At 31.3% G+C, this 60,256-nt stretch overlaps 1 protein-coding gene and 1 long non-coding RNA gene across 2 annotated transcripts; both read right to left on the reverse strand.

Moving 5' to 3' along the window:
• Window positions 1-347: 347 nt before the first annotated feature.
• On the reverse strand, window positions 348-23,995 carry LOC148276488 (uncharacterized). Its single transcript, XM_088234176.1, has 5 exons — window positions 23,968-23,995; window positions 11,113-11,249; window positions 6,480-6,557; window positions 4,443-4,627; window positions 348-685 (listed from the first exon to the last, which is right to left on the reverse strand). Exons 1-5 carry the CDS (start codon window positions 23,980-23,982, stop codon window positions 435-437), a joined length of 666 nt encoding a protein of 221 aa, XP_088090302.1. The 5' UTR covers window positions 23,983-23,995; the 3' UTR covers window positions 348-434.
• Window positions 23,996-44,265: 20,270 nt separating this feature from the next.
• On the reverse strand, window positions 44,266-46,392 carry LOC148276489 (uncharacterized). The gene is made up of 3 exons (XR_015823723.1): window positions 46,192-46,392; window positions 45,497-45,677; window positions 44,266-44,942 (listed from the first exon to the last, which is right to left on the reverse strand). It is a non-coding gene; the product is annotated as an uncharacterized LOC148276489 (long non-coding RNA).
• Between the last annotated feature and the right edge of the window lie 13,864 nt (window positions 46,393-60,256).

The raw sequence follows: 60,256 nt of genomic DNA on the forward strand, positions 1-60,256 counted from the left end.
TTTACAATAAATTTAAAAAATTAAATTTAAATTAGATTTTGTTTGTGAAAATTCTTGGTGGCAGCTAATTTTCTGGCATCTTTGGGAGATGTCGCGAAAGCGATGAAACCGGTCACTGGTTATTCCAAATTTGTAGATGTGTTACTCGTCTTTAATTTGAATATTTTTTTTTTCCATAATGAATACACAAAATACTGTTTTATGAAATAACGAAAAGTTGTTATTTTATTTCGAATTATTTTTTTTTTCAAAATAAAAATAACCAAATGAAGTTTCATATATATATATATATATATATATATATATATATAATTTATTTAAACAAAAGAATACAATATTTTGACACTGTTACTCACTATATACCAGACGAACAACCTCGTATATAAATTTCCACATAAATATTTCAGGAACGAATCAATATGTTACAGGTTGACTCAATTTTCTGATATTTTTTTATCTCTTACTGCTGAGAAATGTTTTTCTGGTAATTGTGGTGCAAGGGATTCAATTCCTAATGGGATAAACGGGACGAATGGCTCAACTTCCGTTTGGTGAGGACTTCCACTCGTCACCTGTTCCAAGTCCTGCGGTGCGCTCGTCGAAGTGAACAGGTCCAGGGTGACCCGAGGGCTGATGATGGCGCTGGCAGGGATAAGCTGGGAAATGTTGCCACCCAATGGTAAACCTTGGAAAATATGTATGAGCTCAATTTGCAATGGAAGTTTAAGTTATAGGAATACAGTTAAATATAATCAGACGAACAAATAAATAGAATCAATGATTTAAAGTAAAAACTTAGTTTTCACATCACAAAGAGCTTAATACAATAAAATAAATTGCTTTTAGAATGGCTATAATACGCAGCTTATAGATTATATTTTAAATAAAAAGTAAAACAAAAAATCACCGATAAGTATTTACATTATCGACTGTTATTGATAAAACTGATCCGAGAAAAAAAAATAAAGACACAAATAAAATAAAACCTAATCTAGAAGAATTGTATATGTTTATAATTTCTTAGCTAATAGTGTTTATCATTGCTTCCCAACTAATAGTAAAAGCGCGTTTTATACTAATAAGATTATAAATAAAAGTTTAAGGTCAAATAAAGATACAGTAGAGTAAGTAAAAGAAACTTCAGTTTATTCTTAAAAGTTCAACTCGTGCCCCGGCTCCAATAATTTATTTTATTCAAATAAACGATACTTTGTGCCTTTAACATGTATAGTGAACAATACATTATTAATCAAATATACAAGAAGGTAGAGTTGTAAAAGATAATGTATTTTTTGGTATCTACTTGCTATTTGGTAAATAAAAACAATTTACTTTTTGTTTATTTTTAAGCCCTGACCAAGGAACAGTTATGTTCTGAAAACGGTCTACGGATTGAATTTATTTAGTCATTTTACACAAAGCTTACGCTTTACAATTGTATACCTAAACTTACATTCTAACTAAACTAAAGTGATATTTTATATTTCCAGATTTCAAATTGAGGGTATGATAGTCTAAAGAAGTGGGATTTTAGTTGGGATCTGAACTGACTGGAACTGTTGATGATTCGTAAGTTTGAAGGCAATTGGTTCCAGGCAGAGGAGCCGACGGCAGCAAAAGCACGATCTCCGAATCTAGTGTTTGGGGAGCGCCGGATTTTGACAAGTTTTCCTCTTCTTGAATCAAATGGCTGACCTAAGAGTAGATTTTCTTTGACATGTATTTTCCCTAATACAAAGGTCCGATAGGTATTTTAAACCATTTCATGAAGGGATTTGAATACTGTCCAGCAAAGCTTGTATTTTTTCTCTCTGGGCTTTTTAAACAGTGCAAATCTCAAAGGTGTTGTGAGATGTGAGAATATTTTTTTACTCCCGTAATAAGCCTTGCTGCTGCATTGAAACAGATTGAAGTTTATTAGTTTGATATTTTGGGAGATTTGCGTATATTCCGTTACAGTAATCTAGACGCGAAACGACATAAGCATTTACAAGAGCTTTAGTTGCATCTATAGGAATATTTCTTCGCACGGATTTGATCTGTCGGAGATGGAAGAAACCAGCACTTTCCGTTTTATTGACCTGAGAATGAAGATAAAGATCTGAATCTAAATGAACACCCAGTAGTTTAACATTTATACTAGGGGTAAGATCACAACCTTTGATTGAAATTTGAGATCGGTCTAAAAGGTGTTATCGCTTTTTTATCGCTGTCAATAGAAGCTCAGTTTTAGATGGATTGAGTTTGAGTCTGTTTGATGACATCCAGTTGTTGACGGTTTGGATGCATTAAGACAAACGATTTTTTGAGTTGTTTATATCTTGAGGAGAGCAGTAAAAATAGATTTGTTGGTCATCCGCATAACAGTGAGAAAGTAATCCGAATGAGTGAATAGTTTTGGACACATCGTTAATGAACAGTGTGAAGAGCATTGGACCAAGCACGGAACCTTGAGGGACGCCAGATTTAAGAAGGGTAAATAAAGACTTTTTACCCGCAATTTGAACTGATTGCGTTCGCTCCGAAAGATAAGATTGGATCCATGCCTTAGTGATCCCAGAAATTCCAAAAGTGACTTCTTATCTTTCAATAAGAAAACTATGGTCAATTGTGTCAAATGCAGCACTCATGTCCAGAGGAGCAAGTATCGTTAATTTTCCAGACTCATTTGCTAGAGTTATATCTGATAGAATCTTCAACAGTCCCGTTTCAGTTGAGTGGAATTTTCTATAAGCTGATTGGAAGTTAGAAAGCAAGCTGTAATCGTTTATATGAACTGAAATCTGTTTAGCTATGATTTTTTCTAGCAGGTTGGATACTGGCCGAAAATTCGCCAGATCCTCGGAGTTCAACTGAGGTTTTTTTTAAAGTGGAGTAACTATCGCCTCTTTAAATAAATTTGGAACCTGTCCCGTGCTGATGGATTCATTAAAAATATGAGTTAAATATAAAGAAAGAAGGTTAATACATGTTTATTATGTTAGTCACCTCTGTGACATTTGTTTTAGAAAATTGTTCAAGTATTCCTCCAAAATTCAAACTAAAAGAAGGAGGAGTGTTGGTACAAGTAGAGAAACAATGCAAAAAGAATAATAATTAATATAAATGTACACATACAACATACATACCTACATACATATATACACTCACACACATCCATGCATATATACATATACATATAGGCACATGAACATTTATGCATACATAAATGCACATACGTACGTATATATAATTAATAATAAAAAAAGGAAAAACTAATAAACAAAATGAAAAAAATATAAACTAAAAATGTTGTTCTTGTGACGTCTCTATCGCAATTTCTATATGTTTCAAAAACAATATTATGCATTTATATACAGACTATCAGTGAATATAAAATAAATAAATTACAAAAGGGATGGAGAATATCTTAAAAAAGGGAATATAGAAAAATAGGTGCGAAGGTTTTCACGGTCACTGTTATCAATATTATGTATCTTTTTTGGGTGATTCCGTGTATGTTGGATTTGATCCGACGTTTCGGCTACCATTGCAGGAGCCATCTTCAGGGAAAACTGTGAAAACTACACAAATCCAACATACACGGTATCACCCAAAAAAGATACATAATATTGGGAATATAGAAGTCTAGGCATTTACAAGGCAGGGCTTCTGACCTGTCATTGGCTAATTTAAGTTATTAATTAAGTTACTATACACACTGTGTAACATTTACCATTCTGCTCATATTCGGACATCTATATTCCTTCAATTATTTCGTCTGTTGATGTTTGTGAAGTTAAAGAGCCTTTATTTATGCGGGTGAGATTCCAAATATGGGCAGAATGATGAATGTTACACAATGTGTAAAGTGGTCACTTAAACTAGCCAACGGCAGGTCATAAGCCCCGCAAATGCCTAGACTTCCATATACCCTTATTTTAGGTATTCTCCATCCCTGTAAAAATTTGTTAATCTAAATGACTCCCGAGGGGGTGAAATCCAGTTTTTTGTCTACGAACATTTGGACAAACTCAAATATTGAAATAAATATAAGTTAAGGCAGAGTTGGTATCAATTGTTTCATATCACGAGCCACATAAACTGAACGGCATTCGACGGAAGAACATCGCCGTTTAGCCTGTATTTGTCATATTATGTCTATATTGTGTGTAAGTATGTTGTTATTTATTTATTTAATAGTTTTTAAATAAATAAAGAGGAGAAGTTCTTCATTTCAGGTGCCTACTAGCTAAGATTTTTTTGTGTTTAAGCGGAAGCTTTTAAGCCACGTGTGTTTTTTCGTTAGATGCTGCTAAAATAATTAAAACCATTACTGAAAATAGTAAAAATTGAAACGAAAATATTAATATAAACAACAAAATTGCGATATATCAAATATTGTATGTGTATTGAGAGATATATATCTATGCATATCAATGAAAACTAATCCCTCGGCTTACCAGCAAGGAGTTCGGTGAAGTTTGAAGAATTAGATGATAGAAATGAGTCAAAATCCACTGGGGCTATCCCGGTCACAATTTGTCCACTGAGATTAGCTCGAACTGGGAGAGGAACGTTGCCGAAGTTGACGATCGAACCGTTAATGCTCTCCGGATTAAAGAACGACAGGTCCACGCGCTCGTTGCTGGAAATACAAGACGATATCAAATTCTATGGCCGCGCTAATTGCGTTAGACTTAATTGATTAAATATTTTGGAAAATATGTATCACAGCAATAACAGGCTTATAGTCTAATTTGGAAAAACTAATATTTTCCTTCTTATAACTTACCCAAATATTTAAGTACATATTTTTTGCCATTTTCAATGAGTTGTCAATGATGATTATTTTATTTTTTATTTTGTCTAAAAATGAATGTCCTAATATTAACTTATATCTAATTATTACTAAAACATATAATAATTATTAACATTTCCAAACAATAAACGTAACTTAAAAATAAAACTTTTATAAAGCTAACATCCTTACGTCTCAAGTGCCAGTCCAGAAACTATGAAATATTCTAATCCCTTTTAAGATTGTCTAAAGTTATTTTATTGAGTAGTATTTTGGAAATCAAATATATTTATATTTGATTTTGTGTGTGGTGAAAAAAAATTCTAACACGCAATAAATACGCTATCAAGAATGGAGGAAGCTGCGAATCTTGGAGTAATGGGGATAAGGACGTTAACATCACATGCTACGCAGACGATGCAACCACAGTGGCAGAATCAGAGGATGATTTACAACGCACGTTACACAAGTTTCATATGGCATTTAGAACATATCTATCTTAGTTAATAAAACAAAATTTTTGAATGTTATTTAATTATTTACATTTTAAAATCTCGAAACACAGCGTCCTATACTCGAAACAAACAAGTAAAGCCTCGGTAGCACCTGGGCGCCTAAGAAATGTCGTATGGCACAGTAAACGCACGCGTATAGGAAGCAAAATTCGGAAATACAAAACGTGAGGCAGATCAATCATGGTGTATGAATAGAGACAAAGGTAGACGGAAAGAACAAAAAATACCAAATAACTGCTCAGAAAGTCAGAGATGAAAGTACTGGGGGGCAATTGCAGGGACTACCGTCAAGCAGAGTCAAGAAATTGGACAGACGCGCGATACTCATAGCTAGAGGCATAGTATGGATGGTAATGGACAGCTTCAGAATCTCCTACACCGCGGTCCGCGGAATCGCAGCCGGTCACTGTCTGCCCGGAAGACCACCGAGGAGAAAGAAAGACAGCTGAAGTCCATCGCCTCAGGAGTCAGTTTTTTTCAGCAGCAGGAGTTACCTCTTTCCCTCGCCACATGCAGAGTATAAAACGCTACGTAAATATGGTGCCAGGAGTTTCGATAACAGTAATTTGGCAGAAAGCAAGAGATGATGTTATATAGACAAAAATAATATCCGTTGCCGTTATTTGAGAGTATGAAACAATACAAAGCGTAAAAATTGCTTTCATTATCATACTCTCCCTTATGTAGAGGAATCTGAAAATTTTGTGTTTTTATGATTATTTCTAACTAAAAATAAAAAAAATTGAATAAATAAAAGATTTAAAGTTTTTCTCTTTAAATAATTGTTTTCTTATTTAAATACTACTTTAATTTTCATATAAAAGTGAAATTCGATATTTTGTGACGACTGAAAATTTTACTGGAAAATACCAAAACGTATAAATTTTAAAGCTTGGTTGAAGGCCAAAACTAGTATGGAATATTTTTATAAATAATTTTTACGTTCAAGGTGTTCCAAAATGCAACTTTTTACACTTCTTTTACTTTGATATCTAAAAAAGTAAAAAACTTCATCCATTTCCGGCCCACTCTAATGGGTATATATATTGTGACAAAAAAAATTAATGTGGATGAACGTAGGTATGCCGAGAAGGACGCATGTGATGTTCCATCCTCTCTGCCTACCCCGATGTGGAAAAATAGCGTGATGGTAGTAAGGGTACGACGTAGTACTTAGTACTTACGTAGAGTTGATGAAGGTCTCATTATCTCCTACATCGGTGAGGATTCCAACTTCATAAACGTATGCCCTGATAACGTACCTAAAAAAAATGTAAAGCAAACGATTAATATACAAATCGCTTCATTTATTCATATTATAAAAATCCGATACAATGAAGGCGATGAGCTGCAAGTATTTTATGTCCCGAGTGAATTTGTATGCTCCACCCCTATCATATTCCAATAGCTGGTGATTAAAAAAATGTTGTTTTACGTTTTGACCCATTAGTTTCTTTGTAGACGTCGGTCATTACCTATGCAACTCCCGATTCGAATTCAACTGTGCTGTTTTGTGTCGTTTTAAAGTGAAGAAATACTACTGGGATCTTAAAGATACAGGATGCGATCACATTTAATTTTTGATTAGCAAACGCATGTGTAAGTGGCAAATGCATTACTTAAAAATTGAATTATTTTTCCATCTGTCAGATTGTCGAAGAAAACAAAATAGACATTTTGTTAGTGTTACCAGGATAGTAAATGGTTTTACCCTACTTTGCTCATCTAATGAGAGAATTAATGAAAATTGGACCTCGGATTAAACAACTCTGTGGTGGACATTTGACCGACGTTATCTTTAAATCATAAAATATAATTTAACGCGAAATAAAAACATCACTTCGACCAACTTCGAAATACACTCACCTATACCTAGGATACAGATGTATGGAAATGAATTAGAACATTCGATATTTTTAATACAAATTCTGTTTATGAATTAAAACGAATTCTCACTCGTTATTTATTAGAAAAATAATGAATTTATTTAAAAATGTATTATTAATTTAACTTTGTTTCCTGGAATACATGATTTTTTATTTCTTTATTTAACATGTTAGACATAATTTAAATTGTACATTGGTGGATTTACTGAAAAAATGGCGCAACTTCTTCCAGCAAACTGATGATGATTTCACTAAATAAAGGTAGTATTTAGTTAATTCAAGTTTTTTTATTTTTTATTTTATTGTTAAAAAACGTATATTTTTTAAATACCAATGTTTTATTATTTTTAAAAATTATTATTATCTAGTTAATCTTAACTTTACTGTGTTATATTTCTATTTGGAACATAAGATTTGATCATGGTTATTGTTATCTTTTATTTAGAGATGATATGTTTCTTTTTTACTTTTTGTTTTTTATATTATATGTTCACTAAATTTTTTAGTTTGAATTATTATATTATTTCATACTATGTACTACATGTTCATTGTGCACTGCTGTGATTATTTCTGTAAATTATTATTTTTTGTAAAAGGTTCTTTGAACCGTTGATGTATAAATAAATAAATATTAACTTACTTTTCATGGATTTTTTGCAATGCTTAAAAAAATTCAACTGACATTTGAGACATTTTTGAAAAACGGATTCTTACACAGAATGCACCACTGTCAGTAGCGTAGACTTTGAAATTTTCAAAAAATATTATTTTTTTGAAAAATTATCATTTCATGTCTGAATTCAACCATTAACAAGTACCTAGGTACCTACCTATGTAATTAAATCCAATATTTGAATATTAAAAATGTTTAGTTTTGGAATTGAATCATAAACAAGTACCTAGGTACCTACATATCAATGAAAAGTATTTTTCCTTTTATCCGGAAAGTTTTTGCACGCTTTCACGATATAGTCATTTTTCTTTTATTATTATTTATTTATTGACAAACTTATACAGTCCATTCCAACAATGGTTAACACATTTTATGCTAAGTACAGGTATAAATGATATAAAATACAACTAAATAAAGTTAAAGCTATGACAAAAAAAAACTACCAGAAGACAAGATCTGGTTTATCTTAGTTCTTTCTTTTTTTTGGTTTCGAATTAAATGTCAAGGTCACGTCAAAACCCAGCTGGCGGTTGAAGAATGACTAATTCGTGTAGGGAATGAGCTGAGTGTCATAATTTTAGAAGACTCAGGGTAAAACGCAGTCTGACTTTTCTTAATTAACATGTATTCCCGTATTTTCTCCATAGATTATGGCACAAAAGTAGTGATTTTTTTATGATTTTAATTTGAGCACAACTAGGTCTCTTAGCCAATAACACGAGGAGATAAAACGAAAAACTAACCCATATTACGAATACATCAATAGCTCAAAAAAGGCAAAAATAAATAACGTGTGTCCTTATTTACGAAAAAACGTTTGCTGAACCAGCTTATAGCAGGCAATCCAACGTTCGGGAATATGAATACTTTTTAGTTTTGGGATTTAATCATAAACAAGTACCTACGTACCTACATATCAATAAAAAGTATTTTTTCTTTTATCCGAACAGTTTTTGCACACTTTTACGACACAATCAGGCATTTTATCTATGTTTACGTATTTACGTATGTTTGAGGCCGCAAATCTCGGAAAGTAATCAATGGATTAACTCAAAATGTTTACAGAACACTACCCTTTAGCAGAGAGCATTTCTCTATACTATTTATTTTGAAGTTTTAACGGAAGTGGAACTTTCTATGCGTAATAAATTAACTCATGTATTGTCATAGTTAATAAGTTCTGAATGACAATTTTACAGAGTGCTTCTAATTTATCAATATTAGCCAAAGTTACCATTTTCTTTCCTCATATTCTACAGCATAGGCAATGTAACGCAAATAAAGTTATTTAATTAAGCAATGTGTTTTCTCTATAAATGCATAGTTGTTAGATCTTTTTTATTTACTCCCCTGATAATTAATACCAGACAAAGCCTCAGCGAAGCGTGGCCGGGTTCAGCTAGTATCTTATAAATATTTATTTCGTATACAACTTGTACTTGTACTTATTCATCGATTTAAAATCAACTTAGAGAATTGCAGCTATTGAGATTAAAGCCTTCCGAGTTGTTTGTCGTAACTACTCCTTAACGTTCCAAGTTTTTTCCTGGTATTTTCCTCAACGAGAGCCTGTTGTAATGGCTTCTCAAGTAACGTAGTTAACAAGCAAAACACCTTAAGTACCCCAAAAGAATGAGGCTAAAACATTTCCGAAAGAAGCTTACACAACTTGAAGGGTGGCATTTCCAATGCATGCTTTAAACATCAATGCTTGAAACATCGGAGTTTTTCTAAGCTCTTACCCTTTCTTTTGACAAGTGCACAAAAAACACGCCTTAAGAACCAAGGCTTCAGACATTCGTGAGTTAGGATTATTATTGTAACCCCTTTTATTTTTATAACGTATCCTTAAATACCATTTTTTAAATATGTCATACATAGCCACTTGTATGGAAAATCTAGAAAATTAAAATGGAATTTTTAAATTTTTTTTTTATTCAGAAAACATGGTCATACATATTAAGTATAAAAAACAAACATTTTCCAAAATAAAAAGACAAATTAAGTTTTCATTAAGTAAAATATTGATGTAGACCAAAAGTACCGCTGTGCCAAATCTATCAATTCTATCATTTATTTTATACAAATAATTTTTAAACGCGTCTATCTTAAAAAAGTACCGTTAGATTTTTTTAGAAAGTTACAATGACACGAATTGCGCCTCTCGCAAGGGTAGCTGAAGCCCAGCAATAAAAAGTCCGTCCGCTCAGGCAATCGAGTGCCTATTGTTTTTACCGAGAAGGTACCTCCAAGAACCGGCCACATGTTAATATTTTTGAAACTAGATAAAATCTTAAAAATGCGAATTAAAAATAAATCAATTACATATTACCAAAAATAAACAAATAAAAAACGTTAGTGAGAAAAGAAAAATCTTTAACATCGTTTTCTATGAAGATAAAAGTTGGTAATTAATCAAAATAACAAATGCGCACTCTGAGTCATTGATGCACGCATATATGAACAGATACGTGCGCACATCTACGGACATGCATAAAACATACACAAACGCATTACATGCGGGTAGAAATGCATTGTGCAGTTAAAAATGTCTTTATTAATATTGAGTCCATGATATTTTTTACAGGTGTGTCTGATAAATGAATTCGAGGAGAAATTGTTTTTACAAGTTGGTTTATAAAAAGGGGAATTTAATCTTGTATAGCGAAGAGGCACTTGTTTAAATATTCGATCTCTATGATTTTACCACGAAGCACGAAGGAGTAATGCTATTTTAATTGTTAAACTATCTCAAGGGCGCTTCACACGGTGATTAAACAAATGAATGCGATTAATTTTAGGTTTTTGAATTTGTAATTTAAATAAAACAATTTACTTTGTTATTACACGCTACTTACTATTTAAATGATTTAGAGAACAAGTGAATTTTAAGATTTTCCCAAAACATCACTTCACAGTTCCGCGCTTCTGCTGGGAGAGCATTCCATGCCATAGGAATGTGAAGTGTTAATGAAATGGAATTAGCTAGGTATATTTGGATGGGTGGAACTTGAACCCGCTGTATATTTTCCGGAGCGCCGGGTGAAGGTTCCCACAAAGTTCCGCTCTCTTTCTAAATATGTTTAACCTTCGTATCGTATGAAGATTTTTTTATGTATCCACCAAAAATTTTATCATTTACAACATATTCTAAATATGTTTAATTAATAGCAAGGTATAATATATACAACAGAGTTATTTAGATAGGAAAAAAATAATAAATGTGGTTTTAATAAGTATCAAATAAAAGCGTCTTACAAATTCTGTTCAGTAGTGTTGCTGGTGTCGTTTCCAACGCTGATAGGAATAACTGAAATGTCTTCTGAAGAGTCCGTTTGTGGTTCTGCAGGAACAGTCAGTCCACAGAACGACACGATCACTACCAGCAGAGAGACCTGGACACAATATCGCACACGTCATTTAAACAAAATTTATTTAAACAGAGTTTAAAAAATATCATTGTAAAAACAAAACACAAAACTATTGTAATATAAACACACAAAATCAAACATTTGATTAGCAATCATATAAAAATCATAAACACTTTAGTTCATAACAAAACTATACAAGACAAAATAACAGAAGATAAAAAATATAAATTATCGCAGTGATAAAGGCAAGGTATCATAATATATTCCTTTATAAGGTAATGAATGCCAGAGAAGAACAACACACATAGTTAATAATTACAGTTTGGAAAATAAATGCTTAAACAGTTTCAATTTTATGTATAGGTAAGGAATAAGTTGTGTTTTCACCATGGAAAATAACCCATGATAATATACTATTTTCATGGGCCGCGATCTTAATAGGGAAATATCACGCACTACGAATACTTATAAAAATATATAAAATGGAATTAGAATTATTCTTTGTATTTTCAAAATCTACCTGGATATTTTGGAGAAGTGTTTTCAAATATAACTTTAAAAAAGAAAATATAAATTATTTATTTATTTTACTGGGCAGTATTCCATAGACCCTTTTTACTTCAAAAATAAAAATCCTTGATATTTCCTCTTATAGGGAAAGCATAATTATGGCGAAAAATTACAGCCCGTTGCGCCCGAGATCCAACTCTTCGGGAGCCACCCAAAATAGATTCTATCTCCGCTTCGTGCGTGAGGCGAGCATCGCAATATTTTAAATTATAACCGCCAGCCGGGTTCTGATGTGAGATTGACTTTTAAATCAAAACCAAAAGAAATGAAAATAAAAATACCAGATTATGTCGTGAAAGCGTGCGAAAACTTTTCGAAAAAAAGAAAAAGACTTTTCGTTGATGAGTAGGTACCTAGGTACTTGTTTATAATTGAATTCTATAACAAAGAACTATTAATATTCAAATATTAAATTTAAGTATGTCCCTAGGTACTTTTTTTACGGTTGAATTCGAAAACATAAAAAAATAATAAGCGTCTAGATTACTGTAATGGAATATACGCAAATCTCCCAAAATATCCAACTAATAAACTTCAATCTGTTTTCAATGCAGCAGCGAGGCTTATTACGGGAGTAAAAAAATATTCTCACATCTCACAACACTTTCGAGATTTGCACTGGTTAAAGCCCAGAGAGAATAAAATACAAGCTGTGCTGGACAGTATTCAAATCCCTTCATGAAATGGCTCCAAAATACCTATCGGACCTTTGTATAGGGGAAAATACATGTCAAAGAAAATCTACTCTTAGGTCAGCATTTGATTCAGGAAGAGGAAAACTTGTTGAAATCCGGCGCTCCCCAAACACTAGATTTGGAGATCGTGCTTTTGCCGCCGCCGGCCCCTCTGCCTGGAACCAATTGCCTTCAAACTTACGAATCATCGACAGTCCCAGTCAGTTCAGATCCCAACTAAAATCTCACTTCTTTAAACTATCATACCCTGAATTTTAAATCTGGAAATATAATGTATCACTTAAGTTTAGTTAGAATGTAAGTTTAGATATACAATTGTAAAGCGCCCTTGAGGTGATTTTTTACAATAATGGCGCTATATAAATTAGCCAAATATTATTATTATTATTATTAAAATTAATTAATTTCTAAATGTATCATAATTTTTGCAAACGTTAAACTCCGCTCTTCTACCAACAGGGGTGCACTTTGTAGAAATGCAATTTTAAAAAATCTATTAAATGTCAGTTAATATTATTTGATCACTACTGAAAATCCATAAAATAAATAAATGGGTAAAGGTTATAAGGAATTTAAGGGAAAAAAAACAGATTTTATCCATGAAAAGCGAATGTTGTTTCTAAACACTTAAAAACAAACTTTTTTTACACACAAAAAAACAACGTTCTTACATTTTTTTTTGTATATTCATTCTCGTCAAATGGACGATGAATTCAACATTTATTCTCCTAACTTTTTTTTTACAGCTAAGATTGAAGATTTTAAGATCTACAAACATCCGCAGTGCGAAGCCCAATATTATGCAAAAAAACACACGTAAAGCGGTTAAGCCGTTTATCGGGAGTTTAGTGACATCACAAGTACTGAAGAATATATATAAAGACAAGTTATTACATCAAAACAATATTCACTGGAACCTCTTTTTACGCGTTTTTTTACTACGTTCAGAAATAACACGATCCGAAAATTAAATTTCAGTCATTCAGCAATGCGGAAATATATTCAAACGTTGTTATGTAGAAAGCAGACGGTTAAAATTTTTGAGAGTATGTGATATTGATGTTATCAAGTTCAGAAAGTCAATTCTATTTTTTGCTTAAAACAGCTAGGCCGCTTTCATACTTTCCCCGTCTGAAAATTCCATAATGTCAAAATTTCGTGAAAATAAATGTCACCTCACACAGTCACAGTCTGCATGAGGTTTCATTTAATATTAGATCTGGCTGTTTTCTGCAAAATGCATATTTTAGGTTGTGTAGACCAACTTAAAAAAGTCAGACAAACTTTAAAAAATCACCAAAATTCCTTTAAAACATGAAATAATAAAACATGAATTAAGCGATTTCTTACAATTAAGCATCTCAATATAATAAACGTAATTTTTTATTTTATTTTATTATTTACATATAATACTACACCTTTTAATTTTTATTACAGGACTCGCCAAGCCAATTAATATGGCTTGTCGGTAAAGATCCTTTACATGAAAATATATGATCACACTACATAATTGTATAATAGAGAGAGAGGGAGGAAAGTAGAGTAGCTTTACAATGTCTTCTCCTTTTTATGTAATATTTTTATTTTTACTTTTTTAGAATTAAATTATTTTTCCCCTCTCCTCCTGCATTCATAATAAATTAGTGTGAAATCTGTAATTGGTCTTACTTTTTAAAATTGTTCTTTTGCTCCTTGTTTTATATAAAGACTGTATGATTTCATTAATAAATAAATAAATAAATAAATAATAATCATTACTACTAACTTAAATATAAGGAGCTAAAAAAAATGTAATATTTATAAAAATGTAAAAAAAAAACAAAAAATAAGTACACGATATCGCAATTATAAGATAAAAAATAAATACAAAACCGGAGTACCAAATATTAAAACAGAAGTGTGTACATAATTAATAGGCATTAAGCCTTTTTTCAAAAGATTATTTCTTTACATGTCCATATCTATATCTATATCTATATCTATATCTATATCTATATCTATATCTATATCTATATCTATATCTATATCTATATCTATATCTATATCTATATCTATATCTATATCTATATCTATATCTATATCTATATCTATATCTATATCTATATCTATATCTATATCTATATCTATATATATATATCTATATCTATTTATTATCAATTCATAATGACAACACATCAGACTTTTACTAGGACTGGCTGTTTTCTGCAAAATGCGCATATCAGGTTGTGTGGTCAGCCAGACATTTTAAATCATTGGATCTTATCATAGTATAATGGAATAACGAATGCGTGCATTATTTAAAAATAACATCGCAAATGTTGTGTAAATTCCACTATTCTCCCAAAATTCACTATTTTCCCCCAAGTATTATTAAATCAGTTTCACTCTTCTATGGCTGGCTACTTTCTGCATATTCGTTATTGGATTGCTCTCCATCCACATCGCTCTTCTAGTAACTTGGCCTGTTATATTTGTGATAGTGAACTGCAGTATTGTGATATATATATATATATTGTAAAGTAGTATTTGTGATGTTTGTAAAGATAAGTAATTTTTATGTTATCTATAATATTAATAGTCTTAAAATGATTGATTGAATCTGTCATGTACGGGCCCGTTCACACGTATCGCGCTAATTCACTCGGTCCGGTAAAGTTAGGGTGGATGACACATTTGATAAAATAATAAACGGAAAAACAAATAAAAATAGTTTTAACTTAATATATCTTTATATCAAAAATCAATTAATGAACAAGTTTGCTTGCATAGAATTTTCAGGTCCAATTTCAATAAAGATTTCCAATATTTTAAAACAATATGGAAAAAACGTAGCCTTCAAAACAAATAATAATAATGGAGCTTTTTTAAAAAACTCAAAAGATAAGATAAATATTTTAAAAAACAACGGTATTTACAAACTTGAATGTAACGACTGTAATGCAGTTTACGTGGGGCAAACTGGGCGCTCTTTCTTAACTAGATATTCAGAACACATAAGATCCTTTAAAAATAAAAAACAAGATTCTCAATTTGCCAATCACTTAATTGAAAATAATCATAAAATTTATATCTCAAATAAACCAATTCCATTACACGTTGAAAGCAAAGGGCGTAAACTTAATATACTTGAACAATTGGAAATTAATAAATATCTAAATAATCCTAATTTTAAAATAATAAATGAACAAACCAACCTAATATCTTCACCACTATTAAACATATTTAAATAGACTGTTATTCTTCACTTTGTTCCTTTTTGTACACGCTTATATGACGCGTAATTAATAGATGAATCATGTTACAATTGCATTTATATATTTGAATAAGAAATTCTTAAAAATAGATATATTGTATAATAATACATTTATGTTTATATAAATTTCCTCATAATATTTCAATCATGTTTTTAAAAAAATGAACAGCAACCTATTATAATATTATTGATATTTTTTCGACGATAATTATCTAAATTTACAAAACTAAAAAGCTTATAATTAGAAATCAAACACTGATTTGAGTCTACTGAACACTTTATTTTATTTTTACAAATATAAACATATAAAAAATAAAAACTTCATGGCAATTGTTTCATAAGATTATTTTTATTTTCTACTTAAGTACCTTGAATTATATAACTATATAAGGACATTCAATCCAAATAATCTTCACATTCTTTTGAAAATACCCTAATAAGGCGAAACAATTGTCACGAAGTTTTTATTTTTATTTGTTTATATTTGTAAAAATGAAATAAAGTGTTCAGTAGACTCAAATCAGTGTTTGATTTCTAATTATAAGTTTAAATATGGAGTTCTACAAAATAAACACAAAATCAATCAATCAATGGATGACACATATTTATTATTTTCTTTTTTGGTTTCATTTAATTAGTTTCTACTCGCGGGTGAAAATTTTGCCAAAAGAAATCGAGTGGAGATCAGTTGACATCATGGTGTTCTGATTCGCGTTTTTACCTGCCTATTGATAAATGAGATAATTAAAAAAATAAAGTTTTACGAATCCACCCAATATTCTGCAGGTCAGCGGTAGCAGAAGACATACGTCGTTTGGAAAGGAAAACACATGCGTCCTCAATTATTTTGTAAGGCGCTGTCTCTCTCTTGCGTCCGATTGTTGTCTCTCTCGCTGTCATATTAAAAGTTTTCAAATATTCGTAGGTTAGTTACCGGTTAAGATACTTTAATTTTACTTTATACCGTATCGATTCAATACATTGAAGTTTACTCTGTATTAGTTTGTTTATGACGAAAAAAATGCTAAAATTATGGTATATTGGCTATGTAAAATGGGTTTTATTTCTGTTCAAACATCTTGAATTTTATTCAGGAGAGCGGTTTATAGTTGTAAAATATTTGCAAATATATCTCTTAAAGTAAAACACAATTAATTGCTGTTTTTTTTTTAATTTATAGGCTTTTGATAAGGAAGCAAAAAATATTTAAAATATGGACTTACAATAACAATGGGACTTCAATGTTTGTAGGAAAATATACGCCTTCCTTCCTGTGCATTTGATATTTATTTAACAACGAATGGAAAGAACTGAAATTTCAATTTCCAGGAGGGTAATTGTCGACAATCGTTATAATTTTTAAGAACTAGCATCTACTGCTTTTTTATAAGTTTTATTCGCCTTATTTTAAAGGTCAATTTTCGATTTTGAACTTTTAAAACTCAATTGACAGCAAAAAAACATAACGAATTCACAGTCTAGTTACCATTTATATTACTCTGCGTTAGTTTGTTTTAGGCGTATTAGAAAATGAGAACCAAGTTGTGGTAGAGCGGGCTGGGTCCGTGACAATAGCCACGGGACCACACCGCGGTTCATTATTATATTTAGATTGCTCCTAACGGCAAAAAATAAATTGAGAGGCTTAAAAGGGTGAAATTTCACATTGCTCGAGATCCTAATTAATCAATTGAGGCCCGAAGGGCTGATAAACAATTAAGTTACAATGAAATTTAAACATTTTTTTTAAAATCCCGAATTCATTTTTAGACGAGGAAATCAATCCAGCATTTTTTTTAAAACTCAATTTTATTAAGTATATGGCCACTTCCCGTTTTTTTTTATCTCTACCGGTTTCCGGAGTACCGGTTCCGGAATGTTACACAGTGTGTAAAGTGGCCACTTAAACCAGCCATTGACAGGTCATAAGCCCTGTAGATGCCTAGACTTCCATATTACCTTCTCTTAAATGTTCTTCATCTCTGTTGTAATATGTTAATATAAACAGCTCGTCTACAAAAAATTGGACAAACTCAAAATATTGTTCACAAAGTTAATGCTTTAAATATTAATAATACATAATTCTCAGTAAAATTTTCAACACCGTACCACGTGGAACTCGGAGTAATAACGTGCTAACGCTTAAAGAGCCGCCATATTGACAATCATATCAATCAATCACGAAGTTAGCTACTGTTTGCATAAAAACGATGACCGTAGACATTCGGGTCGAGAATTACAATTACAGCGACGAAATTTCACGTTTTACCAAAAATTTGCAATGCTTTTGTTCTATGCAGCAGAGAGAAATGGCATCTCTATAAGCGGGCAGCGCATTATTACTTCCCGGATGAAACGTATCCCCCGTGTAAAAAGAGGTTTCAGTGTTATATAAAACAGTGTTAATTTGTTATTATTACTATCAATTTTTAAAAAGATACAGCATTTACTCTCAATTGTTATAAAGGTCGATTGACCAAAAATTAAAAACTCTGGAGTTTAAGACCCGGAGTCAAAAGTTTTGTTTTCAATGGGCAAAATAGGCCAATTTTACAAAAGACGGAATAAAACAATGACATTATTATTCAAAATGGACGTACATGATTATATTTGAATGTAGAAATTGGCTTAAAGCGACAAGTAAAATACAATATTGAAATTTATGTGCACAAAACAATTAAGGACTAAATTTAATCGAAAAGATGATAAAATTCAACTACCAATGTCATACATATTCACATCTAGATAAATAAGATTACCTATGGGGAGAAAAACAGTATCAATATTCATTGTAGGTACTAGGGTTTTAAATTTACCACAGTCAATGTCATTAGTTTTTAATAAGAAATTCAAATGAATTTATTACAGTAAAATAACATTACAAATAACAAAATTAACACGTCATATTAGGACAACATATCGAACCAGGGCTGGTATTCCAAACGCTCTCGTGGCCGTATTATCTCTGTTTTCAAAAACTGTTTTCTCGTGCTACGAGGGTGGTTCAGAATAGCACCCCAGGAACCCTCGAGCACTGGTGCGACATTTATAACGCAGGTATAATAACCTCCAATAGCAAGAGTATGTGCCTCTTAAACATAATTTCACTGATGCGAAAAGTGTCTATCTCCATAGTGATAATGTTCAGCTGCCTGACTGCTTTTCCAATCGGCATAGCCAGAGGTTGGTTCTGCAAGCCAGGATGTAAAACTGCTAACTCAATAAAACATAATTAAATATATGAACATACGTTTCCCATTCCAAACTTTACAAACAAATTATACATCGCCATAGGTAAATAGTAAAATGCACCGCATAAATGATATGTTATAATAATAATAACACAATTATTAAATGTTATTTAATGTTTGTATATAACCACTAACCGACTTTTCTATGTCTACTGCAAATTACTGCAAATTACCTAATCAATTTAAATCATGACTTTAACAAAAATACAGCAGTTAGAATCTTACATATTTATAATAAAGGGTTAAAAGTAAATAATATACAAATGTTTCACATTAAGAAAGCTCAAAAAAATAATCTTTCGATCAATAATAAAACAAACTTTCAATATAGTCCTTTAAACGATGTTCCACTGTAATGGTCACCCTATTAAACCTATAAAGCTTACCCCGTCCCTCCGTCCTCTACTTTTTTCAACTATTTCTCAAACAGCATATTTTCAAAATTTAATCAGTGCATGTTTGTCCTAATCAGTGCATGTGCTTATAAAAACGCATCTCGTGGTAGTTTTGTATGAACAACAACTGTAGTGAATTTTATTAAAATTATTTATTGACAATTTTTGATAAAATTCCATTGTAATGATGTAAAAACTTATATTTACATTTAAGTCATTAATTATAAAATACTTGATACACTTCCACCTATTAGCTTGACCAATTAGCGCTTTCACTTTTTTTCACATCTTCAGACTCCCCTTCAGAAAGCGAAAGCGCTAATTGGTCAAACAAATAAGTGAAAGTGTACCAAGTATTTTTAAATTAATAACATATGTAAATATAAGTTATTACATCACAACTATGGTGAAGGTGTATAGCGGGTTTTGCATATTAGTTTAATTGGTGTCCTGATGAAGAGACAAGTGCGTCTCGAAACCGGTAGACATAAGAAAGTCGGTAAGTGGTTATATACAAATATTTATTAACATTTAGTCAAATGTTCGACCACAAAGTTAATGCTTTAAATATTAATAATATATTAACACTATTGCTCACTAAAGTGACTTTCATCTTTATTCTAATTATTTATTAATTAACAGCCACATTTAAATAACAAGTAAAACATTTATAGACACATACAAAATATAATATTACTTAACCTGTAATTGTTTATAATCGTCCACTACATGTAAAGTGGGTACAAAAATTACGAGAAAAAAGAGCAGGAATTTCAACTTGTACAAAATATAAAATAAATAAATATAAAAATGTTAAAAAGATGGTACGTTAGTAATAAAGTGGGAACTGTTCAAGAAACTGAAAAGAAAAGAAAATAAATCATATTTCTTGCCAATATTTTTTGTTCCTCTACTGACATTTCTTTGTGTAAAAATATCATATTCATTTTGGAACACATTTAAAGTATATTTATTTATTGTAATTCGGCCTAAATTAATTACGACAGTTATATGAAGAAACATATGTACAAGAAGATGAACAAAGAGAAGGCAAACACGGGCTATAGAATAATGTTTAAAAAAATATTCGAGATCATGGTTGTATGGACAAAAACACTATGGCCTATATATATAGCAGGGGAGAGAAACGAGCTGGTAAGTAGAAATGGAAGAAGAAACAATGTATTTAAAAACTTATCAACAACTTCGAGCTGACCCATGCCGATCCATCTTCATTCCGCGCTGTGTGAATGGGGAAGATTTCTACAAAAAGCCGGAAATCTATCCGAATATATATACAATACTAGCGGACCCGTCAGACGTTGTCCTGCCCGAACGTTGGCTTGCCTACCATTAGCTTGGAAAAAGACTTTTCAATGATAAGAAGGCACCTAGGTACTTGTTTGTGATTCAATTCCAAAACTAAACATTGATAATATTCAAATATTGAATATAATTAGGTACCTAGGTACTTGTTTATGGTTGAATTCCAAAACATAAAATAAATATATTTTCGAATATGGCATTCTTTTTGCAAACGTCAAACTCCGGTCTTCTCACCAACAGAGGGGCGTACTTACTCGTATGTAGGAATACGATTTTTTTAAATGTTTTGAATTCAATATTATTTTAGTATTACCAGTAAAAAGAAATAAATTGGTAGAAATTTTAATGAATTTAAGGAAAGAATCTGATTGAGATCCACAAAAAACAAATGCTGTTTGAAAACATTCAAAAACAAACTTTTTTATACACAAAAAAACAATATCTTTCAATTTTTTTTTAAATGCATTATCTTCTAATGCAACTCTAGTAGATCAACGAATAAAACATTTATGTTCGTTATTTCTTTTTTTACATATTATATTGAAGATTTAAATATCTACGAACACGCATAGCGCAAAGATCTATATGTCCTTTTAAATTCATTCAAAATTGTATATTCAATATTGGATTGCCCTGAAATATTATCTCTCATCAACTTCAGGGTGCCTGGAAGAATGACTAGACATGTGCCACCGTTTTGTAGCAACAATTCACGGACAGTGTATACTTGTACTGCCGTATTAAACAGACTTCATAAACTCGGCAATAGTTATTCCCACGTATCTGATATATTTAGTGTAGGGTATTGTTCCTATAGAACAAACCTTTTGAACTTTTTCAAAGATGGTGAATGGTAATTATATTTATTTATTCGTGCATTTCATAATATATACAGTTTTTTGTTCACTTTGCCCAGCTGTATGAAACAGTACTTATGATTTTCTTGTTGTATTACTGTAGAATGTTTTATTATTTAATTTTGTTTTTTACATTTATTCTTGAATTATTTAAACTTTCTACTGAATATGCTGTATAATTTTTAGGTTAATTTTTAAAATATAAATCTTGTATAATTTTTAGGTTTAATTTTTTTTATAAATCTTGGGTGTAAGGAAATTTACGTTTTTTAAATTTAAATTTATGTTTAAAAAAAATGTTATGCTAAATATGTTAGTATTATAATTTTTTCTAAAAGGCAGATTTGCCGTTTATGTTAATAAAATAAAATATAGTAAAATAAAACCGCACATAAATCGGTTAAGCCGTTTAGGAGGAGTTTAGTGACATCACACGTACAGAGAAATTATGTATAAAAATATATAGATTTAGAACCGGTATTTTTGTACCTCGTGAAGCTACTAGAAATATTTTGTATATTTGTATTACGGATATAATAATACATTAGTTAATAACCTAATAAAAAAGAAACAAAAGCGTCTCGTAAACAATAAATTAACCCAAAGTTTGACACCAAACAACAATAATAATAAAGACCGAAAGCGGTGGGCAAAACTTTCGTATATTGGAAAAACTAGTGATAAAATTGGACAAATAATAAATAAAAATAAATGCGCTGCAGCCTTTTACAATAATAATTCCTTAGCTAATTTGTTGGTAAATACTAAAGACAAAAAAGATAAGTTTTCCAACTCAGGAACCTACCTTTTAATTGTAACGACTGTAAAAATACATGCTACGTAGGCCAAACGGGTAGAGCCTTTAAAACATAAGACATGAAAACGTACCCATTTTCACTTAGTTTATTTATTAATACCGGGGCTGCATTCAAAGATCATGCATATGCTACCAAAAATGAACGGATACTCATTTTTATTACATAAAAAACTTTGGATTTTAACGCTAATAATCAACAGTCGTTTTTGGTGGATCCCAATCAGATTAATTCCTTATAATAACGACCGATTTTTTTTTTCTTTGGATTTCGGAAATGCAAAAATAATAACTTAGGTTTATTATATTTTTAAAATGTATTCCTATCTGTGCTCCCCTCTAACTAAAAAGAGCTTCGCAATATCGACGCTAGGCGTCGTTTGGCGTAATTTTTATTATTTATAATTACGTATTAATTGTTTTAAGCTGTGTTAATTAATCGTGAATTTACCAATGAAAAGTTACACAATTCTTAAGCAATATTTATCCTAAAGGTTTTTACACGATTTCATGACACAAGCAGGAATTTTGGTTTCGATTTTAAACGTCACTCCTGACTGGCAGTCGAAGAACGACTAAATACGCGCTGGGCAAGACTGAGCATTTGGGCATGAGTTAAGTGTCATAATCTTTGAGATAAATATTGTTTTGTTACTTTTTGTTTTTGTTTCCTTCACCTCTCAACGGAGCGACTCATTTACTTTTGCATAGGGATAACCGGAGAGGTAAGAATTAAAAGAGGATACTTATTTTTCACCTCGAATAAAAAAAAAATACATAAAAAAATACATTTAATGTATCAACAATGAATAGGTGGGATGTCAAAATAATCCTTTAAAATCAATAGCTTAAATTTGAAAAATTGATTTCTCTACGTTTTGTTTAGTTTGCTCTTCGATTTAGTTTTGAAGTAGGATTTTGGACTTGTGAACAGAATAACGAAGCTACGTAACAAATCATCGTATTATTTTTATAGCAGAAGACCAAACCACTCTAAATCCCTATAAAATACATAACTCCATTAGGAAAATTAGTGCTGATTAACAGACAGTCTTATTGATAAACGACACGACCAATTAATTACACAAACTTGGTACTTCAAAACTATTATGATTAATATTTTTCGAATTTGGTTATTAAATAAAATCATTATCTTTATCACGATAGGCACTAACGTTTATAAGTACAGAATTATACGTTATTTGAATATCATAAATATTAATTTATAACATGTTTTTTCTGTACACGATACCAATTTCACAAAATTTAAAGAATTATCATTTGAAAAGGTGGTTAATTTTTTTTGTATCTCAATGTATTTAAAATTAAAAAAGGGGAACATGAAACATATATATTTTTGTATTTGAGGTATGTGCTGTCATTCAAACAGAATAGTCGCAGAATAAAATTAATATTTGAATGTGTAACTTAGTCATTTCTGTGATAATCAATTAAAAAAGTACATATGTTGCATTGCTTAATTATTAATAGAAACAGTAAAATGCTGTCCGGTTACGAAACATTATTTTGTCAAAAACAGTCGCCGCAAAATGTTAGTAATAATATGACGATGCAACTTACAAGGAGTGAATCCATTTCTGTATGAACAAATTGACCAAACTGAAACGGATTGTACTTTAATTTCTTATTTAAGCCTTCGCCAAGTTCGTGTGTGTGTATGCGTATATATCCGTGTGTGGATACGACTGGCTGGGGTAGTGTACGTAAGTAGCATTCTTCGTGTGTTGGTAAAGATTCTTCTTATTATGTGCGCGGCCACCGATGAAAGAACTGTCTGTCAGGAATTTATTGGGAAAAAAATAAACAATTATTTTTATCGATTAATACCGTATTCCCACTCATTGGTGCGTAAGTCACGATAATAAAAAATAATATTAACAAAATCGTATCGACGCTTTTGGGCATTGGCTGCCAGCTAAAACGGTTATTATTTTACACGCTAAGAAACATTCGCAATTCTGCCATCACGAACGATAATTGTAGATATTACTTTTTAAAAAATTCAACTAATAAACCATCGCTTTATTTGCTTTCTGTTTAGAGCACATGGCAAACACAAGCTCCCTCCAGGCTCTTTCCTCCTACGTTAGGTCCGCATCCTGTAGTTTGGATATAAAACGTAATGATTTGATGCCTCGTTATATAGACAAACGCCATTAAGACTCTCGAAATGCATCAGAATATGTATTATATTTGATGAAATACGTATAAAGTCTTTTCCTTGTAAATATTTCAATCTGTTTATTTCGCCAGATCAGAAATTGTATTTTTGCACTGAACGCTCACAGCGAAGTGCTAAATGTTTGCATACATATTTAGATACGTGTTATGTACAATTGTACACGTCGAATGTAGGTAAAAGAGTGTAAGTAAAAGAGAGTGAATCTCGCACCGTGTGATGAGTGGACAGTATGTATAGTAAGTATATTTATGTATATAAACGTTCCAATAATGGCGAGAAGCTAACTACCTGTCGCGTCAGGTGGATCAGTCTGCTTTTCTGCATCAGCCATCAGTCGCCAGCGCTGTTAAACTAGAATAATATGATTACAAATTGAATACTTATTAACCCGAATTTTAAATAGTAAATAAGAAATATATTACAACATGTTTCAACCGTAAGAGAACTTGGCATCACACTAAACTCCGGACTTAAATATGATCACATCGACGATCCTGAAAAGCTGATTGAATCCGTTCAACGCAAATTCCTTAAACCAATTTTGTACCAAAACGATTAAATCAACTCTGGATAATTATTAAGATAGACTGGAATATTTTCATATTTTTCCCTCTAAATTTAGGAGAGCTTTTGGATTTTTTTTTTTATATGAAATTCTATCCAGTAACATGATGCTCAAGATATTCTTACTCAAATAAACATCAATATTCCGAATCCCACTACTCGCACTAAACCTTCACTTGCTGTGGAAAACTTTAGAACCATCAATGATTTGTTTTTACAAATACTAAGAATGCTTATGCTTCACAATGAAGTATCCAAAGACAGCTCGTCTGATGTGTTCTCACAGCGAAGACAGCAATACAAAGAGTAAATAATTAATCCGTCGTTACATGGAACTTCCAGATATGGAAATGTCTCAAACAACTGTTTGTATCTTCTTGTTGTATTTAGTTTATTGTTCTTTGAAAAATAATTATTTGTTTGGTATAAATCCTTAAAAGTTAATTCAAGGAATCTGACGATTGGTTTAAAATAATTTGATAGAATAATGTATAAGGTACAGTTTTAATCCACTTAATGCAACGTCTCTCAATCAGGTTAAATGAAAATACACATTAGGGTTAGTCTTAAGCTTTAGAAACCAACTACAGCAACTATGAAAAAGGGCAATAAAAACCTTTACCCAGACTGCATCAATTTCGAAACAAAAACTGGTTTCCGGTCATAGATAGCAGTGGCGAATGGTGATTTTAATTACAGGTAAGCTATAAAAAAATATCATATATTTGTATCTACATAGGAGGTACATAATATAATGTAAGTAATATATATATGTATATATATACTATAAATTGATATTTTTCTGTGGTTCTGTGTGATACAACAACTCTCACCCATGAAATCAACTCAAACGATGTAACTTCGTGATATATTATATTTAATAGATATATTATCCATTACTTCAATATGTAATTCATTATAAAATAATAAAAAAATACCGCAATGAATTCAGTCGATATTAGGTATTGAATTGAAATGTCAACTGGCCGCATTGTTCTAATAATTGATAGTGCTAAAAACGGCCGCGTTAAGCGCTATATGTCCTGTAATATGACACATGAAAGTAATTATGGTCTTATGTTTAAAGTACCATCTCAAAGAAAAATAGTCCTTAAGAAACAATGTTTGAAATACTTTTTTCCAATTCAAAAATCTTTAAATAATTTGTGTAATCTGCAAGTTTAATCTAGGAGAAAAAACCATAAGACATTCAAAATATAGTATACTTATTTGTAAGAAAAATAAGCTAGAATAATCGGCTAGTTTCTTGGTTCACCGCAGGCGCTGGGGGCCTTATTCATATTTATATTTATATTAGGGTAAAAATACATACGGTAGAAATGATTTAAAATAAATGGTAATTATTTATTTGTTTTACTGTAAATAAAGTTACAATAAAACATTATTATGGTTAGTCAAATATAATGGTAAGCTGAGCATAATCGCTTCTATACACGGTTCGCCCCTGATAGAAAACGTAATTACAGGTGTCCTGTGCCAAGAGTACTTCTTTTAAACGACATAACAACACTATCAGTGAGAATCTGGGAGGCCGTAAAATATAAAAAATCAAGACTATCGATGTGTAGGACTGTTTTAAAAAATGAGCTACTGCACAGTGTACAATGAGCAAATTTTAGCATTGCAATACTAAATACTGTGTGACAAAGACAGCTCATGTTGGAATGGTTATGCTAACTAAAATCGATTAAATCGAGGTCTTATATTCCCATTTTCTTTTTGTCGAAAACGAGCCGGCAGGTTTTCAGAGAAATATAGATCTTTGCGCTGTGCGTGTTCGTAGATATTAAAATCTTCAATCGAATGTGTAAAAAAGAAGTTAGGAGCATAAATCTTTTGTTCATCGATCTACCAGGGTTGCATTCGAAGAGAATACATTAGCAAAAAAATGGAAAGATATTGTTTTTTTTGTGTATAAAAAAAGTTTGTTTTTGAATGTTTATAAACAACATTTTTTTTTTGTGGATCTCAATCAGATTTTTACTTAGATTCTTTATGACTTCTACCCATTTATTTATTTTTATTGGATTTTTGGTAACACTAAAATAATTTTAAATTCAAAACATTCATTTCAATCGTATTCCTATATAAGTACACCCCTATGTTGGCGAGAAGACCGGAGTTTGACGTTCGCAAAAAAAAGCCAAATTTAAAAAAAAAATATTTTATGTTTTGGAATTTAACCATAAACAAGTACCTCGGTACCTACTCAAATTCAATATTATTTGAATATCAACAATTTTTAGTTTTGGAATTTAATCACAAACAAGTACCTAGGTACCTACTTATCAGTGAAATGTCTTTTTCTAAACTAATAAATAGCTGGTAAGCCAACGTTCGGGCAGGACAAAGTCTGTCGGGTCCGCTAGTATAAATATATAATTCCTCTGTACGTGTGATGTCACTGAACTCCTCCTAAACGGCTTAACCGATTTACGTGCGGTTTTCAAAAAAATAGAGATCTTTGCGCTGTGCGTGTTCGTAGATATTAAAATCTTCAATCTTATATGTAAAAAATAAGTAAGGAGCACTAATGTTTTATTCGTCGATCTACCAGGGTCGCATTCGAGGAGAATGCATTTTCAAAAAAATGGAAAGGTGTTGTTTTTTTGTGTATAAAAAAGTTTGTTTTTTAATGTTTACAAACAGCATTTGTTTTTTGTGGATCTTAATCAGATTCTTTCCTTAAACTTCTTATAATTTCTACCTATTTTTTTTTACTCGATTTTCATACTTAAATAATATTAAATTCAATAAATTTTTAAAAATCGTATTCCTACATAAGTACACCTCTCTATTGGTGAGAAGACCGGAGTTTGATGCTTGCAAAAAGATTGCCATATTTAAATATATATATATATTTTGGAATTCAACCATAAACAAGTACCTAGATTCCTAGTCAAATTCAATATTTGAATATTAACGGTTTTAAGTTTTTGAATTTAATCTCGAACAAGTACCTAGGTACCTACTTATCAATGAAATGTATTTTTCCAAGCTAATAGCAGGCAGACAACGTCTGTCAGGTCCGCTTGTGATCATAATATATTACAATTGATGTACATAGTAATTGGCAGTAGTGCTGAATTTTACATTTAAATAAACAAATTTTAAAAATGTAAATGCATGCCTCGACACTAGTGGTTCTTAGTGAGCTGTTCATATAATAGAAAAAACTGTAAAATAAATAAAAATAAAAAATACAAAAAAAAAAATTACAGTATTAAATTAAATTGGAAGTCACTGAATAAAGTACGTATTATGCCCAGTTGTATAATATTTGCAATGAACTATCGAAATGTTAAATGTTAACGGTCGTTCGCTCTTCTGTCTGCCGAACAGAGAAAGTTTCGATCCACTAACACCATTAAACTCAACTCGAAATATTGTTAACCTGATACCTATCTACATAATATATTATAAATAATGTGTTATATTCATGTTTATTTTTAATTAATTTATTCTATATACTCGTTTTGTACATTTGAAGTAATAAAACAAGTGTTAAATAAAATAAAATAAATAGTTTCGTTTTATAATATTTATAAATCGGGTTGTGGTCCTGTGGCTAGTGTCTCGGACTCACAGACCGAAGGTCCGTGGTTCGAATCCCACTCTACCCCAACTCGATTCCATTTTCTAATAGTGAGATATTTACAACTCGTTGAAAATGGCCCTCAAAATTAAATATTTGGGTAAAATAAAGTAATTATAGTTTCTTGAAAATCCTTTCTCGTTTTATTGATGTAGATATGTTTTAATTTTTTTTTTTTTTAATTTCTTTTAAATTTTTACACAATTGATGTGAAATTATGTACAATTATGTATGAATAAAAAATACACTGACACTCCGGAACGTGCCTGTGGGCCAGTGGAGTGGCTATATCCATAAAAATATATATATATTGAATGTACCTACCTATTGTATAGACATTTTTGTTAACTATGTATTTGTATTGTAGTTTATATTGGATTAAATAAATAAATAAAAAAAATAAAAAAAATCATAAGAACGCAAATATTTCTTTTTAAAAAAAAAAAATAATAATAAAAAATCTTTGGTCCAAACATTACTTAATAGTAAAGATCAGGTAGACAAATTTGAAAAAAGCGGAATATATTAATTAACATGTACTTGTCCTGGTTCATATATAGGACAAAACGGGAGAGCAATTAAATATAGACTGAAAGAACATTTAGCTTTACATATCAAACCATGAGATGCCATGAGCGACCGGATGTGGAGGGGAAAAAACGAAGAGGAAGATCTCTCACACGATGGACCGATCAGGTAAGGACAACGGCAGTCGAGGAAGAGCTGGAAAAGAGCGACGACAATGGGTCACGATCCTCGGTCATGAAAACAGCTACTAAGAAGTAGTAATACCTTATTTTTTAATATATCCTGTTTCCGTGTAAATCAGTGTATGACGGCAAAAAAAGTTGATACCATTAAAGTTCACTTGACTGAAAAATAGCAGCTTCAATTTAAGTTAATTAACCGTTGTTAACATCGACGTGCACAACCAAAGCAAAACAACTCTGATCGAGATAATGGCGTGTTCGAATATGTTAAGTAATAAACCGCTACAACTCTAGAATGCAGGCTTCAGGATAAGGTTGTTTTAGATAAAAGACAATATTCTTCTAAATTGAATAGTATGTTTCTTTCGAAAACCATGATATTCGAGTTGAAACAATATCTTATCGAGGGTATTTATTTATTTATTTGGTTTACAAACAATGAAAAAATAATACATAATACACATAAATATTGAAACAATAAAAAAAATAGACACTACTTATTTTTCATCAATTACATGTAAACACTAACTAAATACATACCTATTTATATAAAATGAGCAAAATAAATTATCAAGTTGAATTTAAATTATAATAAAAATTGAAGTAAAATGGCAAAAATTGTACGAATTAATAATAAAATAAACACGAACCAAATACGTATTTGAAAAAAATTATCAAAATTAAATTATTTAAAAAAATCATTCATTAATATAAAGCTAATAAAAACAACAAACAAAATGTGCATCGAAGCTAAACCAGCAATGTAATCCATCAAAACCAAATTTACAAAATCAATATATCAATTTAAAAACGCATTTTGTATACACTTCTTAAACCTAAACAATCCAGCGTCAAAAATGTCGATCTCAAAATTTTCAATGGTGTTGTATAATCTGCACATTCTTGACACTGGATTGAAGGACACATTATTCTTAAATAAATCCATGAGGAATGTTTTTGGGTTTCTCAAGGTATGACCATTAGGAACACGCATTTTTATCGTACTTAAACAGCTTGAACTTTCCAGTCTACCATTTACAATCTTATATGAACATAACAAGTCATTTACCTTTCTTCTAGTTTCTAAAGTTTAAATTCCAAAGTTTTGAAGTATCACGTCACATACGCATGGTAGGTACCTACTCGTGGGTGTATCGATTTTCATGGATACGATAAAATGAATGGTACGAGTATTATGTATAGCGAGGATACTTTACTTATCGCTCTATTGTTAATTCCAAGTTGTATTTCAGCATACTGCACAGTATAACACACGAGTATCTCCCGACCTCAGAAAGTTTTAATTTAATTTGCAGCCAATTATCGTTGATGAAGATCAATTAGTCATTATGGTATTTCTCAAGAATATTTTGAGTTGGTCCAAATTTTTGTACACAAGGACTGGATTCAACTCCCTGGGGAGCTGTTTATATTAACATATTACAACAGAGACAAAGAACATTTAAGATAAGGTAATAACGAAGTCTAGGCATCTACAGGGCTTATGACTTGTCCAACGATCATAAATAAAGGTTTCAGCTCTTTGACTTCACAAACATCAACAGATGAAAGAATTGAAGGAATATAGATTTTCAAATATGGGCAGAATGGTGAATGTTACACAGTGTGTAAAGTGGCTACTTAAACCAGCTATTGATGGGTCATAAGCCCTGTAGATATTACCTTCTCTTAAATGTTCTTCATCTCTGTTGTAATATGTTATTGTGGTATTTGTTTGTTTTGGCCAAAACTTTGATTCGCGAAATGTTTTTTTATATTTAAAATTTTAATATTTTTACCTAATTATTCTTCTTCAATCCGTGCCTCATGTCTGAGGATGGTGATTACGCCTGACTCCAGGGATGGCTCGTCTGTGGACAGTCTCCCTCCATCTGGAACGGTCTTGAACTCTTCTACCGGCATTCGTCAGTGATGATTCTGATAACTCAGTGACTGTACCGCTCCATCTTGTCGGTTGACGTCCACGCGACCTTGTCCCTTCGACACTTCCCAGGAGAATAGTTTTCTCCAAAGTATCAGAATCTCAGATTTTTCATAATTCTCTTGGGTGAAAAATTAACGATAGTCTCTTTATATTTATTTATTTATTTTATTGTATTAGGGAAATCAACAGTTCTACATACATATTTATAGTAAACAAACAGATATAGTGTATAAACTCAGAACTAATAACAGATTTCCACATAGTATACAAAGTTAGTAAAGAAAATATATTACATATCAAATAAATACATCCAATTTACACATATAAAAATGTTATTTTCGTGTACTCAATAATCAAAGAATTTTTTTATATTTATTTTAAGAACATTAAGTTACTGTAAATTGGGCGGGATAAGGACAAAAATGCTTGAAGAGAGGATAAGGAGAGGAAGGGAGATGTACATATTTATTATTATAATGTCTACTAAGTTACGTAATGCATTTTTAGTGTTAATTTTAAATCTGACAGAGTGATGTTTGTGTAATCTATATTTGTAAATTTTGTATTGTAAACTGAAAAAGTCCTACGAAAAAAAGCATTTTTAACATACGATGTTTTACTTGTTGGTACATGAAACAGGTGGTACCGTCTACAAATCCTGGCTGGCACATGTATTGTTATTAAACCAAGCAGCTCTGTACATTCAACCATTCCTGTCATAATTTTGTAAAGCAGTAGTTGGTCCGCACACACTCTGCGGTATTGTAGAGAAATGATTCCAGGGAAGGTGGAAGCAGTGAGAGTTGATACATAAGAAATATCGGTTTTGTATTTAAGGTACTTTATAAATTTGTTTTGAATATTTTCTATTGTACTTATATATATGGCATACTGGGAATTCCATATCTGAGATGCGTATTCCAAATGGCTTCTGACAAATGTATAATATAATGAAATTAGGGCCTTTGGATTATCAAAGTGTTTACTCATTCGAATTATGAAACCTAACATGCTTAATGCTTTGGAGGTAATTTTATTGATATGGCGAGTATGTATTTTTTTAAATCAATTGTTTTAATAAAATGCTGAATCAATGGGGGAATTTATGTTTTAAATACTTCCTTTTTAGTATAAACAGATCAATGGCTTGAGACAAAAGATCATTGAATTTAATTACAGGTCCATTTAAATTCATGTTACTAAAAGTAAAACTAACCGGTAAATTTTTCAACATAATTTGTAACAGTAAAAATGACGATTAAACTATTGGAAAATCTAATGCTTGAAAAGCTGACAAATTTTCATTTCATACATTTAAAAATCATCAAATATATCAAACATTTTTACTAAAGGATATGATAATATATTTTATAAAAAAATATGTACTTATTTTCATAACGCTGAACAAGCGAATTGTATGCCACCATATAGTTTTCTCGAGTTATATACAAATTACGAATAATATTTAATGCTTCGTCAGATAATTATTTTTTTATTCGTCTTTTGTATTAGAGATCTTAATGTTTTAGATAATTCAATGTTTTAATAAAATTAGTTCACTTGATCTATAATATTTTTAGTTTTATTTGGCAAACATACATCGATACCGTCTTTATTAGAATGATTAGTTTGACTTAACTGTAAAATCGTTTTTATTTCATAACAATTATTTCAAAATTGCCTATAATGTGTGTCCTATTCCAATAATTATATTTTCATCCTTTTTATTGTTCAAAACCAACATATGACAATCCGTAAATGATTAATTCATATTTTCGATATCATTAACGGAAGCCAAAAAAATGTCTACTAAATGAGACTCATCCATAGATTTATTCAAATAGGTTTGTATGATTTCCAAACGCATTTGTGCCATATGAAATGTATTACTTATCGATGCCATTTAAAGCAATTAGGTTATTAATGAATAATAGATGTCAAAGGGAAAGGGATACTAACTCGGGCTCATATTTATTACGCTGCGGCTCATGCGAAGCCGAGTACGTGGGCCAAACGGGAAGGTTGTTCAAAACTAGGATTAACGAACACTTAGGGCCGGTTTTATAAACATCTAATCAAACTTCTGTAAGTGTAACAAACCGTTGGCCGTTCGTTACGATAACCGACGGTTTTGTGTTCTATAAACCATTTTTGTTAACAGACGGTCGCCGGTAAGCATTTTCAAAGAAATTGATTTTTTTTTGTAAATTATCTATGGAAAAACTTTTTATCTAAGCTCTTTCTGTCAAATTCGAACGGTGCGCATTCGCATTGAATGAAAAAATACATCAAATGCAAATACTCGACAATTTTGAACAAAGTTTTTACACAAAAAAGAACTATGAATTGAGAGTACTATGAATCAAAATTAAAATTATTTAAAGCGAGCAGGTACGATGGATAGCTGTTACTATTATCTGTTATTTAAGTATACATTTATATTGATAAATCATGTTTAAAATTTTAAAAAATTAACTGCTGATTATAGTTATCCATCAGACTAAAGTTGATTTTATACCACCACGCAGAGTAAAAAGTATATATAACTGGTAATTCCACTAAATCCCAAAATAATGACTATCTGCATGTTAATTGGGCGGAGATTTGATCAAATAACAATGTGATAAAACAACTGTCGTGTCAAATACGGCAGCGGCGCTGAAGGTAACGGATCGTAATGCATTTAACCGGCCAAAATCGACCAGTAACCATTTAACCGTAGATTTAACGGCTCGTAACGCTACGAACGTTTATAAAACGCAATAATCAACCGGCAAACCAAATATTAGTTAAAAATGGTATCAAGTTAACGAACGGATGTTTATAAAACCGGCCCTTACAAAGTTGGAGAAATTACAAGGAAAACTCCACGTTTGCGAACCACCTTATTGAGTCAAATCATGTTTTTGATAAAAATACAAATGTTCAATTTAAACTAGAAATTTTAGAAATAAACCGCTTAAAGAATTGCCCCGATAAAATTATATATTAAACTATCAGGTAACAAACGTTCATTCCCCATTATTGGATCCATTAAAATACAAACAATGAAACTAATCGATAGGAATTAACTGCCGGGAATTTTGCTTTCAGAGAATCACTTAATTACCTCGGGCCCGGAGGACATAGCTGTCGATAGAACTACCAACCAGCGACACCTGTAATAGTTTTAATTAAATTTAAATACAAATAATTCAAATACATTTTCATTATAAAACTTCATAAAATTATAAAATTTACACCAGTTTTTATTATAAATATTCAAACAAAACTTTTATTCTTAAACTGTTATTACCTTTTACTCAAATGACTTTAATTTAAATTCTTTTATTTCCATAATTATATAAAATCATGATTTACAACCCCTGCTTGCACTTGTAAATAACATATGTCTCCCACCAGTCTGACTATGTCGGTCACGACAAAACCCGGTCACTGGTAAAAATTTAAAAAAATAAAAGTGGAATAAAACTATGTACGTATTTTTATTATTACAATTAGGTTATTTTTAAATTAAACTATAAACGAATTAGAATTCAATTTAACTTAGAACGATGTTTTAACAATGTACGACTACGTAGGTACTAGGTACTTACTTTATCCACCAAAAGAATAAGTAAGTACTGGACTGCAATAATAAAATAATAGTTCAATATAAAATATAAAATAAAATGTCCAATTCAAGGTATCGAAAACAAATTCTCTCTGCTTGTAGAAATGAATAACGAAATGACAATGGTATGGTGGGTGAAAGGAAATATAACGTAAGAACGAGTGGCGAGAGTCCCTCACAAGTCGCGGATGACTTCTCGTAAAATAAACACTTCACCTTTAGTGGCCAGCCAGCCGGCGGCCGAGCACGGACCCTCTTAATCTCGGGAAGTGGATACAAAGCTGTGATCTCACGATGCTCGTTCTGATGTTATTTCATTAGTCGACTCCATCGAGTAAAAATATAAAATATCAAAAAATCTGTAAACAAAAGGGACTAGTCTGTTAACGTAATTTTTAGGATTTTGGTTAAATGGGGAAATACCACTTTTTCAAACTTTTTAAATTAATAAGAGTTTATGAAATGTTGCGAGTAAAAATAAAATGTTGTATTTATAAGCATTTAAAAATATTTTCATATTTATAATTTTAAGCTCCCGCGTAAACGGTTTATTGTATTGGCCACGCCCCTAATTTGTGACAATTTTGAACTTTGTTTTTGATCGTTTAAATTTAAATAGAACATAGTCACGTTTTTGTAGACATTTTATTAAATAATTTAATTTTAGAATTTTATTATTTTTTATATAAAAATATGTCTCCACAATACCCATATTGATTTTGAATTTTTCTAAATCCATTTAAAATCTTTTAATCGGTATTTGTGGCGTGTGATATTTCCCTATTATTTAGTGTATTCAAATAGTTTTTTAGTTACTGCCATTTAAGGGAGGTTTCATATAAACTAATTTTATTATTTTTATTTTTATTTATTATATCTAGGCATTGAAATTGACAGAAATTTGTTCTATCTAATTGTTCTATCTAATTTGTTCTATCTAACTATAATCTTTATTCTTACTGTAAATTTTATTCTTACAAACTATAATCAATAATAAAAATAATGTGACCTCACTGGGGTTACCCGTGCCAAGGACACTATTTTTTTATCTTTTTTTTTATTAATAAATTTCATAAAGGGTACAAGTTTAAAAAAAAATCTGTACAAATCTAAAGCCCTGAAAAGGACTTTTCATCCTGTCAAAGTGGTCTAGAGAGGCAAAGGCAGTCAATTGGTAGGGCGGAGCGAAGACCGATAACTAAGTAAAACGTAATGCGCATCTTGAACATATACCTTTTAATATTTCACCGTTTTTGCTTGTATATGTAATTTTTAATACTATTTAAATGTTATTTGTGTTTTTTTCTTTTTATATACTTTTTTTGGCTTGTATACATTATTTCAATTTTTTCAACGTTTTTGATAAAAAAAATTAACCTGTATTGGGTGTGCGCATATTTTGTTAATTAAAAAAAATGATTTTATTTTGTACTAGTTCAGTATGTATATATACATCCATGTAATTTTTAAACTTTTTCAATTTTCTTTCCCAGATTGCATAATGTAAACATTATTTTGAATTTATTTCCATGCCTAGTATTCTGTTTATTCTGTTATTTTCAAGTATTTTTCATACCCTTTTTAATTTGTAGTATATCATAATTTTAATTTTTCTGCTTTTGTTAAATAATATTATAGTTTAAAATTTAAAAACGTCTCTAAAAAAATTATTATCTGTATGTCCCTAAATGAGTTTTTTTTTAAAAAACTCCTTGGGAATATTGTATATAATTATGTATAATATGTTTTCAATATAATAAAAAAAAAATAAAAAAAACACCTACTCGACGTCTACTTGATTGCATTTAACGATAACTTAACATAAGTATTTGTTTATTGTAGTAAAAAAATACACAATTTAAAAAAAAAATGTATATATCGTTGAAATTTAGGGAACCAATAATTCCATCGGATTTGCAACTTCAAAAAAATATATTTAAATTGAAATGTGAGCACAAACATTTTTTTTAATGATGAAGATATTTAAAATGCTCAATTATACGAAGCTGCATGGCCCTCGGATTCATAAAATATAAAAATATTATTTTTATGGAAATACTGTTTATAATCGTAAGATAAATAACATCTAAATAAAACATGATCTTAGATTTCGGAACAAACACTTCCATTCACACCATATAAATTCGAGTTACAGAATTTCAAATAATTATTGAATAATCTAAAATATTGAATAATCTTTCAAGTAAGAATTTAAGATTGCACAATGTTAAACTTTGGTTTAAAATTAATTATATAAAAATATCCTACCTAAAAATAAAACGTATATATATAAATAAAAATATATAAAAATATACATATAAATAAAAAAATATATATTTGAATAAAAATTTATAAAAATATATATTTAAATAAAATAAAATGTAATACTATTTACTTGAATTATGTTTATAAAAATACGTGAATTAGGCCAGTCATATTCGATGATCTCGAAAACTATTAGACATATGAAGCTGTGGGTTAGCTTTGATTGTCTTAAGAATAATGTTCTTTTAAAATTAAAGCAGCAACCAATGTCAAAACCTCATTGTTTTTTAATTAAACTGAAAAAAAAAGAACATTTTGCAGTTCTTCGCGTATTACGCAGGCAGCACAACATTTTTTTGCTTCTAAACGTAGTAACACACCCCTAAAGGGTCCAAATAACATACCAAAAAAACAGCTTTACATCGTGTTTTGCGTTTTTAGGTGTTTTTTATAACATTTTACTGGCCTATATATAGACTGATTAAACTTCTTAGATTTTCACGGCCGTTAATGTCCACATCAACCCTGATGATGGACGCTGTAACGCGATCCGAAACGTCGGTAAAGAGTACGAACGACACACGACATAATAACCCAGAAAAACTTATTGTGTATATATAGACTATTATGAAAGAATGATTTGAAAATGGAGATGTGAAAAAAGATAAACAAACCAATCATTTACATGTAATTAATATTTCTATGTAAACCTTTAGTAAGTTTTTTAATTTTTTTAAATATTTTTTTAAACATTTTTTACATTTTGTTTTTGCACCACAACAGGCCAGGAGGCCTAATTACAGTGGTGAATTACATCACAGAGCACCCAGGCTTGAGAAAAATCACATTTTTAATTTTTGTGTTCTCACCGGGAATCAAACCCGGACCCTTCCGTGCGTGAGTCTAGCGTCTTGACCACTACACCACGGAGGCCGCCTGTATTTAGTAGCTTTAAGTGTCATGTACAAGGCTAAGATACTCGTAAAAACCGTTTTTGTTTGTCTTGAAAATGGTATGTTCGATCACTGATTTTGGTTTATTACCTTTATGAGTTCCATCACCAATGTTGCCAAGTCCAAGAACAATGGCGCGTGATAACTACTTTTAACGACAGTTTGGATATCTGTTAAGGACATTCCATCTTTCCTGCATTCTGCTTCAAGATTATGGTGTTGTAAACTGAAAAATGGGCATTGAAATAACAGATGTTCGATACTCTGTTAAGAAATATAATCGCATGGACAATAGTCATCATTCCTTAATTTAAACAAATATATGTAACTTCTCATAGTTCCGTGTCCGGTAAAATTTGGGTAGTTTTGAAAGTACTTTGGTGATTACCTTGAGGAAGTTACATCAAAACAAAATGATGATCTCGTTAAATTGACTATAAAAATAAAAATAATTCATATTGAATACATTTGCTGATAGCTAGAAAGTTTGCCGTGGCGAAATACTGTACAGACTCGTCAATTCAATAAGTTTATCTCGATCTTCCTGATCCTAAGCGGATTTCGAGCTGACAGTCTTCGTCAGAATTCTGACATCATCGGGTTTGTCACAATTTTCTGGCGAGCACCAACACGCGGTAAATGTCAACTCGTGTTTTCTAACCTCATATCAATGCCATGTTATCTGACAAATTTCCTTATTGCCCAGGACCATGACAATCTTAGATAATAAATACACTGATCTGAGCAGTCTCCCGAAAATTAATATATAATATAATGTGGTAAGTGATACTTAATATATTATCTAAAGGATTTAGTTCTAAAACTAGGGGACAAAGCGCTGAAAAAGATTGTTTCCTCACATTAGACGATTCTGATCTTGGAGCAAACTTTTATGAAAACTTACGCGTTAAGCACGCTTTGTCGATCTTCGGGATCACATGTTGAATTATATGTTTGACTCCGTTTCCTACAAATTTTTCGACTAGAAAGATAGAAAGTCGGCACGTTATGTTGTCCTGTTCTGATCGGAAAAAGCAGGTTGAGACATCGTCAGTGCGAGAGGCAAAATAAAAGAGCTAATTGACACACAGTACTTACACCATTAAATTAACTCGTAACAACAGGCTGGAGATTAAAAGAGTCAGTACACACGATATTATTCGGAAATTTCACGAATAATCACAGGTCCATTATAATATGATAATATAAATGATAAACAATGAATAAATAAGTTTTTTTCATATTACAAACAAGAATCTTGTTATGAATTTGACCAGTTTTAATGATTTTTCAAGTACGATAATTTTTTCCAGTGCTGTGGGTGTTTTCTGCAAATGGAGAAATGTCGTTTTTGTGATTGACACTATTTTTAGAAGGTGATTATTACAGTTTTTTTGTATTAAAGCGGGCTGGTTGTTTTTAGCAGAACATAGAATTGACCTTACTGCACCCGATAACATCAATTTTTTTTCTCTAAATTGTGAACTGGCTGCTTTCTGGATAACTACGTTCAATTGCTGTTTTAAGTGGTTAATTTTTAAAAATAAAATAAAAAATATGGAGAGATAAAATATTTTAATACTCGACGACTTCTCTTTATTTATAAAAATATATGAATTTATATACGCAATTAGAAGTAAAGTTAGAATTGCTTTTAATATGAAAACGTATTTTATTAAACACCCCTATTTTTGTGAATCCTTTGGAACAAATTATTTTTATAAAGTACATATCTTTCCTCTTAATTCTTAGTTCTCATTATCTCCCCTAAATATTTCAATTTTGGGGCCTTTTTTTTTTAATCGTAAAAAACCTTCTTAGAAAATGAGAAACAAGTTGTAATAGGCTGTTACGTAATTATTTCGTCGGGGTCGTAGAACAACGACGGATGTGCGAAAAATGCGACCTTGACTTTCTTTTATATTTGATACTGAACAAGTTATATAAAGGTTTTTATTTCCAGGTTTGGAAAAAATATATATATAACTAACCCAAGTATCAAATGGTATACTTTTCTACTTGTCAAATTGTGCCATAAAGTGTCACAAAAAATTAAACCGCTCTCACGTAAAATTGAAGAAAATACACGAGTCGTTGTTCTACGATCCCGACGGTTTGTAACTATATTACAATATATTACCCTACTTGGCCAAGACTTGGAAACGCCTGACCACACACTTTTTGGCTGCCCAATAACGGGAGGACATAATAATTATTTTAAACTTACAAACATAAATTTTCCCATAAATGTCGCTTCTCTCCTATCCTCACTTACCCCCGAAGTGATTCATCACATAGGAAGATTTCTGAGTGAGACATGGTATTATTAATGGTTTTTTTAAAAATAATTATTTATTTTTATTGTTAACTTTTTAAAATCATTCTTACGTTGTTGAAATTCCACTCGTCAATGAGTTTTGAAGCTACAAAACTTTTTGTGATGTTAGCTATCATATTATGTAAATGTTATCAACTATCAAATATCTAAATTTAGTAAATGGGCTCTAGAATTTCAACCGTCTATGCGCTCAGTAGCTGCAAGACTTGTTGTTGTCTAACTTCTATATTTAAAAATTTGCTTTTTATTTCGTTTTTAAACTCTAAATTTCACTGGCAAATAAAATAAAATAAAAAAATGTAAATAGGGGCTAGATTTATTACAGTCCATGCGCTCTGTAGCTGCAAGACGTGCTGGGATATTTATTTATTTTACAGCGCCCTTGAGGTGATTTTCACAAAAATGGCGCTATTTAAATTATCCAAAAATATATATATATATAATGATTTTTTTTTCAATTTGTACTTGCAGTTGAATAAAAAACGAAGACACCAAACCATAAGACGTTGAAATTTATTAAACGATGAAAGCTTCTTAAGAAAAATAATATTCATATTTGAAACGAACAGCGAACTAACAAGATATTCTTTCAGTTTCCGTTCAAGTATGCATTCAATCACTTATGTTACTTTCAGAGGCGAATCCTCCAAAGGCAATGAAATGAATGCTGGATCATGCAACCACAAGACTAATTTAACTAATTGAGGCGGTGACAATCCACGAGAAACAAAATCAGCATTATTTTGTGTTGATTTCTCATGAAACGAAACGGTCGATGAACAACTTTTTAAAATTTGTGTAGCTTTATTTGCGACATATTTATTTTATTTATTTATTCATACTCTTTATCAAAATACAATTCCATGTTCACTTTGCCCAGCTAACAAGGGTACATACCTCGTCCCAAGCTAGGCAATTACATTTTAATATATTATAATAGTTAACAAATTAATATAGAGCACAGACAAACAAAATATAAACTTATTCGGATACACATTTTGCTTCATATACATACATACATACACATATATACACACATATGTATAAATATACACATATATACACATGTACATACACACACACGTACATACACCCATGCGCATACACATACATACATTCATAAAAACAAAGACAATTTATTTATGCGAAACTTCATGGTTGTCATCTATAAAAATATTTTTTTTAAATTATTCCTTATTTTTTATATTTTATTTTTGACATCCAGTAAGGTTTTCCAATCCGTGGCATGCATCAACATATGTGTATAAACTATATGATGAAGTACTATAATATTCTTGCTTGAGAATATCTTTACAACGACTTTGTTCAGAATTAACAGAAATCTTACTTGGCGACACCTCTTCAATTTCAAAACTGCGATTAAGGATATCTTCAGAATTTTCTGATAAAGCGACAATAGAATTTGAAGGAACAGACAAAGAATCACAACCAACCTTGCCCATTAAAATCCACCCGAAAATAGTTTCCATCGCAAATGGCTGATTTGGATTGCAAGAGATTCTTCCCGACTTCAAAATTGTGGGAAAAACTCCTGCACCCAACAAAACGTCAATCGGACCTGGAATGTTGAATCCAGGGTCCGCTAAATTTAAATTCGAAATGTTTTCCCAATTTCGACTAGGAAACTCAATAGTTGGCATGTTATTGCAAAGATCATTTGAAACTATAAATTCATATTCAATAGGAAAATCGGATGAACCGAATGGTCTCAAAAGACATTTGACTTTGCCTGCGGTGGCTCCAGAATTCATTTTACCTATACCACTAATAGGTATGTTGCACTTGGTATATTTTAGGCCCAATCGTTCTACACATTTTCGAGTTATAAAGTTTCCCTGACTTCCACTATCTAAAAGAATCCTGATTTTACTAGATTTACCAATATTAATACCAACTTCTGCAATGGCAGTTGGCAACAAAATTGTACTATTCAAACAGGTTGTATTTTGTAATGAATTTGTGGCCGACGCTAACGAATTATTTGGGTTTGAATTTTCAACAATATCATCTTCACCTGAATTTGAGTGGGTTGACGAAGGGCTAACATTATGATTAGATTTAAAATGAATCAATGAATTGTGTTTTTTGCCACAATTTTTACACGAAAAACGAGAATTACAATAGGGAAATATCACGTTTTTTTTTTTTTACAATTATGAATTAATAAGGGTAAATGAAATACTTCAAAGTCAAATAAATTTTTTTTTTGCACTTATTAGTAGCATAAAAAATGTTTTTAAATTCATCATTTTGAATTCCCGCGAAAACACTTCATTTCATAGGCCACGCCCGTCATACGTCACAAGCCGCATTTAAGTTTGACGTTCTGCCATTTTTGTATGCAGAAACTGTTGTGTATTATTTCATCCGAGTTTATTTACATATATAAGTGATTTTACAACTATTTTTTCTGCATTATATCTGGAATAAAGGGTTTTTAATACTGTACAGTACCCAAATGCAGGATTACTTTGAAGACAACGCAAGAAAAAATGTTTTTAAATGTGCCCAAAGATGCATCAATATGAAGAAAATAGTGCTTCGCTATGAAGAGATATAAAGAAAAATAGGATGTTTACTTTCAAATCCGTTATCTATTAATGTGAAGATCACTTTAATGTAAGTATTATTTAAAGTATTCGTTTGTTTTTATGCGTATTTAGTTTGTCATTGATCACGGAAATTCTGACATTTCGTTTAACCTAAAATTTATTTTGTCGCTTCGCTATCGATATATTATACTTTTCCACGTTCATAGCGAGTATTTTTAGTTATCCAATGAGTCTCGGATCATATCGGTATTGTAACGATATTTATTCAAGTGTATAAATAATATATTGCTATTCATTTAAGGGTTTCTATTTATTACAGTTGGAAAAGTATTTGGAGAATAACATGAGTGTGCCAAAAGTCCTAGATGATGAAGAAAAAGTGAAGTGTGCAAATTTCCTAGGAAATTCGAAACTGTGTCCAAGAAAACCCAAATTTCCTTGACAATGTGATAACCAGTGACAACCCGGAGACCAAACACCAGAGCCCCGAGTGGCACACCAACAACTCCCCGCGTCCAAAGAAAGCCAGAATGAGCAAGTCAAGGGTCAAATCCATGCTAATCTCCTTTTTTGACCGTCGCGGTATGGCTCACAAGGAGTTCGTATCCCCTGGATAGACTGTGAATGCCATTTTTTACGTGGACGTGCTTGACAGGTTGCACAAACACGTCTTCCCCATGAGGCCAGACATCGCCGATTCTTGAAAGATTCACCACGATACCTCGCCATGCCACACCACGCTGTTGGTGAGGGAGTTTCTGACCAAGCACAGGGTTGCCTCACCCTCCCTACAGTCCAGATCTAGCACTGCTGGACTTCTTCCTCGTATGTTTTTTTGTAAATGCCCCTTGGGCGTAAAAAAAAACAGTACTTAATACATATTATGACCGTATCATATTCTTGAAATAAAAAAATTATATCCAAACTGAATCTTTTACTCCACGTTGACCATTACAGCAAACTTTACTTAGCATTTGTTGCTATAGAGTTTAACTTAATGGACCACGCTCAGATATTTTAAGAGGTAACAACCATCATCGCAGCCGATTGTGATTGATTGCAAGTAAAAGAGAAATGAAATAAGTAGTTAAAAAATCAATTCAATTTCAATGCTGACAAAACCAGCTTTTATTTGTTATGTAAAAAAGGTACAATATTACAAACAATCAGAATATATAAAAAAGAAGAAACAGGGTACGTTGACAATATTTTTTTAATTAAATTTATTTGGGAAACAGAACAGTTCTACGTAAGTATTTATAGTTCATAACATCATATTATTTATTGCATGGATGACTTTTGACATGTCTATCTTCAAGTATTTGTTGAATTTAGTCATGCCATGTCTTTCTCGGTATTCCTTTATTTCTGCATCCATCAACATTCACATTGTAAATATTTTTATCCGTTCTTTCGCTGTCCATTCGCTCTACATATCCAAACCAACGCACATCTCCTTTCTTAATTTTGTCGATAATGCCTACCACAGCATTACATAATGTACGGATATCGACATTCGTGCATCTATCGTACATAGTTTCAGTACACATTCGCCTGAGAGATCACATTTCAGCCTACTCTACGCTCCCATACATCAGAGTCGGGGCCAGGACTCCATTGTGAACTGATAATTCTGCCTCTCGTGGCAAACATTTATTTGCCGAGGTTAATTTAAGTTCACGGTTCACTCTGTTCCCAGCACTCACCCTCCTGTTCCTGGTTCCTTACTTCGACGATGAAGCCATGACAAAAGAACAACAGCGTGCTTGCAACCTCCTGAAAATAAATGAGTATTTTTACTGACTTTTATATAACTGGTCATACCATCTTAATATGATGATGGAGTTCAATTCTATGGATTTTTTCATATGGGAGTTGCATTATTTTTTACTTTGCTTATAATATACAAGGTATATATTTCAAAAAGAGGATTTTTCTGATATTATCTTACTTTATTTTAGCTAAACTGTTGAAATTCTATGGATTAAAAATCTTTTAACTCCTTTTTAAAAGCTGGTATGCAATTTAAAAACTGTAAAAGGCGTCAAATACTGTTGTTTTCAATATAGAACTATTTGCACCCATTTTACACCTTTCTTTTCTTCATATTATAAAATATTAATCTGGGATATTAGATTAAATAAGTTAATATGATGGACAAAATACTTGTTTATACCGAAAAGTTTTAGTTGCCCATTAAAAATATATTAGATATTTCTGAATACTTATTATGACAGGTCAAAAATAATTACAATAAAACAGTTATATTCTTGCTTTCTCAAAACAAAGTACAAGTCAGATGATGAACATTTTGTTACATTGCTACTAACCTTGAGCCGCTGGACAATCTTCACATATACAAGACTCCACTATTTCCTCCCTTTCATTTCATATCAAAGTAACAGAATTTGGCGTTCTTTGTACTCCGGTGTGACATGTGCTTTTACAAATCCAATTCGTTGAACGTGCACGTATCCAATTGCATTATTGCCATAATTTTCCCAGGACGACCTGTGTAAAAAAATATATAATCGTCAGTATCTATCAATCTAATGATTAAAATAAAATATTATAAACATTCGTGTCTTGAATATAACATTTATCTGATGCCAAGTACATTATTGCTAATAATAAGTATGGATTTAAAAAGCAAATCATACATTTTAGGAAGAACACGGATTATAAATGTACACATACAATAGCATAAACTTCGTTCTTAACCATCGGGAACAAAAATTAGGTTATGACTTGTCAAGTAATATTTTAATTAATATTTTACATAATAATTGATGCACATCGATATTATTTTATATTAAATATTTACATGCCTTCGTTTTTTTAAGTTTAGGGTGTTTAATATATCAACAGTTTATAATGCCAACTGGTTTTCTAACACAAAACGAGGTTAGAATGACACTTGTATTCGGGGAATGTTTAAGATACTATTCAAATGATTCATGTCAAACATCAACACATATAATTGATAAATACATTAAATCTATAAATATTTATAACAATTACTTACTTTGAAGCCTTGATTACTTGAATTTTCGCACTATTATACTGCATATTTGTAGCAAAAAAAGACGCTAAAATAATCGCATCATCATTCGGCAAATTATCCAATTGGGCTTTTGAAATTCCGTCTTCCATTGTTTTGAATGATTTCTTTATCACTGTAGAGTAATTATAATTTACATTTATAACTTAATACATAATTCACAACGTCAAAATCCTTTATAAAACGCACGCGACATTGACAACCCGTACAAACAGTATGCAAAAATAACAGGCATTGAAGACGAAAGCGGCTTGTGACGTCACGACCAATCATATGGCGTTTTTGTAAAGGCGTATTTTTCAACATTTTTATTTTAAAAATTAAGAATGAAAACATATTTCTACAAGATCCATATTGATTATAAAAATATAATTATTTTTTCTAAATCCATTTCACATATTTTTATCGGTATTCGTAGTATGTGATATTTCCCTATTGGAAACCATGTAATTTGGTTTAAGACAATTTATGCATAATTGGTGTTTCTTAACTGTGGGTTTCATTGCAAGAAATTTCGCACACTTATAAAAGTTAGGTGGTTAGCATTACAAAAAAAACAATTAAATGATTGATTATTAGATTCGACTTTCGTGGCAAAGGAATTCAATGATTTTTTAGTATGATTTGTCGAAGTTGAACAATGCTGGGTTTCAAGACTATTATTTTCACTAGTCTCTACAGCTTTACACTGCAACTGTAAGAAATCTAATAGTTGATTTAAAGTAGGAATATTTTCACCATGTCCATGTATTTCAAATTCCGTTCTTAAACCGACCGGTAGCTTTCTCAACACTATATGTAACAATAAAAATGGCCATTGAACTATTGGAAAATCTAATGCTTGAAGAGCGGACAAATTTTCATTTAAAATTGATCTAATATTTTTATTGTTTTTTACTACGGGATATGATAATATATTTTCGATATGAATATCTGCTATGAGACGTTTTTTTTCATAACGCTGAACAATAAAATTGTATGCCACCATATAATGAGGAATTTCAGCCCTACGGGAAATCGGATACAAAAAATATTTTCTTACGCGAGGTAAAAATTAGAGCATTAAATTGTAGAACAAAGTTTCTTGAAAATGTACAGAAAAAATAATAAAAAATATTTTGATAAAAACGTACTACTTTGATTGACGTCACTGGTTCATGTGAATCAACCTATGATCTGAGAGCTATGGAAGATTTCCGGTCTGCTTGTCGCTTCTGGACCAATAGGAAGAACTGAATGAGAATAAGCGGAAATGAACCTCTGACGTTACACGCGGAGATATTTCAGAAATACAAAACTTTGAAAAATCGTAGCGCCGATAATACGATATATAAAAATTAAAAAAAAAAAAAGACTTAGTTTAACAGTCTATTAAAAAATATTTTTTTTTTCAAAACCACTGAACTTCCTCATTCTCCAAAGTTATAGGCAAATGACGAATAATATTTAATGCTTCGCCCGACAAACATCCAATTAAATAATGCAATTTTTCAATTGGGTTAAGCCTAGTATCTAAATGTATGAGAGAATTAAATGTATTAATAAAATTACTCCACTCGGTATTTATTCATCCAGAATATTTTATGAGATTTAGTTTTGGCAAACATACATCGATACTGTCATTATAAGAACGATTAGTGTGACTTTTAACACTGGAAAATCTTTTTTCCTATATCAAAATATCATAATAATTATTTAAAAATTGTTTATAATTTGTGTCCGATTTTAATAATTCTATTTCATCTTTTTTATTGTTCAAAACCGACATATGGTAATCCGTAAATGATTTATTAATATTTTCGATATCACTAACAGAAGCCAAAAAAATGTCTATATCATCCGGAGACCCATCAATAGCTTTATTCAAATAAGTTTGAATGATTTCAAAACGTATTTGCCTTATACAAAATTTATTAATAATTGATGCCATTGTAAATAGGTAAGTTTTTTTTTTTTTTTTCTTTATTAGGGCCTACTACCAAAACATGATAACATCGGCCAAAAACAAGTTATACTTATAAACATAAGAAAAACATAAACAGACAGGAATAACAATATACATACAAACAAAAGACAAGAAAAATATAAGTACAAGAATAACATCAAAATATCAATTGTAATAATAAACACATATCCAAACCAACAAAAATTTCAACATAAATTGAAATAGGCACTAACAGAAGTTATTAAGAAAATAAATTAAATAATAAATAAATCAAAATTCAAATAAACTAAGAACGATACGGAAATAACATGCAACAACGTAGGTACTAGGTACTTAATTCATCCGCCAAAAGGATAAATAAGTACCAGACTAAAATAATCAAATGATAGTTCTATTTTTAAAATGTCAATTTCAAGGAATCGAAAAAAAAATTTCTCTGCTTGGAAAAATTAATAGCGAAATGACAATGGTACCAAAGTATAAAAAACTGAATCGATATTTATGAAAAATACCACGATGATTAACAAAAAAAGCATTTATCGATAAAGAATCAATACCCCAACAAACAAAACTGAATGAATGATGAAAACCTGATAATATCCGGTGATGAAGTGACCAAAATGTTAACGAAAAGGCGGACTGTAAATGTAAATCGAATTTCATTCAGTTTTGTTATTGGGAAATATTTGAGAAAGGAAAAGGTACATGCAGTGGATACCTACCTTTAATATAATTTGAATGTTCTTCAATTGCTGGCACTGGATCACAAAATAAACTATTAAATGTAACAATGTTTTTCTCGACGCGCGACGATTCCATTTCCATTTCAAATTTTTTTTTGCTATCCCAGATCACTGGACTACGCAGTTTTTACCAGATAATGATAAATATACTGTCTATTTTTTATGTTTTCAATATTGTTGATTCCGTGCTGCTACAAATATCCTAATCAGTCTTCTGAACACATCCTGTGGTCTTAGTCTTGGTCTCTCTCTATGATTACTGAATGGAGTTTCTCGCTACTATCCGTCGCCCTGTTATAGGTTCTCTTGGATATCCAGATCTAGTGGCTTTCAAAAATAATCTCAAGGGTTTTAAAAAGTTTCGTAATCATTAAGGCGAATTGATCATGTCCAATCAATTCAATTCCAGTCAGTTGAAAATTCAGTTTTCTCTTTTCTCAATCCAATGAAGTGCACAATATGTTCTTTTGAATTATTTTCTTTAATAACAAATATGCTAAGACTACCGGATTACAGAAAGCTCAGAGAGCCACTTTTTCGTTCGGCAACGAGAAGTTTTTTCGTGTATGTGGGCACCGCCAAGGAGACTTATGTCCTCATATGCGGTTTGCAATTTGTGGTGGGCAAGCTACTATTTTAAAAATCAACAAATCAGAGAAAATGGATCACTGAGATGGGTAACGCAGATCCCTGGAGCCTACCAAGTGTACTAAATAAGAATGGAAAAAGCACGGAAAAATAATTGAACAACATGGTATTTGGTTATTTAACCACCTCCACGGTTAAGTCTACCTTGAGGGCTCTACTAGATGCACTGATCCCACAAAACTGCAAAGTAAATGATTCTTCGTACCACCCTCTGATCAGAAAAATCAGCGTTGCTGACCCGTACCACTGATATCGAAGTGTATATTGTCACAAAGGGTAAAATCGATAAAATCACACAATCCCTCGTACCAAAAAAGGCATCTGGTATTGACAGAGTTAACGAGTGACCGGAGAGCACCTCTAATTTCACTCACGGGTACTTACAAAACTGTGTCCACAGCCGCTTTGACTCTCCTGGCTCGGGAAATATTGCGGTGAAATTACAAAAAAAAGGTGAGTTGATTTTATATTTTGACATAAGTGTTCAAAACCGAGGGGGTAGTAGATTAAAACCATTGATGAAAGTAATAAAAGAAAAAAACCATTGATGAGTAGCAAATTAAGTGGGATGCATCTCTGACTGGGCGCTGGATACATACATTTTACCGGACATAAGAAAAAGACTAAGCCTAAGGAAAATTAATCTGGATCACTATATTGTTCAGATGTTGTCTGGACATGGTGAGTTTTGGGCTAAATCATTTGACCTCGCACTAGTAAGAAACCCTGGATGTACTTACTGGGAGCCCCGTCAGATGGCTGAACATATACAAAAAAGTGGAAGAAACTGGGTAAAGGCCTACCATGAGTACTAAATCTGTTTTAGATAAATAAACACGTGGCATGTGACGTTTAAGAGGCCGCTCAAACCAGCCAATGACAGGTCATAAGGTCTGTAAATGCCAAAACTTTCAAATTTCTTTATTTAAGGTATTCTCCATCCCTGTTGTAAATTGTTAATCTTAATGACTCCCGAGGGCGTGAAATCCAGTTTTGTCTACAAAAATTTGGACAAACTCAAACATCGTAAAAAAGTTATAATTTTTTTCCTAAAAAATAAATTGAGTAATCAATAAAAAAATAACTGTCCTTTTTAAGTAAACATAAATTCACAGCAATTTTAGGCTGACGTTTTTTTTGTGAAATTATTCAGATTTTTTAATTACTATAAAAAAAAATACCATATTATCTTTTACAAAATACTTTATTTTTTCTTTCTTATGTTATACAAAATTATTATAACTGTCCATTATTTACTTTAGGAGCAAAAATTCTTTAACATTCTCTTGTATACCCACGAACAGGCCATGCCTTTGTGGGATTTTTTGGTTTACTATTTTTCTATTAATATGTACTTCATTGATATGGTATTATGCTTTATTTTTTTAATACTCTGTTTTATTGTCATGTTTATTGTAAAAAAACAAAAAAAAAAAAAAAAACAATTAAAGCATTTTTTGAAACACAAAAGGAACAACTTTTACGAACTGATCCAGAATTAATACATTTATTATTATTTAACATTTGCCGTTTACTTTCCACACTTTATTATATAATTGAACTCTTTATCTGTGTCCAGGCGGATGAAGAATACAATTCTTTAATAAAAAATTGAACCAGAACCCTGGACAAATGTTTTTGACTCGATGTCTGCTTTCAGGTAAAAATCCTGAATAAGGAAATTATGTGAAGATAAGTCCGCCTCGTTATAAAGTGGCAAGCTCGTTCGCCTACCATTATTGAAATCCCGGGTTCAATTCCTATCGAGGCGGACGAGAAATATTTATTTTAAAGATTGTTTTAACTGCAGTATTTTATTGTTACTGGACTGCCACATTTAGCCTTGCATATGACTTACCTTTACCTAACAGATGATCGAAATACGTATAATTTGGTGATGATGGTAATGTATTTTTAATTTGTTACTTACACTCTTAAATATAAATCATTTGAATAAATCCGTAGCACGTGACAACAAAATAAATTATTTTAATTAAATTACAAATTTAAAAGCTTCAATTAAATTAACTTAACAATAGAATCACCATGTTAAGCGCCCTTGAGGTATTTTATTACGAAAATGGCGCTTTATAAATTATCCATAATTAATTAATTAAATATATTTTATCCCAAACCGTAACGCCTTTCTCACCGGCCCAGTAGGTTAACAGTCAAAATTTAGCCGCTCGACGAGTATTACCTCACAAACCACACAACCTCGATCTTCCGTCCCAGTGCAGTGTTCCAACCTTATTTATTTACGGACTTGGTCCACTAAAAAAATAGCAAACATAAAACTTTATAAAACATACAGGCTCAATTGAAATAAAATACAAATACAGAAAATCAAAGCCAGGACAAAAAAATTATTAATAATTACAGGATTAGCTCGATACCAGGGCCTCAATTATGAACGCTATCTTTATCTGTATATATTGCGACAGTATTGTTAACTTCTGTTCTATCTGTATCTTACCTCGGTATGTTCTACCTACTTGTCATATCGACATCATATGATCGAAACAAGCCAATAAATGACCGCAAAAAACAGTCCGCGTTCCTTACGTCATAAACATTTAAAATAGTTCTCATTTATATTTAAATAGGCTTCTGTGATAGAAAGTGCCCACTTCAACGCGATTATAAACTCCAATAAATCCTAATTCACGTCAAAAAAGCTCGCTTGAACATGATTTTTATATGACTTTTTACCATTGCCAAAACGATTATTATGCTGACGATCGTCTGCATTTATCTACTGTGGTAGTACTGAGCGATTACAATGCCGACTCTCAATACGTTCTCTTAGAAATATAGTAAAACAGATGGAAAAAAATATTACAACTATTTTTTTTTTCGCCTAGATATTCTTATATGTTAATAGGACAGAACCTAGCGACATTAGTTTTGTATCTAGGCGTTCGTTTTATTAAACTGATAGTTATGTCGGATTTTAATTTGACTTCAAAATTCACTCATTTCTCTTTCATATTTTTAATAGGCTTTTAAGAAAAAAAGTGCCAACCACGAAACGATAAAAAAATTATATAAATCATAATTAAAGGAAAAATCGCTCAGTGGAATAAAATTTAAATGTATCGAGGGGTTCTAGACCCGTCGGTATAAACCGATGTACTTACATCAAAACTTGATGGTGGGGGAATCGGTAGAATATATTTGTAGTTGGTTGGGAGAATTTCATCTTCAACTATGACGTCATACTGAAGCTATGTCATTTTGGGGCGTAGATATGTTTACCGTGACGTACGCTCCTCATTGTTTCATATCGATGTACCTAACCAAAACTTGAAGGTAGGGAGTCGGTAGTATATCTTTGTAATCGCTAGAGAGAATTTATCTTCAACTATACCGTCAAGGTGAAGGTATGGCGTCTTTATATTCCCATCATAATCGAGTCCCAGATCAATTCAAAAGTTAGGAAATTTCTACAGTATCTAATGGAATCCCAATACTCGTATCCTTATCCATTGCTGCACAGTTCCTCACAAATTCCATTTCCCCTCATGATCTGCGGGCATTCCTTCTGTCGATTGCATTTTGATCGAGTATCACATAACCATTAAAATCTTCTCGTTGCTGATATTATTAAATTAGTTGATTAATTGGCTGGGTTCGTTCGTATGTAGCTGAAACGAGACGAAAATACGATATTTGTTGCGCCATAGTGAGATTGTAATATATAAGATACAAACGAACTCACGAATCGAAAACATAACATGATAAAGGGTCATTTTAAAACAGAACATTACACAAGTGATTCATTATTTGACATTTTTCATGATACTCTCTTAGCTTTTGCGAATAATCTCTTAGGAATAAATCTTATTCAATAAGTTCACACGTACAACTTATTTTTTATTGCATTGTATCCTGTATAAACAAAAATATTTAAAAATATGTATTACAACTTAACGTATAAATCTATTTTGTGTAATTCTATAATTGAAGATATATATGCATGTTAAATTATTTCGACGAATGCTTTAAATTGTATGTTTTCTAGTATGTATCTTTGTTGAATTACCTAATAAAATAAAATAAAATAAAATAAATTGGCATTGGATTTAGCAGTGTTGTCGTTACAAAATAATTATTAAAATGACATCCCTTATCCGACAATACCACCCTCTCTTTTCTGCTTGTCCTTTTAAGAAGACCAGGAAAGTTAAAAAATAGATATATAAAAAAAAAACATTATTATGAGGAAGTTTAGTGGTGTTTAAAAAAATACATGTTAATAAACTAAGCCAAAAATTAAAAAATATATATTTATGTGTCATATTATCAGCACCATATTTTTTTTAATTTTTGTGGTTTTCAAATTACTTCCCCTGTGATGTCGCAAGTTATTTACGGTGAGTTTCCCAGATTAATGGGTTGGATTCCTGGTAACCGGAAACATATCACAACACTCTGTTATTAGTTGATGTCGGAGAACTAGTGACGTCGTTAAAAGAAGTTCATTTTCATTATTTTTTCATACAAAATTTTGTGACTTCAAAAAAAAACTTTTTGAAACACAGCAAAATTAAACATTTGTCAGTGTGTAATAAGTTTATGTTCCTTTAAATATGTTTATTTTATAATGATATCAAAATGTTGAATTGGTCTACTATATTATGAAAATTCCTCTTCTCCACTCCTCCACTCTTTTTCCTCGTCCCTTAACCTTCTTACGAGCTCTTTTTTTTTTCTCATGTCTTGTACAGTATATTATTTTTCTCTTTACTGTGTAACATGTTCTCATTATATTTGTGAAAAACTTTTACTGGATGTATGTACTATTTCTTATATTTCGTATTTTTATATAACTGTTGGTTTTCCTTAAAAAAAAAATCAAATGCTCTAATTTTTACTGCAAAAAGAAAACATTTTTATATCCTATTTCTCGTTGCACTAAACTTCCTCAATTCATCGCATACAGTATATCTTCACGGAACGTAATTTTCGATTTTCTAGTTTAAGAATATTTTGTTCGTACTTACTTGTGTGTAAGTAAGCAGACTGCATTAGCATATTTCTGAATAAACACGCGAGCAATCGGAACGAAAAATTCCTAGAAAATGGAAAGACATTTGTAATATAACTGATTTGTCGAATTGAGATAGATAAGTATATTAACAAAGATAACTTCATAACGGTGAAAATAAATGTCTAGACGTTCATAGGGCTAATCACCTGATATTAGCTTATTTATACCACAATTAACCTAAGAATGTACTATGAACAATGCAGTCTAACGCCCCGCCACCCTCAATAATGGTCATTTTAAATTAAATTCAATTGGAAATACAGGGTTGAAATAGCTGGAAAAGAAAAAAAAGGCAGTGCGATGCAACCGAATGCTAGGAAATGACTGACCTCCGCTGCGAAATAAAAAATAATATTTTCGTAAAAACCTTCGAAATATCTATGTTCTGTTGTTGAATAGAGGTTTCATTAAAAAAAGGGCAATATTTTTGAGAAGGGATATGGTAGTTTAGGCATTTACGGGGCATATGACCTATAAATGCCTAGACTTCCATATTATTATTGAGATTCATCTTGCTGAGTCATTCGCAATAATCTGTCGCAATCAATTTAGATCTAAATAACGCCCTGCCTGTCTAAAAACATAAAAAATATTGTTCAAATTTTATAGCACCCGATAAATGTGACTGCTAACGAAGTTGTTATTGATTAATAAATTACAAGCATAATACGTGTATTTGTATTTTTTCATAAAACCTTAATGCGCATTTCTTCATGTTTTTGGAATTTAAAAAAATTAACATGTATTTTCATCTGCACTATTTTGAATATCTCGTTTTAAGGCCTTAACCAGTGATGGATACGGATAATCATTTTTTGCCCGACGCCGACGTGTCGATTTTCCAAGGCTTTGAAATAATTTCTAAAAATGTTCATATTGAGTTCAATCAATAAGCTTTGTTTTATTTATTTTAATAAATGATACTTATGTCATTACTAATTTTCCAAAAAAGAGACTAGCTCTCGGGCTTGACTTACACTGTTTTATTTATTTAGTAATTTGAAGGAATATTATTTCAATTGTACATGAGAAAAAAATAAATTATATTACTGTAATTGATCAACAATATTTTGAGTTTGTCCGAGTTTTTGCAGACAAGGACTGGATTCAACTCCCTGGGGAGCCGCTTATATTAACAGACTACAACAGAGATGAAGATCTTTTTAGATAAGACAATATAGAAGTCCAGGCATCTTCAGGGCTTATGACCTGTCATTGGCTGGTTTGAGTGGCCACTTTACACACTGTGTAATATTCACCATTCTGCCTATATTTGAACATCTATATTCCTTCAATTCTTTTATCTGTCGATGTTTGTGAAGTTGAAGATCTGTATAAATGCTTATGAATGATATTACCCAAGTTTTTGACTGAAGTCATGAATGTAATTTCCGTACCATCTATTTTAAAAAGAGGAAGTGTGGAAAAATTCACTTTTGAAAGTTATATATATATATATTTTATATATTTATAAAATATATATATATAACTTTTGAATGGTATATAAATAGTAAATAATTAATAAGAAATACGAAATACGTAGATACAAAACCATTTGCGGCGTTTCATCAGCTATAAGGTAAGGTATCCAATAATTTCATCATCATCATTCCCTTTACTCTACTAATGGTGCATAAGGCACTGCATTGGTACACCAATCGCAATGTATTTTGATAATTTTTGTTACATGGCGGTAAGACATCAGTCTTACGCTTTAGGTACCAGTCCAGATACTATGAAATTTTACAGTGTAAAAACAAGATTTTAAATAAATAATCAGCTGATTACATTATTTTTGTAACATTTAGCTTTATTTTATATGTACCATATTGCTAGATATTTAATGTAGAGTAAAAATATTATTCTAGATTTTTTAATACATGAGGGTTTTCTTAGAACTTTTCCAAGGAACTAATCGGTATGATTTTAGCAACTACTAGGTATCATCTACTAGTGGTAATAAATTTCAACCGTTACAGAAATATGCTATGCAATTGGGGTACTATTTAGGTGGTGCGGTACGCACGATACGCAATATACGCTAGTTTCCCTTAAAAGTATAATACATGGGCTCAATTTATGTGATGTAACGCTGTGGCTCTTACGCATGTAGATGCTCATAAGATCCTCTACATGGTATGGATGGCTACTGAATAAAAATCAACCTTCAAATTTTTCTCACTTCCAAATGAGTCAAAACAAAATACAAACTCATCCTAAACAATGTAAGGGTTGTCTAATAAAAAATGACAAGATAAATAAATCAATATAAATATGAAGGTTAATCCTGGTCGACGTTCAAATCGACCTCAAGCGGATTATACCCACAGGTTTCCATTCAATAAACACCAGAGAAAAGGGGACATCATTGAAATAGATAAATAAACGTATTCACCGATCTAGCTCAATCAAAAGCATGAAACCTCAGTTAAAATTATAGACTGCCGGATAGGAGTAGGCACTTAAAAAAAAAAAAATTCTTCAAAAATAATACATGGAAATATTCTGGAAAAGATCAACCTTTATGAAATTTACGCTACCTTCGAATTAATGAAATAAAATATTTTATTCAGTTAACAATCGAATTTAAATATAAATGTAGCCGAATAAAATACATTTCCATTATTACCATAGAATAAAAGCTTGTTCTAAAAAAACAGAATTTAAATAATACTTTTGAATATCATATTCTCAGCAAATTTGCATAAACAATGCTATAAAATAGCATTTAATTTCCACGAGAAGGAATCACTCGTAAATAAAGAAAGAAATAAATCAAATGATTCTCAATAATTTTAATTTGTTGCAACAAAGAAGGAAAACATTTTTGAAATATGGGAGTCTAGGCATTTACAGGGCTTATGACCTGTCATTGGCTAGTTTAAGTGGCCACTTTACACACTGTGTAACATTCACCATTCTACCTATGTTTGAACATCCACATTTCCTTAACTCTTCCATCTGTTGACTTTTGTGAAATAAAATAGCTCAATCGATTATCATGTGGGCGAGATTCATCCGGCTGAACTAATTAACCTATTAGGAAACGCCTGGAAACAGTTTTCCAATTTATATACTTCTTCTTTTACCAGGTAGTCAATCAACAATGTTTGACTATGTCCAAATGCTTGCATACTGGCTGGATTTCCTCCCTAGGTATTCAATTAATATTTTTTTAAAAAAATCAAAAGAGAGGAAAAACATTTTTGAGAGGGGAATATGGTAGTCTAGGCATTTACAGGGCTTACGACCTGTCATTGGCTGGTTTAAATGGACACATTAAATGTGTAACATTCACCTGCAAATGCCTAGACTCCCATATTCCCTACTCAAAAATGTTTTCCCTCTCTGTTGCAACAAATTTAAACATGAACAACTCCCTAGGGAGAAAATCCAGCCAGTCTGCAAGCATTTGGAAATACTAAAAACATTGTTGGATTCTCAATAAGACTAATTTATCTCAAATAAATATTATGTATCTTCAGTAATTTGACCTGCTTATAAATATAAAAATTATACTTTCCTAAATGTTTAAACGCCAAGTTCTTTAAATTATATTAAATAATTCAATTAAAAAAGTCATTTTTAGATCTAAAAAATATACTCTAGCATTTCTCAACCAAGATGAAGACTACAAAATCATGTATGAGGTTTTTACCAAATAAATACTTATTTTAACATATGAATCTGGAAAAATTTCAAATGAATTTAAATTTCAAAAAAGCATCTCGTCAAGGTGTAAGACAATGGTGTTCTTCGTTTCGCTGAATGATAAAACACACGGTTGAAGATGGATAAGTCCTGTCCCTCAGTGATATGTTTTATGGGGAATCGGTCCTGAATTCTTTCTCCAGCCTTCCGACTAATATGCTCCCATGAGTCAAGGTAGTTTTAATGATCTCATATTTAAAAATGGATAATATAAGTATAGGAATGAAGCTATTGCTTCTCTGTATAAAGAGAGCACAGCATGTGTTAGGATAAACGGATCATACACATCGTAGTTTGACATTCATAAAGGAGTGAAGCAGGGATGTCTGATGTCACCATGGCTGTTCGTTCAACGTGTACATCGATAACTGCATGAAAGAACTAAAAGGCTTAAGAATGGAGCAAAAATGGGTGATTTAAATGTCGGTTGTCTTTTGTATGCTGACGATGCCGTACTTCTTGCTAACATCAGAGAGGAACAGCAATTCTTGGTAACAAAGGTCTACGATGTATGCAAGGGAGGCGATTTGCTGATGAATGTCGATAAATCGAATGGGATGGTTTTTGAAAGAAATGAAAGTATGACTCAATGTGAAATCACTGTGAATGGAGTTATACTAAAACAAGTAGAGGAATTTGTGTATCTGAGAAGTATTTTTACTAGGGATGGAATGACTGAGAAAGATATTGAAAGGAGGGTGAGTGCCGTAACAGAGTGAACGGTGCACTTAAATCAACCTTGGCAAATAAATGTTTGTCGCAAGAGGCGAAATAAGCAGCTCACAACGGAGTCCTGGTCCCGACCCTAATATACGGGAGCAAGGTATGGACTTGGAAAAACAGGGATGAAAATTGGCTAAATACTGTCGAAATGCTGAGACAAGTATTATCGACAAAATCAAGAAACGAGCTCTGCGCTGGTTTGGACATGTAGAACGAATAGACAGCGAAAGAACGGCTAAGAATATTTACAATGCGAATGTTGATGGATGCAGAAATAGAGGAAGATCGAGAAAGACATGGCATGACAAAATCCAACAAATACTTGAAGATGGACATGTCAAAAGTCGGAAAAATCAGCGTGCGTGCATGAGAAGATGTATGAATGTAGAGGAAGCGAGATCTGTATGCAAAGATAGAGTGATGTGGCGTTCTATCCTCTCTGCCTACCCTTACGGGGAAACGGCGTGATGGTTTGTTGTTGTTGTTGTGTATCGGGTAATTATGAAATATAATGGAGAGATGGACCTAATACAAAAGAGACACAAAATTTGACAGTAAAAAACGATTTTGGATATCGAGCTATTACGAATATCAAATAATACTTACGTCAGTAGCTCAATCACAAATAACAATCGACGTGCTTAAAAACATGCTAAACATTTGAGAGATCACAATGAACAATAATGAAAATGCGTAAGTTATCGCAGTCATATGTCAACGCTCGTGTCGGTTTGTTTTTTGTTTTCCTCGTAAATAAATACAGTTCATTGGCAAAAAATCAGCGTTTACTATAAAAAATAAACAATATATTGCATTTGCAATATAGTAAGGAGTATTTAATACAAAAAAATGAAAATTAAATTACTATGGCGACTGCTTTTTTCGACATTTGGCTTACCATCCGCCGACTAAATGCAATAAATAGCATGATCAGTTTTGGAATGTTTTCCATATTTACACCGGTGAAATTTAAATATGTGATTGCGAAGCAGGATTATACGTCGCGAAACGTAAACATTTTGACATTTAATATAAGGTGTTCACGGATGTTCCATGGTGATCGCAAATACGATAAACAACCATGGTGACAAATTGTTATCACATCACTTATTAGCACGTCGATAGTTATTTGTGATTGGGCTACTGATATCAGACCTCCACCAGATCGTTCGGACTATATGTTTGTTGGCCTTCTCGAGGATTCAA

This window comes from Micrasema longulum, unplaced genomic scaffold (assembly GCF_059751315.1).
Source record: "Micrasema longulum isolate JH-2025_06_02 unplaced genomic scaffold, ASM5975131v1 h1tg001211l, whole genome shotgun sequence".
In the NCBI taxonomy this organism is placed as follows: Eukaryota; Metazoa; Arthropoda; class Insecta; order Trichoptera; family Brachycentridae; genus Micrasema; species Micrasema longulum.

Bases quoted from the DNA above. Each gene is read 5' to 3' on its own strand.
- LOC148276488 (XM_088234176.1), bottom strand. The intron at 6,558-11,112 runs GTAAGACGCTTT...CATTTTTTTTAG, and splicing joins AACACTACTGAACAGAATTT to GTACGTTATCAGGGCATACG. The intron at 686-4,442 runs GTAAGCCGAGGG...ATATTTTCCAAG, and splicing joins CTTCACCGAACTCCTTGCTG to GTTTACCATTGGGTGGCAAC.